This window comes from Humulus lupulus, chromosome 8 (assembly GCF_963169125.1).
Source record: "Humulus lupulus chromosome 8, drHumLupu1.1, whole genome shotgun sequence".
Lineage (NCBI taxonomy): Eukaryota > Viridiplantae > Streptophyta > Magnoliopsida > Rosales > Cannabaceae > Humulus > Humulus lupulus.
The window spans coordinates 55693058-55765146 of NC_084800.1; the positions used below are offsets into that span (position 1 = coordinate 55693058).

The 72089-nt window shown below is 37.7% G+C and overlaps 4 protein-coding genes across 12 annotated transcripts; 3 read left to right on the forward strand and 1 right to left on the reverse strand.

The window, feature by feature from the left end:
- Positions 1–16284: 16284 nt before the first annotated feature.
- LOC133797316 (uncharacterized) lies at positions 16285–24547 on the forward strand. Of its 3 annotated transcripts, none has more exons than XM_062235182.1 (19): positions 16285–16668; positions 17217–17554; positions 17879–18067; positions 18166–18249; positions 18586–18645; positions 19241–19285; positions 19396–19592; positions 19730–20209; positions 20436–20562; positions 20665–20862; positions 20973–21062; positions 21281–21343; positions 21800–21874; positions 21981–22031; positions 22339–22416; positions 22827–22961; positions 23173–23280; positions 23704–23769; positions 24073–24547. In XM_062235182.1, exons 2-19 carry the CDS (start codon positions 17246–17248, stop codon positions 24139–24141), a joined length of 2424 nt encoding a protein of 807 aa, XP_062091166.1. In that variant the 5' UTR covers positions 16285–16668; positions 17217–17245; the 3' UTR covers positions 24142–24547. The 3 variants fall into 3 exon arrangements, with proteins under 3 accessions (XP_062091166.1, XP_062091165.1, XP_062091167.1); XM_062235181.1 differs by having other exon boundaries at positions 16287–16668; positions 17231–17554; XM_062235183.1 differs by lacking the exon at positions 16285–16668 and having other exon boundaries at positions 17388–17554; positions 17872–18067.
- A 1485-nt stretch (positions 24548–26032) lies between these two features.
- On the forward strand, positions 26033–28262 carry LOC133797317 (growth-regulating factor 1-like). 7 transcript variants are annotated; one of them, XM_062235191.1, is made up of 5 exons: positions 26033–26697; positions 26866–27346; positions 27446–27515; positions 27636–27909; positions 28089–28262. In XM_062235191.1, exons 1-5 carry the CDS (start codon positions 26502–26504, stop codon positions 28094–28096), a joined length of 1029 nt encoding a protein of 342 aa, XP_062091175.1. In that variant the 5' UTR covers positions 26033–26501; the 3' UTR covers positions 28097–28262. The 7 variants fall into 7 exon arrangements, with proteins under 7 accessions (XP_062091175.1, XP_062091171.1, XP_062091174.1 ...); XM_062235190.1 differs by having other exon boundaries at positions 26035–26697; positions 27437–27515; XM_062235187.1 differs by having other exon boundaries at positions 26034–26697; positions 27443–27909.
- Positions 28263–30104: 1842 nt separating this feature from the next.
- On the reverse strand, positions 30105–39801 carry LOC133797318 (protein CTR9 homolog). Its single transcript, XM_062235192.1, has 24 exons — positions 39431–39801; positions 39216–39282; positions 38824–39018; positions 38229–38329; positions 37541–37594; positions 37308–37424; positions 37153–37216; positions 36804–37018; positions 36539–36623; positions 35974–36074; positions 35771–35863; positions 35346–35414; positions 35172–35264; positions 34737–35003; positions 33819–33899; positions 33575–33733; positions 33321–33416; positions 33004–33105; positions 32645–32752; positions 32335–32559; positions 31537–31809; positions 31383–31454; positions 30607–30924; positions 30105–30437 (listed from the first exon to the last, which is right to left on the reverse strand). Exons 1-24 carry the CDS (start codon positions 39569–39571, stop codon positions 30282–30284), a joined length of 3252 nt encoding a protein of 1083 aa, XP_062091176.1. The 5' UTR covers positions 39572–39801; the 3' UTR covers positions 30105–30281.
- A 2575-nt stretch (positions 39802–42376) lies between these two features.
- LOC133795427 (uncharacterized) lies at positions 42377–43956 on the forward strand. Its single transcript, XM_062232879.1, has 3 exons — positions 42377–42896; positions 43020–43528; positions 43708–43956. The coding sequence occupies exons 1-3, from the start codon at positions 42377–42379 to the stop codon at positions 43954–43956; spliced, it is 1278 nt and encodes a 425-aa protein (XP_062088863.1).
- Positions 43957–72089: the final 28133 nt, after the last annotated feature.

Here is a 72089-nt window from a genome sequence, read left to right on the forward strand (position 1 = left end):
GTAATAGAGCTGATACCTTGTAATTTTCTATTTATATTCTTTCTCACGTTCTCTTCTTTTCTCCTCTATTACGTTCTCCTTCATTTTTTTTTCTCATCAGTGGAAAGCCTCCAAAGAAAAAAACATTGTTTGGTAAGAATTTATCTGGGTTTATTAATCAACTTTCAAATATTCTTTTTAAGGTGTGTTTTATGCAAATTATAATTCTCTAAAAAATTAACTTAAAATTTAAAATCTTTGAAAATTATTAACATGAAATATATAAACCCTGAGAAAGAATTAGTCATTAAACCAGTTAGCAAAAAATAAAATGTAAACTGTTATAATTTTTTTAACATGACGAGTAAACTGTTACTAAAAATTTATCTTAAAATGCAAATCACTTAATAAAAGTTATCCCAAAATCTCTATATATAAAAATTGTGTATTTAATATTTTTTTTTTGTTTTAATCGATTTATTTATTAACTTTAACGGAATATTCTAAATATTTAGTAGAATATATTTTAAAATCAATTATAGATAAATATTTATTAATATAAATTCAAATATTATTGTTGATGGTCTTTTTTTGCTATTCACTAATTAAACAAAAAACCTAAAGAAATGCAAGAAACAACACGAGTTTATGTGATTCAAATTATTAATTAATTCTAGTCCACTTTTATTAGGATTTAGTAATTATATTATTATAAATTTAAATATTATTGATGTGTGATTTAAATAATATCATAAATTTTTTGTACATTAAATACGTTAGTTTTTTTAATCTAAAATGTTATTATATATATTTTTTAAAAATCATAAACAATATTTTAGTTAATTTTTTTTAATATATTTATGTTATTCTTTTATACATAATATTATTTATCTATTTAAAATGTATATGAAATATATAAAAATGAATCTAGAATTATATAAAATATGAACAAGTAAATTGGGAAAAAATAAAAATCATAAAATATAAAACAACTAAAAAAAATATCTCGTTAAATATAAGCCAATTGAAATAATTTACCATAGCATGTAAATCATTACAGGAAGATATTACACGGCAAAATGATTATTAATAAATAAAACAAGTAGTAAATTAATGAAACTTTTAAATTTTTTTAATAAAATGATAAAATTTGGACATTAAAGAAAAGATTTTGAGTAAATGTTTGTAGTTTTTGACGTCTTGCAGTTAAACACTCGTTGGGTTCATTTGTTATAAGAAAAATAATAATGCAAACCTTCCAATGCATAATAAGAATAAAATTAACAATAAATTGTTAGAATTTTATATGAACTAATATAATTACAAACATAATTCAATTATCACAATTATTTTCTAGAGTGCCTACGAATAGTTAAAGACCATAATGAGATGGTTAATATTAATCTAATTGCAATTGAGGCACATGGTAGCACCCTAAAGACTATAGGTTGGCTCATTAAACCATAGTCCACCATATCTAATAATATAAGTCTAATAGGCCTAATATACCCCTTAGGGTAAGAAGACATACGAGACATATATATAGAACATATGTGTTGTTGGGTAATGCGTGATGTATGTGGTTTTGGTAAGGGTTGTTTTCCATAAGTTCTCTCTTACATTGTTTTTCTAATATTGTTTTGTGTAGATAGTGAGATATTCAAGGATGAACATTGGAGACTCAATGTTAGGTATGTTTCATCTGTAACGCCCTGGCTACCCCAGAACAGTTACGGTGAACGGTGGACCGAAAATTTGACTCATTGCCTGAGTCCTTTGGTCAAAAACGTGCTCTAAGTGTGATTAACAGGTTAAGGTACAAAACCAATAAAGAGGAAATGGAGATTTTATTACAAACTGCTCTGCAGAGCTAAGCAAAACATTTACAAGTGGTTCTCAGTACAAAATGGTCATTATAGTTGTAAAGTTACAGTCCCGCCGACCTAAGCGGCAAAAAATAGGGTAAACCCCCTAGTTCCTCTGAGAACACCTTGACCGTGGTGGTCAAGCGGCCGCATATGTACACATCACCACATCAGCTCTCCACTCAAGGCTAGGTGAGCTTCTCTTTCCCTTTACTTGCACCACATAGCACCCATGAGCCAAAGCCCAGCAAGAAAACATAATACTTTTCATAACATCATCAAATGATTATCATTATAATCACACTGAGCATAAAGCTTTCAAACAAATGAATAACACATGATTTTAGCGGGAGAGTGGCTGTTAAGTAAGCCACTAGCCTCCAAGCTCTCTTTTCTAGCAAGAGAGTGGCTGATAGGTAAGCCACTAGCCTTCAAGCTCTGTTTTGTAGCGGGAGAGTGGCTGATAGGTAAGCCACTAGCCTCCAGGCTCTGTTTGTTCATCGACCCTCAGGGTCGGTCAGGCATTAATGCTCCTTGAGTCATTCAATGCTAATGGTCGATTAGATCTAATCTCTGTTGGCTTGCGTGATTCACGCTAAGGCCGTTCTGACAAGTAAGTCAGCGCTTCCTGACCTGTGTCCAGTAACACTGCCGAGCCTGACAAATAAGTCACAGCCTCACAGCTGATACTAACACTTTTGTCGATTCTGTATTCAATCCATGTCCATATTTATACAATCAACATGCCTCACAAATATCCATGCATGTCACACTTTGGGTGCAGTTTTCTTACCTTTGATTCGAGCTAAAATGAGCAAAAGAACAACCTTTGAGAACAGTTTAGCTTTTAGTCCTTTAGCGGTTACCTAATCACAACACATATGGGATACCATCAATAATCAAGATAATCAAGGGTTCTCAAACCATTATCTAACCTCCAAGAGATCAATCCAAACTAATCCAAGTAGCAAGGACACTCTCGAGGCCTAAAACTAGGTTTCCAGGGTCAAAACGAGCAAACGGGGCGAAAACAGGGCAAGGGCTGCGGCCCCCAGAATTTTCCAGAGGCAAGCGCCGCGGCGCCCAGCGAAACAGAAAGGCCACCTGCTTCTTCAAAGAAGGGCCGCGGCGCCACAAGAACAGGGCCACGACGCTCCACCCTGGGCCATTCCCAACCGCGTTTCTAACACTTAAAAGCCTCCAAAATCATCCCTAAACATTCCCCAATCATCAAAACAAAGTTCCCAAGCTTCCCCATGCATTAAAACCCTCAAAACCCAAGGCTCGAACGAACCGAAAACTCAAAAATTCACAAATTCAATTCAAAGCTTAGAAACTCGGAAAAACTCAAAACTTAAACTTCGATTACCTTCAATTGGGTTGTTTTCCGTCGAATCCTTCGGTTAAGAAGCTTCTAATCTTCCCTAGGATCGCTATGCCTCGATTCTCACTCGATTCTGACTCCTAGAACTCAAGATTTCGTCAAAAAGGCTTAAACGGTAAAACAAACTTTGAAAAGGGAGAACGGAAGGTTTTCTTATCGTATGTTCTATCTGATAAGCTACTTCAACCTTAAGTAACCTCAAATAAAACCTAATGCTCGGGGTCCCGAAAACACCCCTGGGGACATTATAGTCAAAACCTCCAGAATTTCACCCTGATCTCAAATATTCCCAATGTATCATCAAATGAACATTTCTATTACCCCAAAATTGACCACATTATGGTAAAACCGCTAATCCACTAAAAATAATCGTCTCATGTCAAATAGCTCGAATATATCTCCATAATAATGGAATCTCATTCACAAATCACATCATGCACCCAAATACACAAATTACCCTCAACGGGCCAAATTATCATCATACCCCTGTAATTGTAAATATGGACTCATATGCATGCATTTCACATCATATCATAATATAATCAACATATACATGCATTTAATCAATTAATAACATAATTAAGCAAGTATGGCCCTCCCGGCCTACTATTCACGCCGTTAAACTCATCGGAGAATTCGGGGCATTACATCATCTCTATATATTCAATTCAATGCTCTAAATAAAATGTGTTCCTGGATTGTTGTATGAGCATGCAATGTTGATTTGAATCTGATTTATAGATTTAATGCTCATAATATTGTTTTACAATTAACAATTGGTATCAAGAGCCAGGTCTTTTGATTTTAGAGCTTATTGTCATATACTTCAGTTTTTGTCAAATTTTTTTTTACAATGAAATTTTTTAATTGGGTTTTTGAAGGAAATTAGTATATTAATCATCAATGGGTTCAGACCATTTTTTTTTCACAAAATTTTGGGGAATTTCTTGAGTGTTTTCGGCCATATATACCCTTTTTTTTTTCCAAAAACTTTCATAAAAAAATGTATATATGATTGTGGGTTTTGAGAGTCTTATAACCCAAATGGAGGCCGGAAAGTGATAGAGGATGAGACGTGGAGCAAAACCCCTCAAATGGAGTCCGATTCGGTGGCCGGAGATGGCTTATCCGGCCGAGTCACGAACTGGGTCACGTAGACCCGAGATGCAGACCCACGGGTCAAATTTGGGTGACAGGGACGATAAAAACGACATGTCATTTTGCCTCTGTCAGGCAAAAAACGACATGTCGTTCGTACTGACATGAGCCTCCTTCAGCGCCAAAACGACACGTCGTTTGACGTGTGAGGGGTCGAATTTTTGGTATAAAAACGACAAGTCGTTTGGCATGTGAGGGTCGTTTTTATATTGAAAAACGACAAGTTGTTTTTTAAAAACGACACGTCGTTTTCTGAAATCGTTTTTTTAAAAATAAAAAAAAAGGAGAAAGGGGCGCGTGTAAGCTCCATTTTGGGCAATTTTTCACCATTTTCACCCAACTTTTAATACCCTATTTTACATACTTTTATGCACAAAATTAATCCATGAATTATATTCATAATTGTATTTGTATTTAGTCTTTTGTGGCATGAATCTTATTATATATTGTCAACAATTATTGTTTATTTTCTTACCTGTCGTAAGAATAAGCACGTGAATTGTTTAGTAAAGAGGAACATTTAAATAATTATTTATTTAAATTTTGTGTTTTTTCCTCCAAAATTACATTAAGATCTATATAAGTAATTAATTATCCTATTGATAATAATTGCTTGGTAAAGATGCTTAATATGGTGAAGAAAATTTATTAAACATTATGAATCACAATTTATCTATCCTTTCGATAGTAAATTAATGTATTTGATTATAATGTTTAATAGATTGTTCTTACCTGTGTATGAGTTCTATTTTGTATGTTTTTCTAAGAACTCTAGCATACATAATGATCATTTGTTATTTTGCGATCATATATTGATGAGAAAAGAGCACAAATGACATGGTTTATCATAACATGTATTTAATAGTTATTGCTCTTGTTTCTCATTCAGCTGTAAGCATTCCTAGATCTCCTGCCGTCTTGACACTGAATGCAACCAACCACAAGCAGTGGATTGAAAATATCACGATGAACTTGACCTTCATGAAAATGGACTTGGCCTTGAGAATTTATGAACCATCTAAGCCTGCTGATGATGCTACTGAAAAGGTTAAGAAATCTTACGAGGACTGGGAACACTCCAATCGTTGTTGCTTGATGCTTATGAGATATCACATGGACGAGTCCATTCGTGATAGTATTCCCAAGTCTGAAAATGCAAAGGATTTTCTTGCTGCCATTAAGGAAAAGTATAAGAAATTCTCAAAGAATGAGAAGAATGAACACTTGAACATGCTGCATCACACTGTTTACGATGGTTCAGGTGACATTAAGGCCCACATTGACAAGCTCATGGGCCACTATCATAAACTTAAGGCCATGGATATGGACCTTGGTGAGGATTACATGGTGTGGTTGGTGATGGAGAACATTCCATCTCAGTTTGATGCGATCAGATCAAGCTATAATGCTCAGAAAGAGCAATGGATTGTTGGGGAGATGTCTGCTATTCTTGTCAAGGAAGAGGAGGACATGAGAAAAGGTAGGGCAAGAAGTATCTCCATGGTGACGAACCCAAACAATCCTCACAAGAGAAAGTTCACTTCCAACAACTCTAGTGACCAAAAGCATCCTAAGAAGAAAGCCAACCATCCTAAGGGAAATGGGCAAGCTAGCTCATCTTCAACTGGTCATAAGAATGAGTTTTTCAAAGGGAAGTGCAACTTTTGTCAATGCTTTGGGCATAAGAAAGCTGATTGTCGAAAGCTCAAAGCTCACTTAGAGAAGAAAGGTAATTGTCTTGTGATGGTTTGTTTAGAGTCCAATATTATTGATGTGCCCTCAAACACTTGGTGGTTAGATACTGGAGCTACAATTCATGTTACAAATTCCTTGCAGGCAGTGACAAACTGAAGAAGACCGAGTAGGTTGGAGGAGCATGTATACATGGGAGACGATACTAAAGTCAGAGTTGAATTTTTTGGGACTGTTAGACTGCAGCTAAATACTGGGCATTTTTTGGAGTTGCATGATGTTGCTTATTTACCCTCTATTAGGAGGAATTTGATTTCTGTATCTATGTTGGATAGACTAGGTTATAGTCTTCATTTTGGAACTGGAAAACTGACTTTGTATCGTGACTCTATGTTGGTTGGAAATGGGACTTTATGTGGAAACTTATATAAGCTTGATTTACATGATGTTATTCCTGATACTTCTACTTCTTCTTGTTCTTCTTCTCTTAATGCTATTGTTGGATCAAAACGTGCAAGATCAGATTTGAAATCTTCTATGCCTTGGCATAAACGTTTAGGCCATATTTCTAGAGATAGAATGGAGAGATTGGTGAAGGATGGTGTACTTCAGGATCTTGATTTCTCTGATTTCACTGCCTGTGTTGATTGTATAAAAGGAAAGTTGATTGCCAAGGTTAGAAAGAGCAAGTCAGACAGGTGCACAGATGTATTGGAGACTATTCATACTGATATTTGTGGGCCTTTTGTTCCACCTGCTATGGGTGGTTATAGATACTTTATCACATTTATTGATGATTTTTCCCGATATGGTCATGTCGAGCTCATTCGTGAAAATCTGAATCTTTGGATACTTTTAAGATTTTCAAGACGAGTTGAGCTTCAAAAGGGAAAGAAGATTAAAACTGTCAACTCTGATAGAGGTGGAGAGTATTATGGGCGTTATGATGAAACTGGAAGGAACCCCGGGCCTTTTGCCAAATACTTGCAAGAATGTGGTATTGATGCAAGATATACAATGCCAGGGACACCCCAACATAATGGAATCGCTGAAAGGAGAAATCGCACACTTCTTGACATGGTGCGCTGTATGTTGATTCATTCTAGCTTGCCAGAATTTTTATGGGGTGAGGCATTAAGAACTGCTGCTTATATCTTGAATCAAGTACCTAGTAAGTCTGTCCCAAAGACACCATATGAGTTGTGGTCGGGTAAGAAACCGAGTTTGCGTCATTTTCATGTTTAGGGATGTAAAGCTGAAGTAAGGCCCTATAACCCACAATCTAAGAAACTTTATCCGAAAGCTATTAGTGGCTACTTTGTAGGTTACACTATTGGATCGAGGGGTTCCAGGTTCTATTGTCCTTCTCACACCACCAGAGTGATAGAATCAGATAGAGCTGTCTATTTTGAAGAAGAATTTGGTTCAAGTCAAGGGTCAAGAGAAATTGTATTCAGGGAAGAACATGTTTATGTCCCTGTACCTGTTGCTTCCGCTTCCGCTCCTGTTGATGACCCTGTGATTGAACAGATTCCGGTAGAAACTCATGATGAACCTCAAAATCAAGACCAAGGTGAAAATCTTGATATTGGGGATGATGAATGTAATGCCCCGGATTCCCTATTATGGTTAATGGCTGGATTAGTAGGCCGGGAGGGCCATAACTGTTTAATTATGTCATTAAATGCGTTTATGCATGTTTATGAGAATTATATTATCATATGATGTTAAATGCATGCATGTGAGCCCACATTTGTTTACAGGGGTATTATGGTAATTTGGCCCGTTGAGGGTATACTTGTATATTTGTATGTGTGATAATGATATATTGTGAGACCACATTATAATGTGGATTGGTTCGAGTACTCCGACATGAGACGATCGTTAAACGTGATTATCGGTTTGGTCATAACAGGTTTGAGCTCGGGGCTCGGGGTGAGTCTCGGGGTGATATTAAAGGTTATAGCGTTACCGGGTATTTTAGGGTAACGGGTTATGAAATATTGGAGTTTGAGGATATTGAGATTAGCGGGAATTGGGAAGCGTTAATTATAATTAACGGGTTTAGCGGAATGTACCAATTTTGCCCTTGGGGTGGCTTTGGAGACTTAAGATGACATGAGGGGCATTTTGGTCTTTTTAGGGGTGGATATATATGACTTAAGTGGCTGGAGCTGTAGGAAAAACAGAGAAAAAAAACAGGGGTTTGCCTTCTTTCTCTTCCCGTACACCACTTTCTCCATAGCTTTCCTTGGTGTTTTGTGTTCAAGGTGGGATATCAAGCTAAGGAACCTCAAGGTTGAGTTAGTAGACTTGGTTCTGCTTGTGTGGGAGTTCAAAACAGGTTTTGAGGTAAGTTTTGGTCATTAAACTTAAGACATGCTCTGTTTTTCGTTTTGGTTTTTAACTCCTGGATTTTGATGTGGGGAGTGAGAATTAAAGGGAGTTTTTGGTGTTAGATGATTGGGTTTTGGTGAGGAGGTGTTATAGGTAAGGTTTGGGGGTTCAATTACATGTTTGGAGAAGGTTTTAAGATGATTCGAGGGACTGGTTTAAAGGGAAAAACGCAGGGTTAAATTCTGGTTCGTGTGTGGCCGACTTGCTGATCTGGGCTGGGCGCCGCGGCGCAGCAGGGGTGCGCCGCGGCCCTTGGCATTTGGCAGGCAGGGAGCCTCTCTGTCTGGAGGCGCGCCGCGGCGCAAAAGCAGGGAGGGCCGCGGCCCTTAGAGCCAATTTTGCTAAAATAAGGTTTTTAGCTTGGGGATTCAAACCATAGGCCTCGGGGTTGGACCTAGTACCCGGTTGGGTAGTATTTGATGTCTCGGGGGCTGGGATTTGGTTTGGGAACCCTTGGTTATCATTTTTTATTGATGAATCCTATATTTTGGTTATGACCAGGTGACCGTCGAGGAATTTAAAGGTTGATCGTTCTCAGGGGTCGTTCATATTATAATTTTCACTCGAACCAGAGGTAAGAAAACAGTATATGAATACAGTTGCACCCTGTATAGGTATATAACATGCGTGGTTTGATACTTGAGGCATGTTGGTTGATATATGTGACGTGGATTGCATATTAAATGCTATTGAACGTTGATTATCTGCTTAAGACACTGACTAGTCAGGGACCGACTCTAAAGTCGAGAATTATGCATTGAATAGCTCTATAGCATTAATGCCAGACTGACCCTAAGGTCAAGAAACTTATAAGCGCTTGCCTGGTCTACGACCAGATGATTATAGCCAAGGTATATGACCCCGGTGACTGTCTGTCACAAGGCTAAGGGACGTTGTCCATAGTTTCGACTCTAGAGTCGTGAGGAAGGTTATGTTGGTGACCAATCACCATGCACCTGTCCTGATCAAGCTTATGAGAGAAATCACCTATTAGTTAAGCCCTGGTGACCCTATTGTCACATGGCTAGAGGGAGCGATGCTCATTACTGTGACTTTTGGCTATTGTCACCTATCTGTGGGACTGATAGTCCTGAGTGGTTATTATGAATGTGGTTGATATTCCATCATGTTTTATTATGTTTTTTTCTTGCTGGGCCTCGGCTCATGGGTGCTATGTGGTGCAGGTAAAGGGAAGGAAAAGCTTGGCCAACCCTGAGTGGAGAGCTTGGGCGATGTAATGTACATACAGGGCCGCTTGACCGCCACGGTCAAGGAGTTCTCAGAGGGACTAGGGGTTTTCCCTATTTTTGCCGCTTAGGCCGGCGAAGATTGTATAAATGGAACTGTAGCAACTCTTTTGTAACTTGAATTACTTGTAAACATTTTAAAAGGCTCATGAGCAGTTTATTTACTTAATGAAAAGTGCCCTTCCCTTTTTACTGGTTTTACACCTTAACCTGTTAACGACACTTAGATCACGTTTTTAGCCAAAGGACTCGGGTAGCGGGTCAAATTTCCGGTTCACCGTTCTCCGTAATTGTTCTGGGGTAGCCAGGGCGTTACAATGAAGCTATGGTGAGAAGATCACAGAGAACCCGCAGGTCTGCTATTCCTAATGACTACCTTGTCTATTTACAGGAACATGAGTTTGATGTGGGAGACACTTTTGAGCCAGTTACCTATCAAGAAGCTATGAATAGTCCTCAATCTGCGTTGTGGATGGATGCAATGAAAGATTAGTTGAATTCTATGTCACAAAATGAAGTTTGGGAGTTGGTTGAATTACCCAAAGGTTGCAGACCCATTGGATGAAAATGGGTGTATAAGATCAAACGTGACTCGAATGGGCAAGTGTAAAGGTATAAGGCTAGGCTTGTGGCTAAAGGCTATAGCCAGAGAGAATGTATTGATTTCAAAAAAACATTTTCACCTGTTTCCACCAAAGATTCGTTGCCAATTATTATGGCTATAGTTGCTCATTTTGATCTAGAACTCAATCAAATGGATGTGAGGACTGCCTTCTTGAATGGAGATTTATTTGAAGATGTTTACATGACTCAACCTATTGGTTTTGAGAAGTCTGGCAAAGAACACATGGTTTGCAAGCTCAAAAAGTCTATCTATGGGCTTAAACAAGCATCAAGGCAGTGGTATCTCAAGTTCGATATGATTGTCACTGCAAATGGCTTCAAGGAGAATGTAGTAGATCAATGTATATACATGAAGGTCAGTGGGAGCAGCTTTATTTCTAGTATTGTATGTTGATGACATCTTGCTTGCATCTAATAATTCTGATCTGTTGTCTGAGACGAAACAACTTTTGTTTAGCCATTTTGATATGAAGGACCTTGGTGAGGCTTCCTATGTGCTTGGGATTCAGATTCTTCGGGATAGGGCTAATGGTATTCTTCGTTTGTCTCAGAAGACTTACATTGATCGGATCTTGAAAAGATTCAATATGCATGCATGTTCTCCTGGGAAGGCACCAATAGTGAAGGGTGACAAGTTCTCAAAGGCTCAATGTCCACAAAATGATAAAGATAGAGATGAAATGAAAGTCGTTCCCTATGCATCACTGGTTGGTAGCTTGATGTATGCTCAAGTATGCACACGCCCTGATATTGCTTTTGTTGTCGGCGTGTTGGGTAGATACTTGAGTGATCTTGGTCTTAGCCATTGGAAAGCAGCTAAGAAAGTGATGAGGTATCTTCAGGGTACAAAGGATCATATGTTGACTTACCGGCGAGCTGACACTCTTGATATAGTTGGGTTCAGTGACGCCGATTATGCAGGATGCGTGGATGATAAAAGGTCCACTTCAGGCTACATTTATATGATGGCTGGAGGAGCTGTTTCATGGAAAGTGTCAAGCAGACACTCACAGCTTCTTCTACGATGGAGGCAGAGTATATGGCGTGTTATGAGGCTACTTGTCAAGCAATATGGCTGCGAAATTTCATTTCAGCATTGAGTGTTGTAGACTCTATTTCGAGGCCGCTGAAATTGTATTGTGACAACTCCGCAGCAGTAGCTTTCTCTAAGAACACTAGGAGTACTTATCGCTCAAAGCATATTGATATAAAGTACTATTTTGTTAAAGAGAAAGTCACTGAGTCCCTCATTTCTATTGAGTACACGCCTACCACTAGCATGTTGGCAGACCCACTAACGAAAGGCTTACCTATATGTGTGTTTTTAGAACACGTTGCCCGAACGGGATTGTCAGGAGCCTAGCTTGTTGAGCTCAGTGGGAGTTTTGTTATTTATGTATTAAACATGCTAGTATTTTGTATGGATTGCTTATAGCTTGTGTTTTATTCTGAACATGCATAATGATAATTGAAGCCAGTTCTTGTTGTTGTTATTACGTATATATGTTTATATATGTATATACTATTGTTCAACGAAGTGACAGGTACAAAAGAAGATGAATGCGCATAGTCTCAATCAATTGTACCTCATGCATGTTTGGTTTGATAGTTAATGGTTGTTATGATATTTAAATGTCTACAGGGCCAAGTCATATGTAATATTTGTATCCTATCGATATAATATTATGTATGATTTATTTGATTGCCATATATGTGTTAGACAATATTATGGTGGTTTGATTATATTGTCCAAGTGGGAGAATGTTAGAATTTTATATGGACTAATATAATTACAAACATAATTCCATTATCACAATCATTTTCTAGAGTGCCTACGAATAGTTAAAGACCATAATGGGATGGTTAATATTAATCTAATTGCAATTGATGCACATGGTAGCACCCTAAAGACTATAGGTTGGCCCATTAAACCATAGTCCACCATATCTAATAATATAAGCCCAATAGGCCTAATATACCTCTTAGGGTAAGAAGACATACGAGACATATATATAGAACATATGTGTTGTTGGGTAATGCGTGATGTATGTGGTTTTGGTAAGGGTTGCTTTCCATAAGTTCTCTCTTACATTGTTTTTCTAATATTGTTTTGTGTAGATCGTGAGATATTCAAGGATGAACATTGGAGACTCAATGTCAGGTATGTTTCATCTCTATATATTCAATTCAATGCTCTAAATAAAATATGTTCCTGGATTGTTGTATGAGCATGCAATGTTAATTTGAATCTGATTTATAGATTTAATGCTCGTAATATTGTTTTACAATTAACATAAGTTTGTTGAAATGGTTTAGTTTTTATTTTTTCCTTCATAGAGGTTAATAAACAATATAGTGGCAACTAATTATGAGATTTATACGGTAAAGCCACATTTTTTGTCCTTTGGTTTAATATTTTTTTTATGAGTTTAATTTTTATAATAAGGGCCATGATATTTTTTAGGGAACAAATCAATGGCAAAATATCTGTTCATATAAAGATTGGTGTGCAACCTTGCAAGAGGTTAAAATTAGATTTATTTTTTATTAATTTTTTTTTTCAAATCTAGACAAATTTGGTTTGATATAGCAAGTAACAACCATTACCACTAGCGCCTAACTTCACTCTTTATTTTATTTGTCTTTATCTTATAATGTTCGTAAAATGGCTACAGCCACATGATATTTGGTGTCTAAAACTTTACCAAACATTGTGTAAGCAAAGTGATATTTGACCATTTTGTTAATGAATCTTTGAATAAACGTTAGTAGATCCTTTTCATAATGGTCATCATGTTGAGTTGAGATATTGAGAAACGCTGCCCCAATTAGACTAAATGGTCAGTTGAGGACTACACTCGTCATGGGTCACAAAAGTCAAAAGTTTTGAATAGGTAAAAACATACACACACCCATTACTTTAATAACCTCATCATTTTTTTCCCTTTGCTTTTCAGAAAAATATCCAATTCATTGGCACTTACAAAGCTCTCTTTCTCTTTTATTTTTTCCGTAGCATATCCAGAAGGCTGTACGTAGTTGAGATGAAATAATTTTAATTTGTTAATTTTTGTTGACAAATGTTTTTTGTCAACACAATAAATGAGTTAGCAATGAGCCCTTCGAATGATTGTTACAAATGTGTAAATGAAAGTAGCTAGAAATTTACGAAAAGTAAAATATCATTATTATTTTTTAACTTTATATTTATTTAATTATCGATCTACTATAAGAGCATTCTCAATGGTTCATGTAAAATACTTATTTCTAAAAAATAGAAAAGATATGGTAAATTATCTCTTCCATAAGCTATTTTATTTTAGTTATATATATACTAAGCATTATTCTTCTTTCAAATCATGTTTTCTTAATTTCTTTACTTACGTTTTATATTGAACTCATCAATTAAATATTCAAACATATATAATATAAAAATTTGATGATATATTTTAGAAATGGTTGGGAGTGCTCTAAGAGGCTCATGTAAAATCAACAAAATTTTAAAGAAATGGTAAAAAAAAAGCTCCAATTGCTACATTTATAACATGTTGTTCATACTCTAAACTATTTTTTATTAATTTCTCATCCTTTCTCTGTCTTTTCATGCTGTAGTTCTAATTTTTTTTTATTTAAATATCTTTCTTTCTTTAATTATTTTATATTAAATAAAACTAGCAACATGTTAAGAAAACAATTCAAAAGTTAGTTATGTATAATTTATTTAAATTGTAATTATTATTTTCTCTTCTCACAATATCTTTAATTATGTACCGATAGTTAGATAAATATTTGAAATAAATAAAAAATATATAATATTTAAATATTGTTGGGAAAATATATTTTATTTATAAATTTGGATTAATTAAAAATAGAGTAGAATTATATTTGACATTATATATACATATATATTGTAAATATTAAAAGAAATATAAATATTATTGTAAGATATAGATATATTAATAAAAGTGAGCAAAATATTTAAAATGAATAAAAATATAATATTTAAATAATATAAAAAAAATAGAAATATTGTTATATGATAAAATGTAAAAAATAAAGATAAAATAAAAAAAATAGTATTTTGATAAAATATTTTAAATGATAAAGTACAATACAGAGTTAGGGTGCTCTAAATATGCAATCTTTGAATAAATAGATTGTTTGACACTGCTAATTACAAAAATGTCGAAGCAAGGCAAAGAGTGGTCCTCGCATGATGAAGAATGGTCTTCAATCGATTTGAAATCATCGTACAACAATTTTCTTAGTATTAATTGTTTTAATTGGACATTTTCAACGGAAAATTACCAGAGGAGACAATGTCTTATATGAACAACTAGCCCATCACTATTTAATATTTATAACTATTTATTGCAAATTTGGTTAATGGTAACCATGAGCTAAACGAAAAGCTCAAATTTGTTTCACTCATTCATAATTTCATATTGTTTGTTTACGTATTTTATTTTGTAACATCACCCGTTATTAAGTATCAGGCATGTTAATTACATGATGATCGATTATATATACCACATTTTATGTGATGTGTTGTGTTGACCAAAATAAGAATAAAAATTGGCCGATAAAGCAAAAAAAATAAAAAATTATGAATTCAAATCCAAATATGAAGTAAAAATTATACTTTAATAGCGTAACAAGCATCAATTTAGTTCATCATCTCCAAAATATAATGCTTATAATCAAAGTATTTAAACTTTAAAGACAACACAAATACAATGAGTAGTGAGTACCTTATATAAGAAAAATATAGAGATTATGTTTATGGGGCTCGAAGTAGGGTTAAAAAGAAAAAAGTATGGCATAAAGGTACTTGAGTCCAACAATGATTCTGTCACGTTGGTCATCAACTCATAGCTAACTAAAGTGGACCCTATGGACCCTCTTCAGACAAAAACTCGTTCAGAAAGAGGGTTGCTTTTCTTGTCACCCACCATCATGCCTCGCATCCACGCACAAAAAATACCTCACTTACCTAAATAATCATAATAATATATAGTATGATAAGATTAACATATATATATAATTTGTAATAATTGAGCAGAGGTGATATGTTCTTAATGTTATTTATTATTTATTATGTTGCTTAAAGGGGTCCAATCCCATTCAATAGGGTATTAATAAAAAATCATTTCAAGGAGAATTACTTACCATGAATAATCAATAATTAAATGTTAAATATCTGGGGTAGAAATAATCATTCCAAATATGACTATTGGAGACTATATTTTAAGTGTCATAAATAAGGTACCATAGAAACCACATTGCAGTACTATTCATATGAGTAATTTTGTCGGAATAAAACAAAAAAAAAAAAAGAAAAATAAATTTGCCATGAACAGCTGAAGAGAAGTTTCGCATTTCGTTGTCAAAATCAAAAGCCCATTTATGTAGTTTTTTAAATATTTAACATAGTAATTTTCCTAATAACTATGAATGTTGGAACAAAACAAAGAAGAAAAACTTCCATAAATAATAGATAGGTAGCAACAAGGTAAGGTAAGGTAAGGTAGGTCCCTTGATCAAAGAGTTCGAGTCAATCCATAGTTAAGTTATATAATACATCGGGAACGCTCATGCCTCTTGTCTTTCAACTCTTCCGATTCGTCCACGTGGCAGAAGAGAGTGATCAAGTTCGTTGGTCTATGCCACGTCAACAACAGGAACCCCACTGGTGCAGAAACTTTGCACTGGGAAGAAAAAAAGCCCCATCGCGCGCCGTGAGTATACTATTAAGCAAAATCCATTATTAATTTTTCTTTTTTAATGGAAATTTAGATAAAGCCTAAATAAAAGGGCATTAAAATAAGAATTGAAAATTAAAATAAAAAAAATTGAGTCAATAAAAAAAAAAAAAAAAGAGGGCAAGAGGGGGTTAGGGGTGGGGTTCATTGGATGCTTTGTTACCAAACACGCACAGTGTTTAATGTCTATCGTCTTAAACGAGTAGCGTACACACGTAATTAAACAAAGGAAGAAGAAGAAGAAGAAGGCTCAGACCTCAGGCTTGGAGGCTTTGCTTCTTGTTTTTCACTCTACTTTTTCCTATTTTCTCGTTTCGACGAGAACGAGGCTTCCATTTATAAACCCCTCTTTGTATAATAACTATTATATTTATTACTTTAATACCAATTTTCCGCTCTACTTTTAAGGACCTAGTTCAGAAGTAGAGGAACTTTGTTATGGCCGCCTAAGGCTTCATCTCCCTCTCTTTCTATATATATAGTTTTCTGTACACACCTTTCTCTCTCTAGAATTATCATTCTTTCCGTCTCGCTCTTCAAGTTTCAGGTTATTATCGGAGGTGAGTTTGGGGTTTTTATTTTGGGTCCAATTTTCATTTTTATTTCTTCTGTCTATTATTCTTCACCTGTATGTGTGTTTTTTTTTTCTGAAGTATATGTGATCCGAATGTTCAAATATTCAGTTTATTAATTTGATGAATTTCTTCCACCAGTTTAAAATTGTAGAGTTATTGCTTGTCGGATTATAGAATTTATTTTATTCAGTTCCGGATGTGGGGGAGTTTGGAACGGGTGAACTTATGTTGTCAATAGAGCTAGATTAAGTTTATTGATCTGTTTCATAAATGAAATTCAAATATCAACTTTTCTATGAAGATCAGATATAAATTCTTCCCAAAATGATATTGTAAGAGAAGAAAAAAAAATCCACCTTAAGAAAAGTTGAGTGACTAAAGACCCGGAATTCTCTTTGCTTGATTATTGTTAGTGATAAATAGTTCTGGGTTTTGATAATTTATTGGGTTTTTTTGTTAGATTTTGATGTACTGGTTACTTCCTTTTTAGCCATATATATGTGTTTTGTCAACTTGGATTTTTGTGAATTTAGAAACTTTTTGGTAGGTGGAAGACTTTAGAATGGCTAAGAACGAAGATTCAGGTAGCCCTGGTTGGGGTGCTTCTTTTTTTATGCAAACAACGGAAGATGTTGCCAGAGCTGTTGCTGCTGCTGCGGCAGCAGCCACTGCCCCACGTTCTCCACGGCCATCTGTGATATTTTCATCAAAGGATGAAAATGGTGGCAGCCAATTTCAGAAAATTCAACGCCAAGTTACTAGTATCCTGAAAGGCTTCTCACAGCCTCGTGAAGTAAAACGTGTAACATATAATCCAGAAGATTTGACTAGCCTGAAGCGTCAATGGGCAAACTTTCAGTTGCAGTACTTGGTACGGTATTCTGTTTTAAATGAGTTTCAGTATCATGCTATACTTTTTTGGACGTGAAACAATTCAGAAAAAGGATTAAAAAAAAACTAGAATTTGTAGAATTTTGATGTAAATTGTCTTCCATGCTCTACATTGACTTGTTAGATATCAAATAATTGTTCCATACCACAATAGTTTAAGGTTTCCATGATAGCTCAAAGCCTTTTGTGGGATGATTACTACTTGCACATTGTTTTGATCTTGCAATTCATCACCCAGTGGAAGCTATAGTTGCATAATTTAGCCATAGTGTTTATGTAACCCGTGTCTTATTTAAGTGTGCAGGACCACAAGTCTTATAAGGAGCCAACAAGGCTTTTCGAGAGCATGGTAGTTGTTGGCCTTCACCCTAATTGTGACATTCAAGCACTTGAGAGGCAATATGTTGGAAGAAGGGCTGAAGGTTCTGGAAAGTTGCGAAATACACTTAGTTATCAGAATCAATCACGTGTAGAACCCAATATTGAACCTCAGGTTGGGGTTTTGAGGCCAAAATATTCAATTTGATTGTCTGCTATTGTTATTTGGATGTGCTTTGAGTATTCGATTGAATATTCTCTTTCTCTTTCCAGGTCTTGTTTGTTTACCCTCCAGAAAAGCAGCTGCCACTTAAATACAAGGATCTCCTTTCATTTTGCTTCCCTGGAGGCGTTGAGGTTAGGCATTTGTTTCATTGTTCTTTGGCCTGTTGTTTTGTGCTATAACATTCCATTAATGCTATAAGGTTCTGAACTTCTGCATAATTTTTAGAATTACAGTGTCATAAATGATTAAAATGCTATAAATATATATTTTTAATGTTTTATGTAGCCAAAATTTTAAAGTTTCGGCAGTCAATTGGTCTGTTGTTGACAGGTAGTTTTATGTTTACCATCTTAGACGTTGAATATCTGTACTTTTGACTGGTCAGTTTGTATTTAATGTATTTTAGTTATGGAAGATTAATTTGAACTTGTGTAGGTGATTATAAACTTTGTTGGTTGTAATTTCAGGTTCATGCTGTTGAAAGAACTCCTTCCATGAGTGAATTAAATGAAATTCTTCTTGGGCAGGTATTTTGCTTTTTTTCCTATTATCTTATCAAGATTTCTCCTAATTTGGCCGTGTTTCTTACTTGTACCTCTTTGATGATCTTTCCATGCCAAGTTTTCTTCCCTGTTACTCCTCATGGGCTTGTAAGGTTTCCCATGGTTTTCTTCCCTGTTACTCCTCATGGTTTCTCTATACAACTCGTTGTATTATTAGAGTATAAGTATATTCACTTTGAGGAATTTCTTGAATCGATGGCATTTTCCATCTTACTTTACTGGGTGAACTAAAATTTCCCAAGTGTCATAATGCTGTACAATCACATAAATGGAGTGTTGACTCATATGTATGATAAATACTTAGGAATGGATATGGACTAGATGCTAGAGGTCCTTAAAGGTTTTAAACACCTGAGCACTATTGAAAACATGGACTGTTAGAAATACATAAAGAGAGCTACAGGAGCAAGGCTTTATAACCTTAGTAATGAATTTGATATCCTGTCTTAAGCTTTACCTCTGATTGTTGAAATTTTCTGTTCACTTAACCTGTTTTATTCAGTTGTTACTGAAAAATCTAACTTTTAAGACTGATTTGATTGGCAATATTATAATACAGGAACACCTTAAACAAAGCGATTTGTCATTTGTATTCCGGTTACAGGTAAGATATAAAAAATTATTATTTTTCAAAAAAAAAAAAGATATAAAAAATTATTTTGTATTGATACTCTTTTTTAATGATAATGTATTTAATTCTACAACTGTCTGTAGGTTGCTGATTCAACATTATATGGATGCTGCATGTTAGTTGAAGAATTAGTACAAAAACCTTCTGGATTGCTTTCAATAATTTCAGACAAACAACCTTCCTATCCTCCTTTGAGCCGTCATATGCTAACCACTCGCAGATGTTATTGCATTCTCTCAAGGCTTCCTTTTTTTGAATTACACTTCGGTGTATTGAATAGGTGTGTTCACAGTTTATTGAATGATGCAATGTTTCTTTTTCAATTTTTAATTGTAGTCCCTTTATGTATATCAGCTTCACATGTATATTTTTCATTCATGCATTTAATCATTTGACTTTTATCTCGATTTCCTACAGCATCTTCACAGAAGAAAGGTTAGAGCGGCTGACAAAAGGTATTGCTGGTTTAGATTTTGAATCACCAGAGGACTATAGCAAGGAAGAACATATAGACGAAAGTACTGAAGAAACTTCTGACAGTGTATCAGTAGATGATAGAGCTGCAGAGGATGTGCTCAATGGATCACCTGAGCTTTCCCAATGCAAAGATTCTGAACCTGGAGCAGTTACAAATGATGGGAGTCACCTAGATTGTCAGATGCTTGACAAGGATATTGACTTGTTGAAGAAAAAAATCAAGGATGATGTTGTTTCTATTGAACCTGAAACCGAGTTGGCTACAGCCAAAAGAGAATCTAGTGGTGCAAATAGTGAAGATTGTGATGACTATGTTGATATCATTGCTATAAATAAGCAAGCAGTGGAAAGCCGTTTCCCAAATGCTGTTCTGCCTCTCCTGCGCTATTATCAATATGAAAGCTCTGAATCTTCACCCAGGTAAATAAATCCTTGAATCTTTTGTCTCTTTCAAATACACTTTGGCCATATATTATGTGATAGTAATTGATTTTTTGTAGCATGCTCTTGCTTCCATTCTTTCTTTCCTTTCCCCCCACCCATCTGTGGCCACCATCTCTTTCTCTCTTCGATTTAGAATGGGGGTGAGTGAAGGGGGACATGGTGAGCTGTATGTAACCAGGATGTCTAAAACTGTATTATGCAGTTTTCAGGGTTCTCCCTGCGAGGACAGAAATTTTCGGAGTGATGTTGATGATACTGAGACAGAAGAGGCATCTTTCTCTGGCCAAGATGATTCTAACGATCTCAATGGTATTTTGGAATGGGCTAAGGTAGGTTTCTTTCATATGATCTGTTTAGGCAGTTAAGCTCTTGGCACTCTAGTTTGTGCTTTAAGTTGTACCTTTACATTCCCTTCCTTAATCAATTTCCAGGCAAATGATCATGGATCACTACAAATCATATGCGAGTATTACCGGCTGCGTTGCCCTGCGAAGGGTTCCACTCTTAGATTTCATCCCTTGGAGCACTTGCATCCCTTGGAATATCATAGACTAGAAGAAACTGTCATACATGTCGGTGGTTCAACTATTGATTTGAGGTCTTGCACTACAAGTTTAGAACTTTCTGAGGTAGATTATGATAACAACCTTAGTCGTTACCAATTTCTTGTCCCTGGAAGATTTGTTTCATAATCTAGACTTGGTTAGTCAGTTGCATCATATACTGTTTGCTTTGTCAGGCTCATACAGCGCTCTTGGTTGAGGAGGAAGCAAATGCTTTGTCAATATGGGCAGTTGCATGCATATGTGGCTCTTTACGACTCGAAAACGTTTGTTTCCAATTCCATATTCAAATTTACCCTTTCTTTTTTATTTAAATGATTCTATTAGATTTAGCTTTCTAGATTTTAACGGTGTATGCAGTTTGGTTGAATTTATGTGGTTTACTTTCTTTTAATAGGATAGAACCTCTCTCTCACACACAATTAATTATATCGTGTGTATTTAATGGGTAAATTAGGTTATTGATTTTCATCGCACTTTGCAGGTATTAACTTTGTATGCTGGGGCACTGCTGGAGAAGAATATTGTGGTGATCTGTTCCAATTTGGTTCGTCTCATTTTTCTTACTGAGTTACACATTTGTTTAATAAATACAAGGTTTGGGTGGATTTGCCATATTGTTCCGAAATTTGGATATATTTAACCTTGCTGACATAGGGTTATTTTATGCACTGAGAAGTGTATAGCTCATTTTTTTGGGATTGGAATTAACTGTCTTAGCTAGGTCATTAGAATCATACCTGCACTTCGATAAAATGTCTCATCATTGATCAAGTCCAATTCTAGCCACATCCATTATTTAGTGGTTCGAGACAGGTTTGAAATGGGCACTAACTAAGCTAGTGTATCATATTACATGTAGTTAGTGAAACTGCTTGGACCGTATTCTCGAGTGCTTCACTCTTTTTTTTTTCTCATCAGTCTTGAGTCTTTCATTTCATTTCTCAATTATTTCAGTTCTTTGATGGGAAACCTTACAAGTTTTGGATTGTGATGCATACAGGGTATCTTATCTGCTATAGTATTGTCAATTATTCCTCTGATCCGTCCTTATCGGTGGCAAAGCCTACTAGTGCCGGTAAACTTTATTTAGTTTTTGAAACATTTTCTGAGCAGCTAATCCTTTAGTAACATGCTTGGTCTTTAACTATTATTTGACCTTAACCATGTTCTTAATATCCCAGGTTTTGCCAAGTGACATGCTAGACTTTTTGGATGCACCTGTCCCTTATATTGTGAGTTGTTAAATTACAAATGTTTGCTATTTTGGATTTCTAACTATTAAAATCATTAAATAATCTAGTGTGTGCTTTTAGTTTATTTAGGCTCAACAGGCTTGTAGTTGAATGCTTGCACCAATCAATTCTTTATGCTCAAGATTAATTTTGGAAGGAGACTTGATCGGCTCACCTGTGTCTAGATTAGTAGGAACAAATAATAGTAGTGCTAGCGCCTTAAGCAAAAGGAAGAAAAAAAATTAGTCATTTTTTTCTTAGATAGTAAGTATTTTTTCTGATATCTAACGGTTACTACAATGTATAGGTTGGTGTGAAGAACAAAACCAATGAAGTTCTATCAAAATTATCCAATTCAGTTCTCGTTGATGCCAACAAGAACCAGGTACGTATTTGCATGAAATACTTTATCCATATTTTTATGAGGGTGATGTTTCTTATTCCCATGACAAATGGCAAATTTGCTGCTTTTTAAAAAAAATTGTCAAAGGCCTTTGTCAATCTAACATAGTTCAAGTCAACGATAACTACCTCTTAAAAGAAAATGACAACGCCGTTTGTGTGGTGTGTATATTTATGTGTTACTTTTACCCTAAAACTAATCTACAATTTTTCCTTTTCAAAATGGGTTCCACTGTACTTGATATAGTGAGTGGGTGAGTAACTAGTATATGTTCATAAATGCTTGTTTAGGTTCTAAACTTTTTACCATTTTTTTTCTTTCTCAAATGTGATTAATGCTTGTTTAAAGATAGTTGAAATATAAGATTTTTTTCCCATTGTTTTTTATTATAGGTGAAATCACCTACAATACCCCAACTGCCTAAACAAAAGGAATTGTTTGCATCCCTAAGTCCTTATCATGCAAAGCTCGTTGGAGAAAGTTATTTGGGGAAGAAAAGACCGATTTATGAATGCACGGATGTACAGGTGTGATCTCTTGCTTCATCCACATGAAACATTTTATATTATGTAATAAAGTGGAACTGATTCACCTTTGTTGGCTGGAGATCTACAAAGGCGTTGAGTTGATTTTAAAATGAGTGCTAGAAAATTTTCTTCCTGCTTTAATAAATTGCTGGTTCTACTTGGGAAACTTCTTGTTGATGATTTCAATGTGAAATTTTCATGTTGCATGTAGGTTGAAGCCGCCAAGGGTTTCTTATCAGTTCTAAGAGCTTACTCAGATTCACTTTGCTCAAATCTCCGTCCCCACACAATTACAAATGTACAGTCCAATGATGATAAGGTTGGTATGCCTGCTGTGTCTGCAAAAGAAAATCATAAATGATATTTCCGAACAAACATTATCTTAAACTCTGCAATGCTGTACGTTTATATGTTGCATTTAAAAATGGATTCATTGATAATTTTGAATACCTATATTTACTATTAAAGTGACAAATATCCTTATATATATAAACAAATCAACCGAATCCTGGGGATGTGTTTTGTGAAATGGTACTTTCAAATAAGCACTATACATCAATTTGTGATCCACAAGACCATTTTGTTACCATGGACTCATGGAGTAGGAGTAAAAATAAATTTAGTAGGTTTTGGATGTAATATACTCACTCATGCATAGAAAGCAGGCATGCACAAAATGTTGAGTTGCTATGTTATTTAGCAGATAACAGAATTTCTGATACTGTGTTTCTTCAATGTTAAGGTATCTTTACTCCTGAAGGAGAGTTTCATCGATTCATTTCCTAATCGCGATCGACCATTTATGAAGGTGCGCATTTGCATAATTTTACTTTCTTCGCACTAAGTTGCTTGTAGCTATTGTATTTCGGGGAATTTTCAGCTATTTGATCTAATATTAGTGATGTTGTTTTGAAATTAAAGAAATTTTTTTCTTTTGCTTTTTTGAAGAGGGTCGGGTTTGTGCACTTGGGCAGTGTGCTAGTAATTAATATTAAACTATTTCTTCCAAGAAACTTCTATATCTTAATTTAATGTTTATACTCTTAGTCCTGTTAAAATAATCTGGTATAAGCAGATTCTGATGTTTCTTTTTGTTTTTTCATGTATGCAGCATTTCGTGGACACGCAACTCTTCTCTGGACATACAGATCTTGTGCTCTCTTTCTTCCAAAAGGAATAGTACCGACCATATAAGGATTAGCCTTTAGAGTTATATTTCATGATGTAACTTGAACGTAAGTTCAGTGATGCTACTCGTCTTAAGTTATAGGGTTAGGCCGAGATTAAAAAAAAATTTGCCTGCCTTAAAATGTTCTTCCCAGCTTTTTTGCCACTCTTGACTGATTGTGTATGGCAACCTAGTTGTGAAGGCTTGTTTTGCAGCCTTTCTATGTTATAAAATATATGTATGCAAGAGAATATCTCCAACCTAATGAAAATTACAGGGGTGGTATAGTATCTCATTCATACAGTGAGAAACACGTATTTATTATTATGTATGTATATATATATATATTTGTACCATGGCTCTGTACTGGACTTTGATTTTGGTATCATATAAATATTAAATTGAAGACGCTTCATAATTTCTAGTAGCATTTCTTTGGGATTAGATCGGATTGATAAAATGGTGGGTTAATCAGAACACTGGAAGTTTGCATTAAAGAATGATCAGCCGAACTTTTCACAGTTTTTCCTTTACATTTTGCTATCTGTTTAATCCTCATCTTATGTAATTTGGAGGGTTTTAATTTAAGAGGTGTGGAATTTCATAGCGACGAAACTGAAAGTAACGTGGTGTGAATGTGATAGCAAAATATGAAAAGAGAAATATTCATAGGGATGTCTGGGGTGGGGCCCATGAGCTTAGCCAGCTGAGACAGTGGGTATTCTGTACGAACATAAAGAAAAGTAGTTTGCATGTGTTTTCGCCTGCCATGGAAGGGAATAGCTACAGTTCCAGGGAGTGCACTGCTCTGCTCTGCACTGCTTTTGTACAACTGCCAAAGTTACCACTGACCAGACTAGAATAGTTTCACCCAATTTTAATTGCAATCCATTAATGCTAATTCTTTTACATCTTCACCAATCACCATTCCTTTTTAACCCCACAAAACTTTGTTTCTATTTTTAATTACATATTGATTAAGTTTGAGGTTATGCTCCTCATGTCATCCAAATCCTCTGTGTACGTACACTGAGAAAAGAGATTATTTGTACTGATGCAGGGTAAAATTACAGTATAATAACAATTGACATTTATCAAGCGACCACCTGAAATCAGATCATTAAGTTTGTATACTCTTTTTATGAAGAGCTGAACTCTCGTGTTTGTCTTTTTTCCCAAGTTCAAAGAAGAAAAAGGGATGGTTGGAAAATAAAAAAGCTGACTGAAGATATAATAATTACACACATTTATAGGATAATTCAGCAATTTAAATAAAGCGAGGGGCATGAAAAGTACATCTCAAATTGAATAGATGTATGCATAAAATGACTTTTCAATCCATAAACCCAAGAGAGGTATAATCACACCATGATATACCACATGTTAAATGTTTGTACCAGTCGATAAAGATGGCAATATTTACATAAGTTTATTAGGATAGGAGACCAACAAAACAACTGATCCAATTTGATCAACCAATAACAAGTGTTTGCAATATTAATCTTAAAAAAAAAGTAGCTGCAATAAATGAAGTGTAAAAAGAAGGTAAGGTTTTTTAGGGCGGTGGGGACCAGTTTCAGGCTTATCAGTAAAACCCTGAAAGAGCACACCTGCTCTGAGTCACATTTTCTAAATTTCCCAAATGGAAAAAGGTCAAAATGTAAGTGAGGGCTACTGGGGACTGAGGTATGGAACAGAAAAAGTAAAAGAGTTAGTAGTAAGTAGTAGTAAGTAGTAGTAGTAGTAAAAGCCCAAAACCGTACACAACCTCATCAGATCAGATGGGCATTGGCTTCAGACACCAACTCTTCTAGTTTGATATGTATATAATATATATTAAAAAAAAACATTATTATAATAATTATGTCTTTTTCTCTTTTTATTTTGAAAAAAATATTTGTTTATTCACTTTTCCTTTATAGTTTATGGGTTTCCGTAGAGATGTCAGAGACAAGAGCTGCCACAGAGGCAGGCAGCTTAGCTGCAGTCTGCAGAAGCAGAAGCATCAGAGAGGTGCAGTCACAATATGAGCAGAGAGAGAAAGAAAAGAGAAGAGGTGGCATGCAGCACTATAATCAGAACCATTAGTTTTATCCATGTACAGAAGATTCTGCAGCTCCATGGTCCCTGAAATAAATATACCTACTCTACTCCAAAAGCCATCTCTACTAATAAATTCACTCCCACAAACACACCTTCTGCTACTCTTATTTTTCTCTGAACTCTGAACTTGTCTCTCTCTCTCTCTCACTCTTTCTCTCTCTTTTAAGTCTGAAACAAGTTTCTTGGGTTGGAGTTTGGTTTAGTTTACATCTCTCTCTCTCTCTCTCCATTGTTTTTTCTTTGAAATTTCTTATTCTTCGTCTTCTAGGATGATGAGTGGAAAGAGCAGGTTTCCCTTCACTGCATCTCAATGGCAAGAGCTTGAACACCAAGCTCTCATCTTCAAGTATATGGTCTCAGGAATTCCCATCCCACCTGATCTTCTCTTCACCCTTAAAAGAAGCTATTTGGACTCTGCAGTACTACCTTCAAAGCTCTTCCCACACCATTCTCAACATGGTAATGGTAACCCAGCTTGATCTCCCTCTTCTCTCTTTTTTTCTCCTCACAAATCATTTTAGAGCTAATCTAGTATTTTTTTCCATATTAAAAACTACAAGGGTTTGTGGGTGTTTCTTCCTTTTCAATTTTGTTGATGGTGGATTATATAAATATATATATATATATGTGCAGTTGGGTGGAACTGTTTCCAAATGGGCTTAGGAAGGAAGATAGACCCTGAGCCAGGGAGGTGCAGGAGAACAGATGGCAAAAAATGGAGATGTTCCAAGGAAGCTTTTCCGGATTCAAAATACTGTGAAAGGCACATGCACAGAGGGAAGAACCGTTCAAGAAAGCCTGTGGAAGTTTTGAAAACAACTGGGACAAACTCGAATCTCTCAACCCCATCAACACTTACAACAACACTTGTCTCATCAACCAAGAATCGGTCTAATAACTCCCTTTCTTCACTGTCATCCCTGACTTCTGAAGGCCAAAACCGCCATCTTCACCCTTCCTGTTATCTCAACCCCCATCTTGATCATCAACAGCCTTTCAGTGTTTACAACCACAGTTCATCTTCTTCAAGGCCTCCTGGAATAGGTTTGTCATCTCAAGACAGCAACACATCATTGCTTTTCGACTCTGGGTCTTACTCTAATGCGGACTTAAGGTTTGTCTAGGGAAGAAAAAAACTGAAATTTTTCATTTTGTACTTCTTTTGGGGGTGTGATTGTGATTGATTGCTTTTCTTGTTGGGAAGAAAAAGCAGGTACGTTTATGGGCTTAAAGAGGAGGTTGATGAGCATTCATTCTTTTCAGAAGAGCCTTCAAGGACTCATGTAAGAGACTTATCTATGGATGACACTTGGCAACTCACGCCACTAACAATGAGTTGTTCTTCTTCTTCTTCAAAACAGAGGAGTTGCTCTGGTTTACAAAGTGAGCATTCTTATTTGCAGCTTCAGAACTCTACACATGGCTATAAACAACACAGCAAGCAAGATCAGCATCATTGTGATTTGATGAGGAATGATGTAAAAATGGAGAGAAAGGAAGCAACCCAGAAAACCATTCACTTCATTGATGAATGGCCAGTAAAAGAAAAAGATTCATGGCTGGAGTTGGATGACAAATCATCAAACAGTGGATCTGTGTCCACTACCCAGCTTTCAATTTCGATTCCCACCTCTTCATATGACTTTCCTCTCTTCAATACTTGTAGAACTCATAATGGTAACTCATCTCAAGACGTTTCTTTGCCAAAACACTGATGGGTGTTGGTGTTTTTCACTTTTTGTTTTTTTGTTTTGTTTTTAATTTGTCTTTATTACTATTCTCCTTTTGAATTTTGATGACCCAGTTGGGAATCATGGCTACAAATTCATTTTGTTTTGTTTTGTTTTGCAACGCAGGTGATTGAGTTTTCATCTGTACTGGGCTTACGAGAAAAAAGCCAAAGTTGTACTTAACTGGTGGAACTGTTTTTTAGTGTGAGGTTAGGGACTTCGGTCTCTCCTTTTTTTGTTTAGTTGAACGGGGCTTGAATTGGACAATGTATGTTTAATGAAGAATCCAATGTTTCTCTACACTTATTTATTTTATTTTATTTGGTGTGGGGTTTGGGTTTGGGTTTGGTTCTCTTTTCTTCTTCATAATTTGATTGCCATTACTCGTCCGTACTATTTTACGTGTCTAAGATGATTTCTTTTATTCAATCTTGGTGTTCATATGTTCCTAACCACAATACAATAATGTTAGTAAAGAGTCAAATTTAAGCAGGTAACCCCATCAAACTATATCTAAATGACATTAATTACTTATTAACTCTGAGCCAAGGAGACACAACACCCTACATATCCCTTTGTTGGAGACAATTTCTAGATCCATTTAATACCTTTAGACTTTTGTTCATCTTTTGTCATATACAAGTACGCGTATAGTAATTTCTTTTGTAATATATATAAGTGGTAACATTTTGAGGGAGGTTTATTTTGTATAATCAAGGAAAGGTGGAGAAACCTGTGTATGAAACCAGATAGAGGGATGTGTTGGCTTCGTTATTATCCAAACGACTATTATGTCAAAAAGCTGTATTTGTTGGAAAATTTAACTATCTCATTAATTCAATAACACCAGAGCTTTCTTCTTAGCTCCAGTGTCAACCTACACGACTTTGTATAGTTTAATAATCCTAACAATGGGACCAGCTCCACATTATTAATAGCACAGTACTGTTCTTATTTGAGGAGTGTAAACTTTTTTTACACTCCTGTGTAGATGTTTTGCAAATGGACAAATCATTCAAAAAAAAAATTATGTATTAAACAATTGAATAAGAGAATATAAACGAGCGTAACCAAAAAAAAAAAGTGCATTTAACATCTGACATTTTTTTATTTTGAAGTTACATGAAGATAGACCATGGAGAGAAACTCTTTGAAGTAGCTTATAAATGACTTAACATCAAATGTTCCTCTACCACGGTCTAAATCCTGAAAAGATGGTATGCAGAAAATGCAACTCAAAAGATCATTATTCCAAGTACAAGCTAGTACGGAAACCCGTGAAAATCTCTCATCATATGTATCGAATGCAGTGATATTTTTCTAGTTTCTTTTCTTTGATCAAGATGATCAAAGAATTCTTTAGTGGGAAAGAAAATCAATTCACACGAAAATTTCACCAACGTTTGTTAAATGGGAATATGCATTTGATTTTCACGTAACCAATTAGCTTCGGTAAAAAAGAGGAGAGAGTACGGTTAACTTCTTTACTTTAAAATAAAAATATCAAATAGGAGAGGCTTTAGAGTGAAAAAGGGATAAGCAATAAATAAAATTAGTCATGTTTTTAAGTAAATAAATATTCTTGAAATAACTATTGTCTCTGAGCAAAAGCCAGAGGGAGGAAGAGAAGATCTGACAAAAAGAGGACAAGTCCAAATACTTGTGCAGTAGTATCTGATGGTGGTGGGAGTGAGTGGGTCTCTGTAGTTGCATTAATCCAAAAAGAGGAAAGCAGTGCTGGCAATCTTCACACTACAGAGTCTTTACTTTTCACAGGTTTAAAAGGCTTCCGCACTAGTCAGTCTCACTGAGCAGAGAACTAATCTGGTTCTCCTGTCGTCCATCACCACCCAAAACCCTGTCCGAGAAAAAGAAATGGAAAAATAGAACACTTTTATTCTTCGGTGAGATGAAGAAGAAATATTGCTTTTAACTTTCGTGTAGAGACTACAGTTGTGATGTAATTGTTTCCATTTATTATGATTATTATTATTACTGTTGGCAAGAAAAAGGCCATTAGGTTAATGCAGCATCTTACCCCAAGGATGATAAAATACTTGGCTAGTCCATTGGGTCATCAGTGGAAAAACTATGGACTCTGAAGAATTCTTATGATGGCAAAACTTGCTATGAGCCAAGCACTATAAAATGAATTTTGTTTCTATTAAAATATGATTGTCCAAGGTACAAAAAAAGAGTATACTCAAATAAATGAATAATACAAAATAGCAACTATTAACAATGTAACTGCTCCCCAAGGAAAGCCTTCCGCCTTGAATAGGTTTGTTACTGGTCTTGCCCAGTTCAAGATGGTGGATCTCAATCCTCGTCGTTAATTTCACCTTCTTCACCCACCTTATCATCTTCTTTGATCTCACCATCGCTCCCCCGCATCTCTAGCCTCTCTAATTGCTCGTCGTCATCGGATTCGGTAAATGCCCGTCTCCTCCGAATTGCATTCGAATCAGGTGCAACCTTAAACATGACAAATTTCAGACAGAAGAAAGGGGGGGAAATGCCTTTTAAAAGAGGCAATGCGTTTTATCATATAGACTGGCACAGTGGCCGCAAAAAGTAAGAATGGCTTATGTTCCAAGAAACATTTTGTTAAAAGCTGAAAGCAGAGACTAAGAAGATTTTTCACCTCTTCCTCAGCATCAGAATCTTCTAGCCCTGCTGCTGCAAGAGGATCGTGAGCGTTCTCTTCTGTATAATCATCATGGTCATTTATCTGAGCAGGGGGCTCCCCATAATTCATTCTGGAGTCATCATATTCCGGTTCTTCTTGATCATCCACCATCTCTGCTTCTGCGTCATCTGCTTCATAACGTGACCTTGAGCTCTTGTCCTTCTTTCTCCTCTTTCCACCCTTTCTCCTTTTCTTTTCACTATGACCACCCTCCTCATCATCGACCTCTGTCCTATCCCTTCGCTTAGAAGATGTGCTGCTCTTCCATTGCTCCTGAAGATTGTGACAAAGCATATACAAATGATGTATTAGAAGTTTAGGGAAAAAAAATTGGTTGCCAAATATTAACAAGTATCTCATTCATCTTTTAAGTTGGTTTTTCATATATAATAACAGAATCCAGGATCTATGATCTCCCTATATTCGAAGAAAACTATCTGTGATCTGAACCTGGAAAAAATTTAGTGTTACTTCACACAAGCAGGTTTCTTTTCATTATACTTTCCGATAACTTGCAATGAAACAACCAAACTTTTGTTCTAGTGTCTACGTTTGAGCCAAAATTTTGCAACCCAAAATAGCTGCTTTGGTAACTCATGAGTGCTCACATATCTGGCAGTAAATTAAGCTTCTTGAACATGTTGGTAGCAAAAATATATATCATACCTGAATTTGGGATTTTATCCCAAAGCCAAGGATCAGTGTATACAAATACAAATGAGAACATTTACCTTTACTCGCTCAAAATGCTCCTCCTGCTGCCTCACCTGCTTCAGTTCATCCTCTCGCAATCTCCTTTCCAACTATTTCCACACAAAGGTATCAGTAAAGTTTTCAAATTTTGACTGCAAAAAATAATAGATATACAAAACATGATCAGCAAACCTGAAATTTCCTTTGTTCTTCAGCCTTGCGACGAGCTTCCTCAGCCAATGCCATTTGCCGAAGAGCTTCTTGTTTATGCCGATTCTTCTGCTCTTCATGTTCAGCATTTTTTAAGTGAACTCTTGCAGCTTCAAGCAAGTGCTTACAGTACTCAACATGAGTGTCAATTTTCTTTTCATCAAACCCATAAAAGTGAAGGTTTGAAGCAGCAGAAGCAGACAACTGTTTAAATACACGAACAGCATTTCCAAGCTCTGAAACTGTTAAGCGGACCTGTAATTCACAAATGAAAGTTACAACCCCAAACATCTCAAAGAAAAGACTAGCAATATGATTCTTTAAGTACATTCAATAGCAAGTCCGGTGATCCTATCACTACAATATCTCAAGCATCTAATCATTACTCCTAGACTATTAGAAATATGAAATCAGTATAGAGGCATCATAGATTGTAAATAGGGGTGTTTGCTGGCTGCTGCACAAACTTAAAAATTATTTCTGCTAAAAAAACAAACCTGCTCAAAATGTTCCCACCATTACAAGTATAAAGATATAACATCTCTTAAAATTCATTGTATCATATATCGTACTGTAAAGCACTTCTCATACACTAATATGATGATATAACATTCAATGTACAAGCTGAAAACCAGGTCACAGTAAAGATGAAAGAAGTTTGTTTAACCACTTATCTATTCTTTTTAAAGAGACTTGGTGCTTAATGACATCATGCTAAGTGCACGTGGATAACAAAAGTAAAGGCATGGACTGCTAAGAACAGAAAAAAAGAAAGGCAACCTCATCTGCCGTTCTCTTTTCCTTTTGTAGTGTCAAAGCAGAGAACTTCTGCATTACAACACCCGCATCAAACCTCAGTGCGTAATTTGAAGGTGCCAAATGAATGGCTCTCAGTAGTGTCTTTTTGCAGTCTTGCCACTGTTCAGCTTCATAGTGAGTACGAGCTAAATAGAGAAGAATCTGAGAGTCTGTGTTATAGAAGAACTTCCTCAGGCAATTTTGATACTGCAAGAAGTGGCATCACACGCAATCACTAAAAAGTACAAAGTAAAAACATAAAGATGCATAAAACATGATGCGAAAGGCTGACCATTTTTACGGCCAACGAAAAATTTCCCTGAGCAAAATAAACATGTGCTATATTTATCCAGACATCAGGCATCTGGACAAAAATGCTTCCACTTGCAGCTTCTTGAACCTAAAATAATTTAAGACTTGAGAAATACTGTACAGAAGTAAAACATGAAATAACACATTTCCCCATGATTAGCAAGGCCCTTAACATGGAAAAATATGCATACCAAAAAAAAAAACTGAAATCACACTTGCAGCTTCTTTAATATGCATACAAAAATACAGTAACAGAAGTCGAACTTGAAATTAGACATTTCCAACCATGATTAGCACAGCCCTTTAACATGGAAAAATATGCATACAAAAAAAAAAAACCTGGGTGAAAATATCTTTTGAAACATCAAAGTGACCCTTTTCTGCATATACCACTCCAGCACCATTGGCAGCATATAAATTGGCAGAATGTTGAGCCAGAACCTACAAGTAAATAAAAGTTGAGTACAGAATACATAAGACTCATAGTATGATACATATATACACACATATATATATATATAAAAAAAAAAAAAAACCTCCACCTGAACTCAAACAACTTAGGATGTTCTTTATCACTGAAGAAATAATATTGAATACACGGAAAGAAATGAGAGGGTAGAAAATATATAAGAGAATGAAAGCAAATGCCTGCTTACCTTAGTGTAAAGTTCCTTAGCTTTTTCTAAATGTGTGGCTTCCAACTTAGGATTTCTTTTCTCATTACGAACCGCAGCAAAGTAGTTCCAGTTTCCCTTACAAATCCAAAAGGCACTTGTGAGTTGAAGATAGAGGCTAAGAGTGACAACTAGAATATCAAATAGGTTTTGTGTGTCTTCACAAAGTAGGTATTCCATGAGAATGAGATAGTAAGAAGTCTCAGAGATGTATACTCTCTGGATAATATACAAACCAGAGAAAGTGTATCATAGGAATCCTTCCCCTCTGTCGCTTCACTAGCAGCACGCAAAGTCTCTTTTGCCTTGACCCAATCATCATTCTTCAATTCTAAGTCTCCAAGCATCGATAATACATTTGGGCACTTTCCATTAACCTTCAGAGCATCATTGACCTAAGCAAAGAAGTTATTTAAGTACTGCGTTTTCTAGAGACAAATAGAGAGAGATTGTGTGTAATAGGGACTCAGGGGTAACAACCAGTTCAATGCTCAATTGAATATTGTTTCGAGTTTTTGCAATAGCAGCAAGCCTCAGATAAGCATCTATGTAGTCTGGATACTGCCAAGATTGAAAACACAAGTTAAAAAAACACTAACCTGCAAAGGCAAGTAGTACAAATACATGCATGAACACACCAACTAGTCACCTAAATATCAAAGAGGAAACAAACTGATCAATCAACTAATTCATTGCTGATGAATTCTATGGAATCAAGTTGCAATTCTTGTCTACCTCCAGTATTAATGTATTATTAAAATTATTTTTATACTTGTCCTCCAACTGAACCTAATATCTTTGGGAGGTAGTATACTCTAGGAATAAGGACCCCATGAAATATCAAACCCCTGACCTCATGCAGCAAACCTAGGCTGACCACTTGACCAACCCGCCATAGATGCAATATTATTTATATATATATATATAGGACAATTCTTCTATAAGGGCTTCACTTTCAGCCCTACCGGTCGGGCTCTAAGTGTTTCTCGACCCGTGAACAGTTTTCGGCGTTATTTTTTTTATGACCGTATATATTGTAGCTATTTAGAACATCCTGCAAATTTTCAGAAAATTCCGAATAGTTTACAGTACCGAAAACTAGGTTCTAGCATGTTGCTTTCTATGCACAAAAAAAATTAATCACGCGTGCAACAACATATTTGAACTTAGTTTTCAGTACTATAAACTATTCGGAATTTTTTGAAAATTTCCAGATGCTCTAAATAGCTACACTATACAAAGTCATAAAAAAAAAATCACGCCGAAAACTGTTCACGAGTCAAGAACACTGAGAGCCTAGGCTTAAAAAGCCCAATAGGAGAATTCCCATATATATATATATATATTTAAATACATGTAAAATACTTCAAACATGAAAAATTTAAACAATAAAGTTACCTTGAACAAGATTAGTCGGTACAATGTGCTTGCAGTTTCAGAGTTATGTAATTGCTCAAGTAATCTTGCCATATTAAATAGTGCTGTAACTTTATTCCAAGGTAAGTCGACAACACGACCTTCTTTCTCAAGTTGCTGAAAGAAATGTGTGTCCTTGAACTGGAGAACGGAAGCGCTGGCATCAACAGGTGGAGATTTTTCTTTACCATCAATGAACGCAAGCCATATTCCGTCACCCAATGCCTCCCTGAAAGTTTGTTGAGCAAGCTGATGGTAGGAAGAAAATAAATTAATTCCATTCAACTGTTTTAGGATTAATATAAAATTCCAAAAGGTAAAAAGCTTATCAAACCCTTATCAAACCCACACAAAAAGTAACAACAATAACATAAAAATTTCTCCAAGGAAATAATATTGGTAGGTAACTGCTCAAACCTCAAATTCCCCCCTTTCAAAATGAAGAACTCCAAGATTGTTGAGCACTTCAATTGGTGTTTCTTGACCTCCCTTTTTCAAAAGCATACGAGCCTGTAAAATATTTGGAAATTAATTACCCCTCCATAAATAGAATAGAACTACATCGTACAGAAGTAAAAATGAGATCCTTACAGTTTTTAGGGCATCTAGAGCAGCTAAGGGGTCAGATGAAATCAATAATTCTCCCAGGTCAAGAAATGCCTGCAGTACAGTACGACAGGTAAGAAAATTTTAGAAAGGACAGTATAAAATTTACTGTTCGTTCTTGAATATATGCAATCAAGAAAGAGATAGTGCAACAAAATTTTCAAGAGCCCTCATAATACCTCAAATCACAAAGATCTAAAATCAACCATAATTTCTAACATCTAGCAAAAAAAAACCATAATTTTTAGCAAATACATAGACCCATCACCCATGTTAATGTTATCCTACAAACATTGTGCAGTTAAAGAGGACCATCCATAAGCTTTAGGACTTGAACAAACATGGAAACTGGACACAAGCGCCTGAGCCATATAGAACTTGTCTTAAATAATAAAGACATGATTAATCACCTGAGCATCACGTGGATCAATTTTCGTAGCTTTTCTCATAAATTCCTGTGCCTTCTCTGTCTGTCCAAGTTGCAAATATATGTGCCCAAGAACCTATTGAAAAATAAACAAATTCCATTCAAGTCATAAGAACAAAACTAGATACCAAAAAAAAAGTTTATTGAAATATCATGACAAAAGAGTAGAATTCCAATTCAACTCACTTTCAATGTCTCACAATTATCAGGGTAAACCTCTAAAACCTTTTCAAAATTTGATAATGCACTTTTAAAATCTCCCAACTTCAATTGCACCTGCCCCAATCCTGTCACCAAAAATCCATTAAATTAAAGATGAGGATAAGTAAATGGGAGAGAATGAATTACAATAACAAAATTCCACATCATTAGTCACATTCTGATTATAAAAGAGCATTGTAGGTTTAAATTCATTGTGGCCAGCACTTGTACTATTTTAAATCCATCTTTTTAGCATACACGTCTGTGCATGTATTTCTAAAACACAACGAAGCACACTTCACAATTAAACAGTTCTAGGGCTTAAGCATGTCAAAATTTATCCTGTCAGAAAAACTAACATGAACATGGAAATGTTATGCTCAACAGGAACAATAATACCGCCAACAAACCAGAGTTGCCACTCAAAAAAGTCATATAAATCCTTTACATAAATAAATAAAAACTTTTTTATAAAATGCATCTTTAAGACCATGCCAACACATCAATAATACAAAGAGTACACTGGAAAATAGAGAATTATGCTACCAACCATAATAAGGAAATACGAATTCATGGGGTTTATTGACTTCCTTGACAGATGCCATGTAATACAGTCCAGCCTTTTCATAGTCCCCCTGGAATATAGGAAAAAGAACATCATTAGGAGAAATGTCAAAAGGATAGTAAGAGAAAGAAGAAAGATTTCTTCAAAAATAAAATAATAGTGACAATGCAAACGCCCAGTCCTTATATGAAGAAACTAATGCAATAAAATATTGACAAAAGAAGGCCTTTTTAAAAAAAAATAAAAAAACCTTGCTATGGTATGAGCGTGCTAAATTATAGTAAGAGTGTGACTTTGTCGGTCCATGGTTGCTAACAGCAAGTGCCGTTTCAGTGAGCTGCTCCACCAAAAAGTGTTGGCCCGTGAAGAAAAAGTGATTTGCTAAGTAATTTAGTGCCATTGCACAGTAAGGATATATATCAAAAGCTCTCTGCATTTTCTCCATTCCTTTTCTAATTCCAGTAGCTGAGGACATTAGACAGCAGTAAAATTATACTTCAGAACATGAAGAATTTATTTTAAAAAACAAATAATTACTAAAAGATGTGTGCCTAATTCAGCATATGGGAAATAACAAGCTATAACCCTTATCAACCAACCTTCATTCGTATTCAAATCCATAATTGCCAATGCTACCAGAGCCTCAACATTTTCTGGATCTAACTGCAAGTTTAAAAGATTTATTTATAGATGACCTCATCAAATTAAACATAAATGATTTAACTACATCACCAATAGGTTAATGTCAACTTGCCTGCAAAACTCGCAGAAATGCCTGCCGAGCTTTTTCAAGCTGACCCAACTTATAACGACAGAGACCTATGCCAAGTCTTACAGCAGCAGGACAACTGGGATATACTATCAGAGCCCTCTTTCCAAAAATTAAATAATAAAAGTCAGAGCTAACATCATTTTTCTCTACAAGGGGATATATAAACATTTATTTTATGACAAATTCTGCATACTAGTCCCATCCCAAACACAAACCTTGTACAAGTCCAAAGAATCAGAAAAGCGTCCACGGTTGAACTGAACACATGCCTGCAAAGTTCAGGACACGTTAGAAATAAGCTAGCTTTGAATTCATACTATTTTTCTCTCTTCAAGCTATAAATCAGTACATTTTAAATTTTTAATATCCCCAGTCTAAGATTAAGATATCCTAATTAATTTAAAACCAAGGTACTACCTGTTTTCTGATTTTCTCAAATTTCAAGATTTTTTCCAATAACTTAAGTTAAAATCTTAAAAATTAAAATGAATGAGGAAATGAAAATAAATCTTTGAGTCAACCAAGTTTCAATACTTTAGTGACCATGATACATAAAATTAGAAACTACGAACAACTAGGAGCAAGTCAACGCCTATTGCAACTAGCAAGAAGTTCTTCAAGGGGAAACATGGTTATAATGTCGGACAACTTTTTTTGTCAAGTGAACATCATCAAAAATCTTCTTGTTTTAAAAAACAAAGACTTTACTAAACTGAAAAAAAGTAATTACATCAACAACAAGATGTTCTTAACCATTAAACTACACACTTGCAGTTGTAATCAATGAGAACTGATTTAATTTGCTAACAAGTTCCTCTCTGTCTGTATAACAAGTACTGGATATTCAAATCACTGATATTAAAAAATAAAAAAAACTATGTCATGAAGAACAAATTGGCATACCTGACCCAAGAGAGCAGGAACATTATCACGGTCTCCATCCAAAACAATCTTGAATGCGGAAAATGCTTGTTCTACTTCACCCTTGGCCAATAAAAGCTGACCTGCAAAACAAGTCAGGTCATGACCTTAAAGTGCAGGCATAATAAGGCATGAGAGGCACACCTCAGCTTTCAATAGTTCAAAATATTTATACAAGCAACCCTTCAGGTTTGTTATATAGAAAATTGAATTTTCCAACTCAAATTCAAACTGCAAAGCAACTTAGGATTTTATACAGAGAGAAATTCGCCAAAACTAATAATAACTTTCAAGTCATGGTTATAATTGAGAACAACAGATAATTAAGAAACTCATATGTCAAACTAGTAATCTCTCGCTAGATCATCCGGACCAAAAACAACAACAGTCATCTCAGAAATTAGTGTAAACATTTAAAAACTTTAGATGACGGAATTCTAGTGAAACTGTGAAAGTTTTTTATTTTGGCCTCGTTATGAACACGAATTAAATATTGAGTAGCAAACAATTGAAATTATTGCTTAAATATATCATATCAAACTTTTGTTATATATGAAGAAATAAAGCTTGAACCCACCTTTTCCAACCCAAGTAGAAGGCTCATGCATGTCGATTCTCGACGCTTTATTGTAGTATTGGGTTGCCAAAATGAAGTGTTCCTCCTTTTCTCTTTGCTTAGTCTCAATTTTTCCAAGGTAACTATAGTAAGCCCCTAAAGCATTCAAGATTGCAATTCTCTCGTATTTAACATCAGCATAGTATTCGTCAATTTCTGAAAGAAAAAAAAATGGACATAAGCAATGCCGCCAAATATTAAACTTGAAAGACAAACAATTAATCAATAACAACAATAAAAATTAACTGCACCCGAGTTATATTGGAGAAAAGGGAACAAAATTAACGAAACATTGATGAGATAATAAGAAAATAATACGCAAATAGAAAGAATTCTAGGGCCATGTGGAATACCAGGACTGGACCCTTCCTCCAAGATTTGGCGGAACTGTTCAAGTTTTCCTTGTTTAAAGTACTCTCTCTGAATAAAAGAAACATTCAACCCATTTATTGAATATCAAGCATAATTCAGAAAGAAAAAAATAGATGTTTAATCGATAAATAAGCCTCAGGCTTTGAAAAAAAAATAGAAATTTTTCAGAAAAATAAGAATAAGAAAAAGAAGTAACCGCGATAATGAGCCAGAGATCGAGAGGGGCTTGCTCGGCCTTAAGGATGTCTAGAATATCAGAAGCGTCCCTGGGGAGCTGATCGAGAACCACTCTGACTTCCTCCTCCGAGTTCTGAACTGGGATGTACACGGAAGCCATTATTTTCCAAAATTACCAAACCCTAGCTCCGTCGAGGTTGTATGATTGGGATCAGAGAGAGTGAGTAAGTGAGCTCCACTGAGTTGAATCCGAATCGGAGTTTGGATCTTCTTCCTTACTCCTTCCTCTTCCAGTCTCCCTCCATAGTTCCAACTTATTATTTTCTTATAAATAATTATAGTAGAATTTTTTGAGCTTTTCTTTTCTTCTAGTTTTTCTTAAACGTTCTAAATTCTAAGACTTGGGGATTCTTGGCGGGTTTTAGTTAGGTTTTATCTTTTTTTAGGAACATCCTATTTATTTAATTAATACTATTTAAGTATTATGTTTTTAATAAGTACTATATTACTTTTTAAGGGAATTTTCCGATATAGATGCATAAATAAATTAATGTGTTAAATCCCTATTTAATTTTTTTTTGGTGTTGGTCGTAAAAATTTTGTTGGTAAAAATTAAATAAAATAATTTATTCACCTCAAAAAATTTAGTAAAATTTAATTAACAAACTATTGGCATTTTTTTAGCAACAAACTATTGACATATTAATTAAAACAAAACAATCAAATATTATTTTTGATTTAAATCGAAAATATTCTTATCATTTGTGGAAATGTACAGTATTAAATTAACTTATTATATACAATGTATTAAAATTGTATTAATTCAAATAGTATATGATACTAGGTTAACATGTATTAAAATGATATTAATTAAACATGGTACTATGTTGGTTTAAAAACAAATTATAGTATACTAAAATAATATATTTCATTTAATTTTTAATAAAATTAAAATATATTTATTTTACGTTTATCTAAAAAATAATAAAAAAGTAAAATTTAAAACAAAAGATAAAGAAAACAAATTATTATTTTAATTAAGAGCAATTGGTAGTGAAAATACTTAGGGTCTGATTGGTTCACGATTGGAAAACTGTATTTTTGAAAAGTGAAATTCTGAAATGAAAATCTGAATTTAGTGACTAATAACATGTTTCTGAAAATGTGATTGGTTCAATATCTGTAAAATGTTTTTTAGTTTTAAAAAATTGAATCTGTGATTGGTATTAAATTTGGAGGATTTTTCATAAATATGACTTTTTAGCTATTAATGTGCAAAAATATGGTAATTAAACTTTACTTACTTTATATGGAAAAACTTAACTACAAAAAATTAGAATATGGAAAAAGTTATCCCACATTAAAAATAAAACAAATAAGCCATTAAGGAGGGTAGTATTGTAATTAAAGATGCACATACTACCATGCTGAAATTTTGACTCGATCAAAAACATCCCCAACCGAAAAAAAAAATTTCAGCAAGAACATCCATCTCCGGCAACCACAAACCCTAACCTCCAGCCACCTGAAACAACACCTTCCTACAGTCGGATCTGCTTCTCCAACGACGTCCATCTCCGGCGACGTCCTCCATCTCCGGCGACGAACTTATCCATCGTCCAAAGCATCCAAGAAAACCAGATTTGTAAAAATCTTGCTCTGTCAAATACTATATTAATATAATTTTATTCAACTTAATATCTATTAAATTCCTAATTTTTCTACATAATATAGAACCATTGATTTCATATTTTTCTCATACTTATTTCACAGATTATAATGGTAATCATGAAGTTCATTATGTCCATTTAAAAAAAAAACATAATATTTAACTTGAAATTTGAAAAAAATAATTAAACCTACTAATATGGTTATATTGATTGACTAAAAATATACAAAAAAGCAAGAACTATGATTATTTTAGATTCAATTTTGTCTTTGCAATAAAAAAAACATTTCATATTGGTCTATTGGTCTGAATTCTAATTGTCAAAACTTTCAGTAACAACAAAGTAACTAGATACTTTGAAAAACTGTCATATTTTCCAATTAAGTTTTCCACTGAAGTATGTAATTGCAGACTACAGTAACCAGTTACCTTCACCAGTTACACCCAATTAACTACTTAAAAATTTACAAAATATTACAGGTAGGGAAAATACTACTTCTTTGGTTCAATTTTGAGGCAAGTGGAATGAAAAAAATGAGTACGAAGGGTACACAATGACTGAATATTGATTCCACCAAATTGTTCTATTGACAACTTGGTGAATTTGGTAAAACAGGAGATAAAGGAAACAAGAGCAAGCATTGAAGTTTATTATCAAGTAGCCAAAGGAACACCACCAATGAAGATTGAATCAGACAATTCAGTGTTGTTCTACTTGGAAATAAAGAAAAAAGTTGCAGAAAAAATAACAGACTTACCATTGTGTGTGAATATAGTTCAAGAATCAATTGATGAAAATAATCTTCTTCAACTATCAAATCAGAAAGATACAGCACAAGAAATGGAGGTGGGAACATTATTAATGCAAGCAAACAAAGCTTCCATCAATGAACATATGTTACTTGAAGAAGGAATGTCAAGCACAACAAATGAGGGAATCAATGTGGCAACATACCTCACCTTGCTGAAGAAGTAGCTGATTTTATAATTGAAGACAATTCAAAAAGAAAAAAGAGATTGGAGGAAATTGAAATAGTAATATCCGATTACAGAGTGAACAAAATAGAGCAAGGACAGATTTACAAGGACAAGAACACAATCAAATAAGCTCTTAGCTACCATGCAATGCTACATAACTTTCAGTTTAAAACAAAAAGATCAGAACCAAGAGAGTACCTGGTTACCTGCGCAGATGACACATGCCGCTGGTTTGTGAGAGCTTCTAAATACATAAATCAAGATTTATTCAAGGTACGAAAATGCATTCCAAATCATACTTGCTCTGTTGAAATTGTTATGGAGGATCATAGGCAAGCAAAAAGCATCATAATTGGGGAATTAATAAAGAATACGTACAAGTCAGTCAAAAGAAATTATACTCCAAATGACATCATGAATGATGACTTTGGAGTAACCATGGGATACACAAAAGCATGGAGATCAAAAGAAAAAGTCTGGCTTCTAGTAAGAGGGAACCCTGATGATTCATATCAAAAGTTGTCAATGTATCTTCACATGTTGAAGCAAGCAAATCCAGGAACAGTAACACATCTGCTCACAGACAATGAAGATAGATTCAAATACTTGTACATAGCTTTCTCCAACTCAATCAAAGGTTGGAGATACTTGAGGCCTATCATTGTTGTTGATGGAAATTTCTTAAAAAATGCACATGGCGGCACCCTATTTTCAGCATCAACATTAGATCCAAACAACAACATTTTTGTCTTGGCTTTTGGAATAGCAGACTCAGAAAATGATAACTCTTGGCTTTGGTTCTTCTCCAAACTGAGAGACACATATGGAGAACCCGAAGGTATGGTAGCTTCAATTTTATCATATGGTTTACATATAAAAAGGAAATGGTTACCCAAAACCAATACACAAATACATGCTATTTCGTTTAGTATCTTATAAAAGTAACTGGTTACCTTCACAGGATTGGCTATTGTTTCCGACAGACACAAGAGCATAGAGAATGCAGTACATATAGTGTACCCAAATGCGTTCCATGGAGCTTCCATGTATCACTTGCTCAATAATTTGAAAAGCAAGTATGGAAACCATGGAGAAGAGCTACAAATGAATTTCATTGCAGCAGCAAAAGCATACACAAAAACAGAATGTGAACACTACATGAAAAGCCTTGATAGACTTGACAGACGCATTAGACCCTATTTAGAGAAAGCCAAATATGAAACTTGGGCAAGATCATACTCACTAACAAAAAGATACACCATGATGACATCCAACATCGCAGAATCGCTCAACGCTGCACTAAAAGCTGCAAGAAATCTCCCTATTGATATCTTGGTTGAATGTCTTAGAAGTTTGGTTCAAAAGTGGGTTTGGAATAATTCAAATAATGCAAATGGAACATTCACAGAAGTGTCTACAGCAACAGAAAATGAATTGAGACATGACATTGTTTCAAAAATGAAGTATGAGGTATGCAACTAAACTTATTCTTACTATTCTTTATTTTGTCAATATATGGTAACCAATTACCCTGTGTAACAGCAAAAACAAAACAATAAACTAAATAGAGTGGGAACAGGATACATTCAATGTTAATTGTACATAAATGTTTATTATTTTATTTTAATTCATCACAAAACTATTTTCAGGTCTTGCCTTTCAACCCAATAGAATATCAAGTTCGTGATGAAAAATGGACCAATTTCACAGTAAATATACACAATAGAACTTGTACATGCAATAGGTTTCAAGAAGATGAAATGCCTTGTAGGCATGCAGTAGCTGTAATTGCAAAGAGAAACTTAGGAGTATATGATTACTGTGCAAAGTTTTACAAAACAGAAACTTTGAAAGCAATGTATGAAGAAAATGTTCATCATTTGCCCCATAAAGATTAATGGAATCTCCCACAACACTTAGACATAGTGGTGCTACCTCCAAAGGCAACAATCCCTACAGGAAGACCAAGAAAGAAAATAATAAGATCAAGAGGAGAACCAAAAGTGATAATCACTTGTGGTAAATGTGGCCAACCAGGACATAACAGGAAGACTTGCAGGAATCCACTAATTGACAAGGCAAACAAGCAGAAAAAACAAAAGTCATAGCTTGATATATTACAGTAAAACAACCATATCATAGCTTCATTCATTAAATGATTGACTTTCATATTCATACATTGTTATTGAGTATTATAATAACTCTGTTACAGATTCAAATAAATTGAATGATTACACAAAGCATATAAGATTCCCTTTATAATAAATTGTTGGTTTTTTGTTGATATATGTCAAATATTTATGCAACCAACACCATGAAAACATGCTTTTTTAAAATTAAACATAATATTCTAGGTAAGGTAACCAGTTACCACTTTGTATATAACATGATGACCCAGCTAGGTACTTGGTTATTATATCTCAATTGCTTTGTATATCACAGTTACTTTAAAAAGTTGAATATTATTATATATAATTATTAAATATGAAATACAAAAAAAAACAATAAAGTAGGTACTTTGATCTAACATTTGCCACAAAAAAAAAAATCAAAATCAACAAACACCAAAAAGTAACCAGTTACCCCTTGTATAAAAGACAGACCAAACTAAGCACCTGGCTACCATTAAAATATCTCAGTTGCTTTAAAAGTATAATATGTATAAAATATAATTATTAAACATGAAATACAATAAAAAACAAACAAGAGAAACTGGATACTTTGCTCTAAAAATTATCACAAATAGCAAAAACAACAAGCACCAAAAGTACCCCAGCTACATTTTTGTATATAAGACAAACACCAAACAAAGTACCTAGTTACCATTAAAATATCTCCGAAAAGTAAGTAAATATATACAAATAAATAACACAAAAAAGATCAAAAGATATATATAATATCCTTAAGTAACCAATGTCTTACAAATAGTACTAATTTAACATATACAAGTATCAAACTAACTATTGGTAATCATTTCCAAACGTCAAACATCCTTTTCCAAAAGATGATCTAATTTAGAGTATAGACAAAATAAAAAAAGTCTAATATCCTTTCATAAAGCTTCCTAAATAACATATGCAGTAGTCTTAAGAGAACCTATGCAGCAGTCTTCCTCCTCTTCTGCTTCCTATCCAAAACCTTTTCAGAAAACTCATCGCTAGTCAAATATCCATCTTCTTGTTTCATCTTCCCATGAAAATACAAGCTAACAGCAATGTCTTGACGAAGCAACTGAGTATCAATTTCTTTTGGCATCTCGTTTTCCTTTCCAAGAATTAATTGCTCAGCAAAATACGTTGTAAAAATCCCACAGTCACTGCAATATTACAAACACATAAAAAACTAAGAACATAAAAACAAAACCAGAAACAAACAGGATAAGCAAACTTAAAAAAAAAAACTCACCATTCAACTTGTTGAGGAACGCCTCTAGCAATACTCAATTGCAAAGCATCAGTCTCAGCAACATCATAAGGACTAATATCAATATTTATGTCACGACGATCATAAAAATCAATCTTCTCCAATAGAAGAGGAAGCATTACAGCAAATGCTTCAATTACAGGTAAACTCAAATTTTCATGCCTCGCCCCCGACATAGAATCATAAACAATGAGCAACCTCCTCTTTATGTCAAAATGTAGCAAAAGCTAATGAGGAAGATCCTTAACATTAACAGGCATAAGAACATGATCAAGTAGATTCCAGTGACTACTGCAAAATAATGAGTTGTCCCTCATAATCTTCAAAGCAACACAACTGTCATCAATGTTCAATGTACCACTGCCTGATTTCACAAATTTCTCATACATGAAAACAATATTTTGGGCAAAACAACTATCAGTAGTAGAGACCCTCCTCATCAAACCTTTGGACAACTTAACATTTCTCCTCAAATAATACATCATGACATCAATATGCTGCATTTTAAAAAATAAATGCTTATAAGACCACTATGTAGAAACCTGTTACCACTTACAACAAAACATAATAAAAAAAACAAAGGGTAACTAGTTCCAATCAATTGCATAACAAAAAATAAAAAGTTTGGGTAACAAGTTACCATCAGCTAAACATCAAAATTATACATTTGGGTAATCAGTTACACAAAGCATTGCAACACAAAAAGATGATTGTGGTAACTAGTTACCCCAGCTAAACTAAAGCATTGCAACACAAAAAGATGATTGTGGTAACTAGTTACCCCAGCTAAACTACTAGATTATACATTTAGGTAACCAGTTACACATCGTGGAAACACAAAAAAAGACTGAGGGAACTAGTTACCCCCATCAAAACACAAAAATATAGAATTCAAGCACATCAAAAGATTATTATTTTTTTAAATAGAAACATAACATAAAAAGAAAAAGAAACTCACCGATGAATCAACAAACTGCCCAGGATGATACAAACGGTAGAACCAAGTCTTCTCGTCAATAAAAATGAAAGTGAAATCGATCGATAGCTCAACCTTGTTATCATCATATTTCTTATACCTACAAAACAAAAAAATCAAACAGTATTTAGAAAATAAAACAAAAAATTTCACACAAAACCAAAAAAAAAAATTAAAAAAAAAAACAAATTGTACATACTTGTTATTGTGCTTCACTTTAGTTTCAATCCAACTATGAAACTCAGAAGCTTGTTCTTCAGTGTGATTCTGACCAAGATCATTAGAAAAATGACATATATTATCCAATACAGTCTTCTTTCTTTTATGTTTACCTTCATCTTCAGAAGAACCAAACTTTGTCATGAAAGGAGACTTGACAACAGCACTTGGCTTCGCCTCTCTTTTCTTAGGCAAAATAGCCACAGGATCAGACAACCTTGAAGAATCATAGACAACAATTGACCAATTGCTCTTACCCTCCATATTACTACAATCTTTTGATGGTATCTTAGTAGACTCATTTATCATCTTCCACATTTCATTTGACACATGAAATGTAGAAGTTGAAGGAGTCGAGCATAGCAACGAGGCTTCATTAGATTGACTCTGCAAAAACAAAAAGGAAAAAATTAAAATTTATAACAAATATAAAAAAAAACTACTTCCTTAGACAAAATGTTATTAAAACAGCATACCTTAACATGAGTAACAAAATCTGAAGCAATCTTCACAGAATGCTCCAAATCGGCCCCCAACTTTTCACCAACTTGAACATCTTGGTACCCCCCACACAAACATCATCAACATAATCCTGTAGAAAAGCAATGAAATATTTAATCAAGATATACAAACAAAATAATATAAGAAAAGACAATTACGCAATAAACTATTTACATGAGAAACATGGTCAAAGTCCATTTGATTTTCAGAATCTAAATCTCCACCATCAGTTTTCACAGACATAGCAGACTTAATGTCTACAAGCAAACCAATAGCTGTAGCATAATCAGCTTCAAAACTTTTCTTCAGACAACCAAGTTCACCAATAATCAACTTTTGCGACGCTTGAACTTCAGTCAGCTTAACATGTAACTCCTTGATTTGATCTTGGAGCCCCTTGTTATATTGATCCTACATACAATTTAACAAGATAACAAAAACATTAAAACACAATGACATATAAAAAGAGTTTAAAAAAAAATAAAAAAGGAAAAAAAAAACAAACCTCCAAACGCTTCTTTGGAAGAAAGAGTCCAGGCCTCAACAAAGGCATCTCCGATAAGGGAATGTCATCACCTATAGGTGGTGGTGTTGGACAGAATACACTTTCAAATGATAAATTTTTCAATATACCCAATTTCTTTTCTTCCGCATTAGGAACGACAATATTGACATCAAACTGCATTAAATTTAAAAAAATTGAATCAAATAAAAATAACATGAATAGCAACAAAAAGTTATAAAAATGAGAAGTAACTAGTTACTTACAAATATAACAGATATAAAAATACAACACAAAACAAAGAGAGGAAAAAAACTACCTTCTCATCTATAAAAACTTTCTCAATAACTTCTTGATAACTCACACTATCCTTGCTATGCCAATTCAATATCCTTGGAAATGAAGAACCAATCCTGCGACATAAAAACGATGAACAACTTGGAAGGGTCTCATAAATCCATATAAGGAATGCAAGAGGAAAACCAAAACACTTGTAACTCCAATTATCAAGAGACCCATCTGTTTTTCTAGGAATCTTCATATAAAGAGCATTCCTCTCCTTTAAAGCAGAGCGCATATAACACCTAGTTCTTTGCCACAAAAGTTTGCCAAATGCAAACTTTTTCAACAGGGAAAGCTCACAATCAACCATACCAAAAAACTTATTGTCTACCCTTGTCTCATTCTGGGTCCCAAACAAAAAACTAGCCAAAAAGTGGACAATACCCAACTTCACAACAAGCTCATCCCCCATAGCATTAAAATTGTCTGAATTAAAAAGGCTACTAACTTCATTTTTGCTAACTTTGTCATTTGCTTTAACACCAGGGAAAAATTCTGTCCTAAAACTTTTTTTACCATCAGGAAACATACTTAAATCAACACTACCAGCACAGTCTAGCCCAGTAATTAATCCAAACTCACTAATAGACAACCTCACTACCTTATCACCAAGCTTAAACCAAAACTCAAATTATTCTTTTTCCTGATGAACCTCCCTCATCAAAACACTATGTACAAGTTGAGCTTGCCATGCAGTACTTGGCAAATCCAAAAAATGACCAAAATGAGTCCTTCTAAACATAGCTTTCTACTTCTTGGTGAAGACTTTTTTCAAATCAGCTATAACTTCTTGTTTATTCCATTGCTGAACCTTACTTCTAAACCAAAACTCTGGTTTGATCATATAATGCACATCCTAAATAAAAATATAACACAAATACCACAAAAAGGAATATTAAAATAAATATTTACTACAACATTAAAAAAACCATACACATCTAAGGAAACAAGTTACTTTAAAACGTAACCAGCGACATTACAACATATACAATTTTAAAAATAAATCAAAATGAAAACAGGAATCCTACAAGTAACCAGTTACCTTAAACATTAAACAACAATATACATCCTACAAGTAACCAGTTACCTTAAACATTAAACAGCAATTAAAAATGAATACACTTGAAGGGTAACTAGTTACATCCTACAAGTAACCAGTTACCTATAAAATTACACAACAAAAGAAAAAAGCATACAACATATACAAACCAAAAACATATAAAATATAGAAACAAGAATAGTAAAGAATCACAAATAAATGATCACTTAGAATCACTAAAAACAAACACTATAAAAAAGAAACAAAATATGCATCAAAGAAACCGGTCACCTTAAAATATAAACAACATAATTAAAATATAAATAACCTCAATCCAACCAATTACCTATAACAGAAATAAATATATATAAATCACAATAAAAAAAAAAAGATAGAAACCGGTTACTGGGCATATAAAAATTTGTTCACTATAAAATGACTAAACACCCAACTAAGAAAAAAACAAAATTGAACCAGGAAAATAAGAAAACTAAAATACCTGCTTGTTTGTCTCATCGATAATCACAGGACCACAAGGCTTTAATCCTCCCCTAGGACTTCGAGGAGAACGTCGCAATTTTAATGAGGGTCCACCATGATCATAGGGCTTAGAAAAGCCAGCATCACCTCCCTTTTGAACCATTGTTACACAAACAAAAAACACAAAATGCCATCAGGAATTAAAAAGTTTAGATAAATGATTGAGAAACAAATATAATATAACTGAAAAAATGATTAACTTCTACATAGTAGAGGTAAAATACAAAACTAAAACCTACTACAAAGTAACTTCTATTTACTAATAATAAAGATAATCATTACTTGTTATTAGAAAAATCTTCAATAATATATATTATTAACAAGTAGCATTATAAAACAACATGAATATTCAAAAGAAAAGAATAAGTACAACCAAAGACAACCCTTAGATCTCATAGCTAATTTGATCATTAACAGTACACAACATGGGAATGTTCATTATGAGCCTTGTTACACTGTCCACTCACCCTATGACAGAAAAAGAGAGAGATATAAATATATATATATACACACACACACACGCATATTGCTACAAGGCACCATATAGAAGAGAAGACATAGACAGATTGAAGGATATAAATATAACTGCTTCCATCACAATTACTGCCTCCCACAATTACTTTTTCCATCACAATTCTTCCATCACAAGTCAGAAAAGAGATATAAATATATATATATACACACACACGAGTATTACTATAGGCACCATAGATAAGAGAAGAGATATACAGAGTGAAAGATATATGTAACAAGACTCATCATAAAAACCATAGATATGCTTCCAACAATGACTTTTTCCATCACAAGTCAGAAAACACCTAAATATTGAAATCTAAAATACCACATAAACAAAATCTTCACCTATCACGAGCCCTTTCCATTGCAATCAAGTTATATGTAGAGAAAATCAAAATCAATCACATATTATAAAAAACCGTGTGTGTGTGGATGATGAAAACCAGAAGGAAATACAAACGAAAAGGAAAATCCTTACACAACCGTTCGCCTGAGAAGCAGTAATTGTGAAATACAGACGAATGGAAACCCACCAAACACCTCTGCTCAACGACCACCGTTCGCCTGAGAAGACAACCATTCGCCTGAGACGACAACCGTCCGCCTGCCACTTTCACCGATCGCCAACACCGTTCGGCAACAGTTGCAGAACAAGAAAGGGCGAAACCCTTCAGTGAAATCAGACAAAAATAAAAAGTAAAAAAGTAAAAAATACCTTATATAAATTTAAAATAAAACTAAATAATATAAAAACTGAAAATATAACTTTTTCCACATAATATAAAAACTTAAATAAATAATTACAAAATTACATAATAACCCTTCTACACACAAAATTACATAATTACCCTTCTACATTTATAAATATAATTAGAAATTTAACTATGGCATAATAATGATTTTATACAAAAATATGGGAAAAAAATCTCATAGAATATAATAAAATTTTTAAAAAGCCATAAAATAATACTAGAAAAAAAAGCCATATTTTTTAAAACTTTATTTAAAAACCCACATTAAATATAATTTTCACTTAAATTTGAATGTGTAATTGGTTCAACTGAATCTGAATATTATTTTAATTTTATATATTCTATATACATAGGTTGTATAATATTAAATTTTGATTTATCAATAGATTTAATTAAGTAAAATTTAATAATATTGATAAATTAAAATTTAATAATAGTGCATTGATTAAATTCTCCTATAGGGGCTTCACTTTAAGCCCTACCGGTGGGGCTCTCAGTGTTCTCGACCCGTGAACAGTTTTCGGTGCGATTTTTTTATGACTGTGTATATTGTAGCTATTTAGGGCATCCTGCAAATTTTCAAAAAATTCCGAATAGTTTACAGTACCGAAAATTAGGTTCAAACATGTTGTTGCACCGTGACTAATTTTTTTTATGCGCGTGGAAAGCAACATGTTTGAACCTAGTTTTCGGTACTGTAAACTATTCGGAATTTTCTGAAAATTTGCAGGATGCTCTAAATAGCTACAATATACATGGTCATAAAAAAGAACCGCGCTGAAAACTGTTCAGGGGTCGAGAAACAGTGAGAGTCCTACCGGTAGGGCTTAAAGTGAAGCCCATATAGGAGAATTGTCCTATATATATTTATATATATGGAAGACTTCTCAATGGTTACTACCCATAGATGTGTACTAACAATTATGATGATGTGACAACATAGTGACTTGGTATAGTAAGTCACTAACAAATAAATATTTTTTTTTCTACAATAATTTCGAATTTAGTTTTTTTTTTGTCATAATTAATGTTGTTTCCAACTAATGAGAGATACTAGCTATATTTAGAAATTGACATACATTTGAGAAATGAAAAGTTTACAATATTATATTTTTATAATAAATACACGTTTTTCATTAGGTAACCCTTCTAAAATTTTTAAAAAATCAAAATTTATGTTTAGAAATATTAATTAACAATTATAAATATGGATCATTGATTTTAATCCAATAATATTAAAGTAATCATCCATATATAGTAATCATTAAAAATACACTCATATATATATAAATATATATTATATATACTAACACACTAAAAAGTAAGTCACAGTGAAAAAATTGAAAAATAGAGAAAACAATGTTTTGTTGTTTTCAATTATATAGGCAAAAGTTTAAAATCATATTCACATTTTGTTTTAGGAAATAACTAACCATTCATGGATTATTGTGGGTCCACTTATTTTTAGTTTTTGGAAACATAAAATTGAATCCTAACCACATACCAATCACACCAAATTTTTCAAAATTAGTAGTTAAATACTTAAGTATTTTTTTTACGGCATAAATATATTTCATCACCATTTCTTGACGATTGTAGGCATGTCACAGTTATATGCCACTTAGACTACCACATACCCATATTGGACCACGTCAATTAAAATTTGCACCGTCATCAAACTACCTTACACGTCATCAAAACTATACTAAATCATTTGCTATGTCACTTAATTTAAAATTAAAAGAAAATTATTTAACAATTATAAAATTAAATAAAAATTATTTAAAATTCATTTTTAAATTAAATTTATTCAAAACTTACACTAAAAAAAATCAAACTTCATTTAAACTAAACTTTTTCATATTGTTGTTCACTTAAACTTAAACTTTTTCAAAGTTAAATGAACATTTTCATCTTCACTAAAATTTAAATGTATAATTTTTTATTTATTCATTTTCTTCTTTTTCCTAATGGGTGATACCTGGGCATCTCCATCTTCTTCTTTTTTTTTCTCCATCTACTTCTATAATGCCCCGAAATCCCTAATGCAGTTTAGTGGCTGGATTAGTAGGCCGAGAGGGCCATAATTATTTAATTACGCCATTAAAGGATTATATGTGTTGACGCGGTTCTTTGCCAACAGGTAATTAAGCGAAGAAGAGAAAGGGATTAGTGCTGATAATGAACCGAAACAAATATATGATCTTAGAAAATGGAAAGGTGACTCGAGACACGGTTTTTTAAGTGGTTCAAATGTTAAAATCCTTCTACTCCACTAGCCAATATTATTGCTCTATTCTGGGTATATGATTACAGGATATTTCTTTCAAGAGATAATCCAACCTCCATTAATTCCCAGGGTCTCCATATTTATAGGAGAAGGCACCTGGGAGTTGGTAAGAAGGTCATCCCGTGACCTTCTTACCTATCATATCAACTCTATGACATTCATAATTAATTCCTAAACCTGACACATAAGTGTGGTCAAATCAATAGGTAAGGAGATAATGGGCCGCACGGCCCAACCCAGTCGTGGGTGTCTGAATACGCACGTTCCTGCTGCGTGTCCGAGAAGTCAGGGGCATATCAGACACGTGCACTCTGATATATGCACGTTTACCGTGCGTGTGTTGACTTTACAAAGGGTCACAACCTCCATGCCCAGCTCGTGCCATGAGCTGGATACTTAACTCGACTTTCGACCTCTAGAGTCCGGGCCCAAGTCTCGGGCAATCTTGGCGAACCCTTGGGTTGCATCGAGCTAAGGAGGTACGACCTTATGATGACAGCTCCGGTTTTGGGGATGTCCACGAGATAATCATGATTAGGTCGCAGCTCAGCCCGCTAATCAGCCCGTGGGAAAATCAGGGCGTACATCTGCCCCCCAATCCCCTGCACGTGGCATACGACGTCGTATAAGGCCACAGTAGGGACTTTTAGGCTTCCCCACGAACTCTTCATATTCCACACTTTACGCAGACGCCTGATACGTGGAACATCACGGTTGGTGACGGTACGTCTTCCGAGAACCGCATTTAATGGCCTAGCCTATGCCCAGCCGTCGTTTCGTATTTCGAGTGGAGGGCCTTGGTTCCCACGTCAGGGCCATCCAACGGCCCTCTATACGTTACCCTTCACGTATATAAAAGGGGTGGCCACCCCAAGCATGGGCCACCCTTTCATTTGAAATTTCTCAAGAATTCTCTCCTTCTTCTCTCTTCATCTCAGAAGAAAAACCCTCTTCTCTTCTCTTCAGCGCTCAAGAAGCTCAGACGTAAGGATTTCTTCAAAGCTTTGGAAGCCAATACTCTGACGAAACTTTTACCTAGGCGAGACCTTCATCCACCTCCCAGCCAAACAGTGTAAGTTTCCTGACCATGTGTGTTTTGAAAATATATTTCACTGTAGCTTAGGTAAATATTTTACTGTAGCCGCATGCAAGGGTTTACTGGGTTTTGTGGATACGGAGGGTGAAAGCCTTTTAGGTTAGGGTATTTTTGCTGTAGGAAATCACTTAAGAGTATGGTTTATAGGATGCTTTTTCTGGGGACGATTTATGGGTAGGATTTTTGACATTTTTTGGGTGCAAAACTGGGTAGCTTAGGGGACACACCTCACAGGCGGTTTTGCAATTTTTGCCTACTGAAACTTTCTCCCCAAGGAAAATTCTATCCTGACCCTCCTGACACACGAATTCCAAGTAATCGGGGATCTGTTGGGAGCATAGGCGCGTGTTCATTGAACAGCGTGGTCCCACTCTCCACGGGCTGGGCTTACCTCAGCTCGTGCAAATAACACTTTGCTTTTTCCTCATGCTTGGGTCGCCTTTTCTGAAATGTTTTCTTTTGTTCGTTAGGCGACCAGATGGCACCGAAAAGGAACGCTCCTCAGAAGACCGTCAGCAGCTCGGCCTCACAGCAGGACAAAGGAAATGCGGTGATGCCGGACTCCCCAATCCCCAACTTTGGGCCGGCGGTGGAGCAGGAGGTCGAGGTTGCCCCCAATGCCTTCTTTGAGGCGGAGAGGATCGTCTCAAAGGTCACTGACCAGGCGAAGATCAACAAAATCTTTCTCTCTCACAACATCGCCCTGGGGAGAACATCTGTGGTGGCCTGACCTCCCGCGGAAGGCGAGCGGAGCTGCGCGCCACTCGACGAGGTATTCGCGGCCTAGAGCGGCAAGCATTTCAAGGCGGGGGCATTCCTCCCGCTGGACCAGTATTTTGCGGACTTCCTCAATTATGTGAGGTTGGCACCATTTCAGCTCCCCCCCAACTCTTATCGGTTGTTGGCGGGGTTGAGATATTTATTTTTGAAGCACGAGTGGGAGGTCCCCACTCCAGCGGACATTTTATACTTTTTCTTCCTCAAGGCCAGCCCGGATCAGCGGGGGCGAGGCGACGTGTTTTACTACTTAACCCGATTCCCCAATACGGCTGCGGTCATCGAGCTGCCCAGCCATCCCAACGACTTCAAGGATCAATTCTTCATGTCGACGGGGTTCAGGAATTGCGAGCTCCACTACTTCAATCGTCCTCGTAAGTGTTTTTCATCCTTAGCTTGTAAGTTAAGTGTCGTTTTAGCTCCTCTCGTACCCCTTTCTGACTTAGACTAATTTTGCAGCCATCTTCGCGAGAATAGAGAAATCTGTGACCATCGGGGCCCAATACGAGACGCTGGCGGGCTTGCCCCCCAGTGAGAAAGATTATCGCGTGCTCGTAACAGACGAGACGATGATAGCCTGCAAGATGATTTTCCCAAATCAGACTTTAAACCTCAGGAGGCCCCGGGCGCTTCCCCCAGCTCGCGACACCAGACCCACCATCGTGGAAGAGGTCGCGGGAGATGAAGATGAGGAGGACGAGGGCGACGAAGTTCCCCTCGTGAGGAATAGGAAGCGGGCTTTGGAGGCCGTCCCGGGGACGGGCGAGGAGAGGATCCAATCCGGAGCAGCCGCGGGTCCTTCTGGCCAAGGTAACCCTTACATGTTTAGGAGTCTAGATAGGGCCACAGCCGACCCCCGGCTGGCTAGGTTCAATCCTAGGCAGCTCGTCCATCGTCACCGAAGTGATCCGGACCTGAACACAACCCTGCTCCATTGTGTCGACCGGCTTGTGCTGGACTACCAAGGTAGCCGGCCTAGGGGTACCGTAGTAGTAGATAACACCCTAGCCTTTAGGTCGATCCTATTCGAGGAGTATGGGACCAACCTTCGTACATGGCCATCACTCCGGAGGGGTGTCGTAGCTCTGGGGCTTAGGCAATATGTAGAGGAATCTAGCCCTGAGTCAGACTCGGACCCAGAACTTGCGCCAGCTCGGGAAGTAATCGACTTAGATTCTTCTTCTAGCTCGAGGGGTAGGATTCCCTTAGTATTCATATACTTTTTATCTTTACCCCTTTGTTTTTGTATCTGTATGGTTGCTAACTCGTGCTAACCATGTTTTTGTTTTGACAGAAGAGATGTCTCAGCCCGAGGAGAGCCTGCGAGGTGCGGTCTTCGGGGGGAACCCTTCAGCTGGGCCAAGAATGAAAAGGCTCCGGACGTCCAAGAACGCTGTTGGGGTCCCCACCAAGTCTCCGGCAAAGGAGAAGGAGCAAACACCAGCTGCCCAGGTCGCGGGAGCGATTCTTCATGCTGCAGGGGGAAGCAACATGCCTCCACCCCCTCCACGAGCTCCAGCCGCCGCCCGGGACGCAGGAACGGAGCTCAGGACTTCGGCGGTTGTACCCTCCGATGTACGCATCCCAGTCAATCCCCAGGACCTAGAGAAGATCCCCGAGGCCTTCCGGGGAACGGTGTATGAGTCGGCAAACTACGCCGTCAGCCACATATACAGGTTCACCGAGAAGGAGCTCCGGGCCATCGAGACATTGAGCCCGGTGGGCGTGCTAGAGTCTTCATTGGGCATGGCCATGACGGTAAGCTAACTTTCTTTTTTGTGGTTTTTATCATTACACTTTGCTCTGCTTTTCCTTTCCCTTTTTTCTAAGGCAGTTGTCTTTTCATCTTCGCAGAGCGCCGTTGCCCTTCACCGGAGCATCGTCAGGACCAAAACTCAACTCAAGGACATGAGGGGCGAGCACCAGACTACCCTGCAGGCGGCTAAGGATGCCTTGGCGGCCTCGCAGGTCGAGTTGGAAAAAACCCGCTCGAAGGTCCAAGAGCTCGAGACCTCTCTCGCCACCTCGCGGACAGACCTAGATGCCGCGAAGACTGAGGTCCAGGTCGCCCAGGCTGCCCTAGAGGCCGAGCGAAAAACTTCGGAAAATTCCATGGAAGATCTGTTCTACCATTGCTGGGTCTACAATCCAGATGCAGACTTCTCCTTCATGTCAGCGAGCCTCTAGGAGCGCTTGCTGGTGAAGTTCCAAGCTCGCCTTGATAAAGAGGCACCCTCGGAGACCGGGGAAGGCTCTGGCGCAGCTGGGCAAGGTGAGACGGAGACCTCCAAGGGGCCACCTGGCAGAGCTTAGGGCGTTTCTTCTCTTGTGCCCTTCAATATTTTTAAATACTTTTTATGTAACCTTTGCATGAGGTGCTTTCACCTCGAGACAATTTGATTTAATTCTTTCAATTGATCCTCTTTTTTTTTTCCTTTACGCGCTTTGGTTACAATTTCTTGAAAAACTTAGTTCGCGTTAACTTTTATCCATATCTCGAGCTCTTTAAGAAGAACAACGATCAATAGATTTAAATCAACTTCTAAGTTTTATGACCTGGTTATATCCAGGATAGGACTTAGCTAGCGTTTAATCCTTATCAATATCTCGCGTTTTTTAAGAAAAACAACGGTCAATCGATATGAATCAACTTCTAAGTCATTAAGGAGACCTGGTTATATCCAGGCACCATATGCCCCCCAAGTAACTGGGAAAGGGTCTTTCGTGGTTACTTTAGATTACACTTGCAAACATGTACAAAAAGCTGATTCTCATTCATACATAAAAAGTGGCCTTCCAAGCCATACAAGTGAATCATTGATAATATTTCTTTAAGTTGATGGCGTTCCAGGTCCGCGGGACCGCCCTCCATCAAGTCGAGCTAACTTATAAGTTCCCTCCTTAATGATTTCGATGACCTGGTATGGTCCTTCCCAGCTTGGTCCCAAAACTCCATCTTTGGGATCTTTCCCGGCCAGGAAAACTCTCCTTAGGACCAAGTCGCCAACGCTAAAGGCGCATTTTTTGACTTTGGTGTTGAAGTAGCGAGTGATTTTCTGCTGATAATGGGCGAGATGGAGTTGCGAATCCTTTTGCCTTTCATCAACTAGATCGAGGGAATTGCACAGGAGCTCGTAGTTTCGATCTTGGTCGTAAGACTGGACTCTATGCGAAAGCACTTTAATTTCCACGGGGAGGACTGCCTCACTCCCAAAGGTTAGGGAAAAGGGAGTATGACCCGTAGGAGTCCGATGCGAGGTCCGGTATGCCCATAGGACCTGGGGGAGCTGTTCTGGCCAGACCCCCTTTGCTTCGTCTAATCTCTTCTTGAGGCTCACCTTAAGGGTCTTGTTGACAGCTTCGACCTGGCCATTAGCTTGAGGATAGGCCACGGAGGAGAAACTTTTTACAATTCCGTATCTTTCACAAAACTCGGTGAACAGGTCGCTGTCGAACTGAGTGCCGTTGTCGGAAACGATCTTCTTGGGCAGGCCGAATCGACAGATAATTCTTTTAACCACGAAGTTAAGCACTTTCTTGGAAGTTATCGTCGCCAAGGGTTCTGCCTCAGCCCACTTTGTAAAGTAGTCGATGGCCACCACGGCGTAGCGGACCCTGCCCTTTCCAGTGGGGAGGGCGCCAACCAAGTCTATCCCCCAAACAACAAACGGCCATGGGGACGAGATCATCTTCATCTCGACTGGAGGAGCTCGGGCAACTACGGCGAATCGCTGGCACTTGTCGCACTTCTTCACGTATGAGATCGAGTCTCTGGACAAAGTTGGCCAGTAATACCCCTGCCTCAGGACCTTTAAGGCCAAGCTCTGCCCCCTAGTGTGGTCTCCGCAAAATCCTTCGTGCACTTCCTGCAGGATGGCCTTTGCTTCACCTGGAAGAACACACCGGAGGAGAGGTAGGGAGTGCCCACGTCGGTACAACACCTCATCGACTATCGTATACCTAGGAGCTTAGTACAGGACTCGCCGTGCATCGTTACGTCCTTCAGGTAGCTTGCCCTCGACGAGGTATTCAAGGATGGGGGTCATCCAGGTCGGCCTGGCATCGATCATCTCGACCTCCGTCCTGACATCTTCTACGCTTGGTTTCTCTAAGAATTCGACTGGTACTAGCCCCAAGGTCTCCGTTTCCCCAGAGGTGGCGAGCTTGGCAAGAACGTCTGCGTTAGCGTTCTGCTCCCGAGGTATCTGTTCAATCGAGCCTCGCTCAAACGCGGATAGCTCAACTTTTACCTTCGCCAGATAGGCGACCATCTTGGGTCCCCGTGCTTGATATTCGCCCAGGACCTGGTTTACCACGAGCTGAGAGTCACTGAAGCACTGGACGGAGCTCTCCTTCAACTCCTGGGCTATCCTCAGTCCTGCCAGCAAAGCTTTGTATTCGGCCTCGTTGTTGGAGGCTTTGAATCCGAATCTCAGTGCCGAGTGGAATCTATGTCCCTCGGGGGATATCAAAATGATTCCAGTTTCAGAGCCGTTCTCGTTGGATGAACCATCTACAAAGACCCTCCACGAAGCCTGGGGTGAGTTTTCTGCGGGATCCTCCTAGAATCTCGTGCACTCTGCCATGAAATCGGCCAGGGCCTGACTTTTTATAGCAGTTCGCGGAGTGTACAGAATCTCGAACTGACTGAGTTCGATGGTCCACTTTAACAAACGTCCCGATGCTTCAGGTTTTTGCAAAACCTGCCTTAAAGGTTGATCGGTCATGACGTGAATCGAGTGGGACTGGAAGTACGGCCTGAGCTTTCGCGAAGCTGTGATAAGGCAGAACGCCAATTTCTCCATCAGCGGGTATCGGGATTCAGCCCCGAGAAGTCTCTTGCTGATGTAGTAGACTGGCTTCTGAACTTGGTCCTCTTCTCGTACCAGTACGACACTAGCTGCATCCTCAGTAACAGCCAGGTAGAGAAAAAGAGGCTCTCCTGCCTTGGGTTTGGATAGCACGAGCGGCTCAGCCAGATGTGCCTTCAGGTCGAGTAATGCACTTTCGCATTCTACTGACCATTCAAACTTCTTGTTTCCTCGGAGCAGGTTGTAGAAGGGCAAACACTTATCGGTGGACTTGGAAATAAACCGGTTGAGGGCTGCCACTCTTCCTGTCAAGCCTTGGACATCTTTTCGCGACCTGGGCGAAGGAAGCTCGAGCAATGATCTGATCTTGTCGGGGTTTGCCTCGATTCCTCGGGTATTGACTATGAACCCCAGGAATTTCCCTGACGCGACTCCAAAAGTGCATTTATGTGTATTGAGCCTCATGCCATATTCCCGTAGTATCTTAAAACATTCTTCCAGGTCGGAAACATGGTTATCGGCAGTCTTTGACTTGACTAGCATGTCATCAACGTACACTTCCATGTTTTTTCTGATCTGGTCTGCGAACATTCTATTTACCAGCCTTTGGTAGGTAGCTCCGACGTTCTTCAGACCGAACGACATGACCTTATAACAATAGACGTTAGTCGGGGTCATGAAGCTGGTGTGTTCCTGGTCCGCCGGATTCATCGCGATCTGATTGTAGCTTGAGTACGCGTCCATAAAGGACATGAGCTCGTGCCCTGCCGTGGCATCCACCAACCGATCAATCCTTGGCAATGGAAAGCAATCCTTGGGGCAGGCTTTATTCAGGTCGGAGAAGTCTATGCAGGTCCTCCATTTCCTGTTAGGCTTCGGGACCAGCACGGGGTTAGCAACCCATATTGGAAACTTGGCTTCATGGATAAAGCCACATTTCTTGAGCCGGGCTACCTCTTCCTTTAGGGCTTCAGCTCGAGTTGTTCCTAAACGCCTTTGCTTCTGGGACTTGGCGGGAACGCTTTTATCTAGATGAAGTGTATGCATGATGACACTTGGGCTGATTCCCACCATGTCCTCATGGGACCAGGAAAACACGTCCAGGTTATCTCGCAGAAACTTGGTCAGCTCCGCCTTCCTTTTGCTAGAGAGGTTTTTCTCGAGCTTGACCATCCGTGATGGATTCTGCGGATCAATGTTCACTTCCTCGAGCTCCTCAATCGCCTGGAGCTCGGATCTGTCCTCACCTATTCGGGGGTCAATATCCTCACTTAAGACGGCATTTTCCCCCCCGACGCTTTGAGGTTTTTCAATCTCAGGATCTGCTAAGGGTTCTTGAGATTCCTCTTCACCTTGAATGGCCATTGCCAGCTGCCCGGGTTTAGATTTTCCCTTCATGGAAATGTTGTAGCATTCCCTGACAGCGAGCTGATCGCCCTAGATAGTGCAGATTCCCGTCGAAGTAGGGAATTTCATCGCGAGGTGGCGAATGGACGTGACGGCCTCGAAAGCTATGAGCGTAGGTCGTCCCAAAATGGCGTTGTAGGCAGCGGAGCAGTCAATGACCACGAACTCGAGGAGTTTGGAGACTGTCCGAGATCCTTCACCTAGGGTGATCACCAGCTCGATCGCCCCTATCGCTGCTGATCCTTCTCCCGAAAAATCATACAACATCATGGAGGTTGCCTTCAGATCGGCGACAGTTAAACCCATCTTCTCTAAGGTGGATCAGAATAGGAGGTTCACCAAACTCCCATTGTCTATCAGTACCCTCCTCACTCTCTGATTGGCAAGCTGGACTGCTACGACCAGAGGATCATTGTGAGGGTATTGGACATGGCCCGCATCTTCCTCCGTGAAAATGATTGGTTGCCTCTCCAATCGCTGCTGCTTTGACTGACGCTGCTCCGGGACGAACTTCACTCCGTTATGAGCCTTTAGTTCATTCACGTATCTCTTCTGGGCGCCTCTGCTCGTGTCGGCCATGTGCGGACCTCCAGAGATGGTGGATATCTCTCCTCTTACCACAGCAGGAGGTACATCCTGGTCTACCCGAGACCCAGGCTGACTGGCCGGGACTTCAGGGGCAGGTCGACTTGCTGGAACCCTGTTCCGTGCGTATTGAGCCAAGGGGCCAGCTCGAATGAGAGTCTCGATCTCGTCTTTTAAATGCCTACAATCGTCGGTATTGTGGCCAACATCGTTATGAAAACGGCAAAACTTGGAAGTGTCTCTCTTCCCCTTGTGGTGCTTTAATGGCTCCGGCTTCTTCCAGGGGACTCGGGTAGAGTTGGCTAGGAAGATATTCTCCCTAGACTGAGTGAGCTCGGTATAAGTCGCGAAAACGGGCTTAAACTTGTCTACAGACTTATTCTTCTTTTGACCGTGTTGGCTGCCTTCACCATTCCCCTTTCTTTTGCCTCCTCCGAGCTGGTTGTTCTGTGTGACGTTCTGGGTCGCTGCCACGACCTCCGTCCCCACTCCAGCGGTCTGTTCGGGGGCCTGGCTGGTTCCCGCAGCTGAGGCTTCGGCCTCCTCCAAGTTAATCCATTCTTGGGCCCTGTTAAGGAATTCGTTAACCAAGCTGACTCCCTTCCTTTGTATATCCTTCCAGAGATCTCCTCCAACGAGGATTCCAGTTCTCATGGCCATGAGCTTGGAGCTATCATCCGCGTCTCTGGCTCGAGCAGCGACGTTCGCAAATCTGCTCAGGTAGGCCTTCAGAGTCTCACCGGGCTGCTGCCTCACGTTAGCCAGGGAATCGACCTGAACGCGGGCGGCCTGGGAGGCTCGGAATGCCCTTTTAAAATCTGCCAAGAAAGTCTTCCAGGAGCTGATTGACTGCTTTTTACCTTATTTGAACCACTGCCTGGCGGGTCCAGTCAGTGTGGAAGGAAAGATTAAACATCTCAGCTCGGGGCCGATGTTGTGAGCCATCATCAAGGTGTTGAACATTCCTAGATGATTCGACGGGTCTCCATCTCCATTGAACTTTGACAGGTGCGGCATACTGAAGCCAGGCGGGTACGCCGTTGCTGCTATACTGGGGGCGAAGAGTTCCATCTCGTCCCTTGAATCGTACTCATCTTTTTCTTTCTCCGTCAGGAGCTTCCTCATCAGCTCCTCCATCTGAGTTAGGCGTTCGAGGGTTTGGTCCTGGTGTCCTTGGTTATTCCGGGGCTGTTCAATAGCTCCGGATCCATTGTACATATTTGGTGGGTTATTGCCCCTCCTATCTTGAGATAGGTCATTTGGGGCATTCCCTCTGTTACGTACTTCGGACAGGCCCCCCCCCCCCTGAGCGAGCGTGGCTGTCTCCTCTTGCCTGCTCCCCTCTATGAGAGTTGAGGCGATCTCAAAGGTCGCCTCCTTGGGTGACTCGAGGACTTTGCGCCGAACTCAAACGCTGGCGCAGGTCTCCCCCAGAGACATCACTCCGGTGACTGTTGGTCCAGTGGCTCCTGCTAGATAGGCTTGGAGTCCGCCTTTGGTGGTGAGGACCTGGGCTTTCCCCTGGCGCCCTGCTACGCCGGGAAGGTCCAGCTGATGGCGGGTCTCTCCTGCTACTTCCGTAGGCAGGAATATCTCGAACGGGTCGAGGAGGAGACGAAGGATGCCTGACTGGAGAGGCGATCCTGGTTTCGTCAGGTCGAATTAGATTCGGTGGGGGCCTTTCGGCCCTGCCAACCCGCTGGTCCCGCGCCTGGCGATCTTGACGAGGCGCAGGATGGTTGTTGGGGACGGGCTGATGCTGTGAGTCCTCTCCGGATCTCGTTCGGGAATTTCCTTGAGCTCTCCTGGGCGCTCTCGAGGATGGTTGGGAGCTAGGAGTCGACGTTCTGACCGAACGGCTGTATTGCTGTTGTTCGGCTCTAGGCATTCCTCTGAAGTTTGCCTCTCGATGGTGTGATGAAGGAGTGGAGTTGACGTTCTGACCGAACGGCTGTATTGCTGTTGTTCGGCTCTAGGCATTCCTCTGAAGTCTGCCTCTCGATGGTGTGATGAAGGAGTGGAGTTGGGCGTCGGAAGTCTGTCTGAACGGCTACGCCTGGACTGATTACCCCGGCGAGACTTAGAAGCCTCGCCTTGCCTCTCTCCGACGTTAACGTCGGTTGTGAGAGGGGGTAGTCGGGCCAGCACATCCTTGATCTGATGACTAGCTATTGTTAGCTGGCTCCTCAGCTGAGCATTCTCCATTTCCACCGCAGTGTAATAACATGGGTTCGGGTTAGGCGGCCGAGGTGCCGAACTTCCGGTGTCGTCTTGGCCCGCCGGCTGTTTTCCTGGCCGCTGCTGGACTTCAGGAACTTGTTCACTAGGGGTGGCAGTATGATGAGCCTCCTACCCATCATGTTGCCCTGCCTTGTTACCATACCTGGATCGACTTGTCACCATAGTTGGATGTTTGCGACAGCACTGAATCAGACTTGCTCTCAATGAAAGCACCAAACTGTTGACGCGGTTCTTCGCCAACAGGTAATTAAGAGAATAAGAGAAAGGGATTAGTGCTGATAATGAACCGAAACAAATATATGATCTTAGAAAATGGAAAGGTGACTCGAGACACGATTTTTTAAGTGGTTCAAAGGTTAAAATCCTTCTACTCCACTAGCCAATATTATTGCTCTATTCTGGGTATATGATTACAGGATATTTCTTTCAAGAGATAATCCAACCTCCATTAATTCCCAGGGTCTCCATATTTATAGGAGAAGGCACCTGGGAGTTGGTAAGAAGGTCATCCCGTGACCTTCTTACCTATCATATCAACTCTGTGACATTCATGATTAATTCCTAAACCTGACACATAAGTGTGGTCAAATCAATAGGTAAGGAGATAATGGGCCGCACGGCCCAACCCAATCGTGGGTGTCTGAATACGCACGTTCCTGCTGCGTGTCCGAGAAGTCAGGGGCATATCAGACACGTGCACTCTGATATATGCACGTTTACCTTGCGTGTGTTGACTTTACAAAGGGTCACAACCTCCATGCCCAGCTCGTGCCATGAGCTGGATACTTAACTCGACTTTCGGCCTCCAGAGTCCGGGCCCAAGTCTCGGGCAATCTTGGCGAACCCTTGGGTTGCATCGAGCTAAGGAGGTACGACCTTATGACGGCAGCTCCAGTTTTGGGGATGTCCACGAGAAAATCATGATTAGGTCACAGCTCAGCCTGCTAATCAGCCCGTGGGAAAATCAGGGCGTACAATATGCATGTTTATGTGAGTTATATTAAAATATGATGTTAAATGCATGCATGTGGGTCCACATTTGATTATTAGAGTATTTTGATAATTTGGTTGTTGAGGGCATATTTGTGTATTTTGGTGCATATTGTGATGTATGGATGAGATCCCATTATTATGGGGATACATTCGAGTTATTCGGCATGAGACGGTCCTATATTGCAAATTAGCGATTTTGGTCATAACGGGGTCATTTATTAGGACATTGAGTAATGAGAATGTTTATTTGATGATAAATTGGGAGTTATTGAGATCATGAGGAAATTCTGTAAGTTTTGACTATTTTGTCCTCGGGGATGTTTTTGGGACCCCGAGCATTAGGTTTTATTTGAGGTTACTTAAGCCTGAAGTAGTTTGACAGATAGAACCGTACTTTAAAACACTTTTTCTCTCTCCCGTAAACCTTTGTGACGTTCGTGGCAATTTCGAAGAAATCTTGAGTTCTAGGAGTCGGAATCAAGCGAGGATCATAGCGATCCTAGGAAAGATTAGAAGCTTCTTGACCGAAGGATTTAACGAGAAACAACCCAAACAAAGGTAATCTAAGTTTTAAGTTTTGAGTTTTTAGAGTTTCTAAGCTTTGAATTGGATTTTGTGAATCGATGAGTTTTTGATTCATTTGAGCCTAGGGATTTGATGATTTTGGATCATTGGGATGTTTGGGAACTTTGATTTTTGGATTTGGAAGTGTTTAGGTATGTTTTTGGAAGGTTTTAAATGAAGAAAATCGAGGTTATGGTAGGTTCCCTGGTGGGGGCTGCGACCCAAGCTCGAAGAAGCAGGTGGTGAAGTTTGTGTGTGCTGGGGGCCACGGCACTAGGTGTTGGGCGCCGCGGCGCTTACTCCTGTGTGGCTGGGGGCCGCGGCTCATGAGTGGTTGTAACGCCCCAAACTCCAGGGACCGTTACGGTGTGCCTTGTAAACAGTGCTAAACTCGCTAACCGAGTCGTTTGGCCAAAATCGTGAACTAAGTATGATTAGCGGTTTAGGGATTAAAAACTTTGGTTAAGATGTAACGTTTCACTAGAACGTTTAATATATACATTGGGATCTTGGAAAGATAAATTTCAGAGTTTATTACAGAAAATATTTACAACAGGCCGTTCTAAGCGGCAAAACAGGGTTCAACCCTAGTTCCACTTTAAACCTCGGCCGTGGCGGACGAGCAGCTGCATATGTACACGTCATCACCTAAGCTCTCCAACTTAAGGATGGTCTAGCTTCCTCTTGCCTTTACCTGCACCACATAGCACCCGTGAGACGAAGCCCAGCAAGAAAACATAACACTATACATAAACATTACCAAGTGATCATCATTATAATCATACTGAGCATTAAACTTTCAAACCAATGAGTGAACATCACATGATTCAAGAGGGAGAGTGGCTGCTAGGTAAGCCACTAGCCTCCAAGCACTTATTTCATTCATTGACCCTCGAGGTCGGTCTGGCATTAATGCTCTTTGAGTCATTCAATGCTGATGGTCGATTAGATCTAATCCCTGTTGGCTAGCGTGATCCACGTTGTGGCCGTTCTGACTAATGAGTCAGCGCTATGTGACCAGTGTCCAGTATCACTGCCGAACCTAACTAATAAGTCACGGCTTCACAGCTGATACTAACACCTTTGCCAATTCTGACTGACGAGTGAGTGCAACGTGACCAGTGCCCAGTACCACTGCCGAACCTGAATAATGAGTCACAGCTTCACAGTTGATACTAGCACCTTTGCCAAGTCTGACTACTTAGTCAGTACCATGCACAAGTAAGCAATGCTATCAATATGTATCATATGCCAGTTATCCAGGAATAGGGCATTCAGTATGCTTACTAAACAGTTGCTAGCATAATCATGATCATGCACAAACCCAGAGACTCAAGCTCTGACCAATCTCATATTCATCATTCATGGCATGCCTTAATCATATGTTTCTCGTGCATCACATGCATCACACTTAATCATCCAGCATGCCTCAATAATAATCATATGCAAATGGGCAAGATTTCCAGGCATTCATTATGCTATCAATGTTTACATTTAAACATCCAACATGCATCAATCATAGCCATGCATGTCACATATGGGGTGCAGTTTTCTTACCTTGGGTTCGAGCGGGAATTAATAAAAGAAACGACCTTTGAGAACGATAAACTTTTAGTCCCTTAGCGGTCACCTAGTCATAACCAAATATAAGATACCATCAATAAAAATGATCAACATAAGTTCCCAAACCAATATCTAGCCTCCGGGACATCAATCCCCACTTAACCGGGTACTAGGTTCAACCCCGAGGCCTATGGCTTGAATCCCCAAGCTAAAAACATGTTTTTGGGTCAAAATGGCCTTAAGGGCCGTGGCTCGCCCTAGCTGCGCCGCGCCGCGCCCCCCAGACAGAGGCAACCCCCTCTGCCAGACGCCTTGAGCCGCGGCGCACCACAGCCATGCCGCGGCTCAATACCCAGTTTTGCCCAGAAAGCCCAGCACGCACACCAGAATGTCCCCTGCGTTTTCCCTTAGAACCAGCCCCTCAAATTAGCCCAAATCCTCTTCCAAACACTCATTCAAACCCCTAGACATCATCAACATCTCACCCTCATCAAAACCTAAGTTTCCAAACTCAAGAACTTCCATTAATTCACAACTAACACATCAAAATCCCCAACTGAAAACTTAACAGAAAAACAGGGTATACCATGAAACTCATGGCTGGAACTTACCTCAAACTCGATTTTGAATCCCTTTTCATGGCTGAATCAAGTTCCTAAACTCCCACCTTTGATCTCCTAGCTTAACTCCTCAATTTGGCCTCTCAAAATTCATGAGGAAATGAAGGAGGAACCTTGTACGGGAGAGAAGGAGAAGTGATGAAGATAGGCTCTGTTTTTGTTCTGTTTCCACAGCTTTCTAAACCCCAAAAGCTTATATAAATCCTTAAGGTCAAAAGACCATAATGCCCCTAGGCCAATCTAAAAGCTTCTAAACACTCCCAAGGGTAAATTCGTCATTTCCAACCTATACTGTTAATTATAATTAACGTTCTCCGATTCCCGCTAATCTCAACATTCTCAAATACCAATAAATCATATCCCATTACCCTTTAATTCCCGGTAATGCTCTAATCATTAAATTCACCCCGAGACTCACAGCCCCGAACTTAAACCCGTTATGACTAGACCGAACACTTACATCCCATGATCGTCTCATGTCGAAAAGCTCGAACCAATCCGCCTTATAATGTGGCTATATTAATTAATCACAATCACGCACCCAAAATATACAATTACGCCCACAATGGCCAAATTACCAAAATACCCTTGTAGTAATAAACACTCCCATATGCATGCATTCACCATCATATAATAATATAATTCACGTAAACATGCATATAATCGTTAAATACTATAATAAATCAATTATGGCCCTCCCGACCTCCTAATCAAGGTCCTAAACCTTATTAGGAAATTTGGGGCATTATAGTGGTTTTGAGGCCAATTGGGTGTTTTGATCATGGGAACTCAGTTTTACTCCTCAGGATCGTTCCTACTACCCGGATTAGTGGGATTCGATGTCCCGGAGGCTAGATCTTGGTTCGGGAACCTTTGTTATTCATTTTATTGATGGTATCCCATATTTGGTTATGACTAGGTGACTGCTAAGGAACTTAAAGGTTGATCGTTCTCAAGGGTCGTTCTTATATTAACTCTCGCTCGAATCAAAGGTAAGAAAACTACACCCTATATGTGACATGCATGGTTATTCATGAGGCATGTTGACTGTTTAAATGTGGACATGGATTGATTATTTAATGCTTAGCAAATCTTTCTCATTTGTGCATGGTACTGACTGAATAATCAGAATTGGCAAAGGTGTCAGTATCAACTGTGAAGTTGTGACTCATTAGTCAAGTTCGGCAGTGGTACTGGGCACTGGTCACACAATGCTGACTCATAAGTCAGGAGCGTCCTTAGCGTGTTCAACACAAGCCAATAAAGATTAGATCTAATCGATATCTACATTAAATGACTCAGAAGAGCGTTAATGTCGGACTGACCTCAAGTTCGATGAATACTATTAGCGCTTGTCTAGCCAAAGGCTAGTTATTTAGAGCCACAGTGACTATTTAGTCACATGGCTGTGGGTGCCGAGCCTCGTGTGACTTACCCAACAGTCACTCATCTGTTTAAGCTAGTGACTTACCCAGCAGTCACTCATTTGTTTAAGCTAGTGACTTGCTCGTCAGTCACTCATTATGGTTTACCAGAACCTCAAGTGTTAAACCACTCATCTGATTAAGTGCTACAAGCTCCTTCATGGTTATTATAAACACAAAGTGATATTCACTCATCTGTTTAGAGCTATAAGCTCTGTATGATTATCATGATCATCATTTGATATTATATGTTTGCATTATTGTGTTTTCTTGCTGGGCCTTGGCTCATGGGTGCTATGTAGTGCAGGTAAAAGGAAAGAAAAGCTCACCCAGCCTTAAGTGGAGAGCTTAGGTGGTGTTGTGTACATATGTGGCCGCTTGACCACCATGGCCAAAGAGTTCTCAGGGGAACTAGGGGGTTTACCCTATTTTACCGCTTAGATCGGCGGGTTGTAAATTTCAAACTGTAATGACCATTTTGCATTGTAAATAACTTGTAAACGTTTTTATGGTCCCATGAACAGTTTTATGTTTTAAATAAACTATATCCTTTCCTTTTGGTTGGTTTTTCACTTTAACCTATTAATAGCACCTAGAAGCACGTTTTTAACTAAAGAACTCGATTAACGAGTTAAATCCACGGTTCAAAGTTCGGCGTAACGGTCTTGGGGTAACCAGGGCGTTACAACTTCATTTCTTCTTTCACATCAGAAGTAATACTAGGTTGATTTGAAAAAAATGAATGAAATATATTGTTATAAAATTGAAGAATACTCAATCAATAAGTTCAACATTTAACATTTATCCAAATTAAATTTCACTTTGGTTGGTAGAGAGAGGATGCCCAATAAATGGAGTTATTTAATTGGCAACTTGCAACTAGCTCATATGGATTTCTGATTCTTCTCTTTATGAAACTTGTAGTTCATAGTATCAAGCTCATATTCATGTTCATCCATAAAAAGCAGGTGCAAACTTTGAACCCAATACCCAGATCAAACCCAAATGGGGTATGCAACTATTCCAAGCTCTTCTATCAATTCCACAAATGACTGCAAATTGGTGTTCTTCAAATTCAACATTATATCTAACAACAAATCGAATAAAAAAAAATATTATAATTTCAATAACAACAAAGTCACAGCAAAATCTTATTATTCCCAACCCATACTCGCTCAAAAACTCATTGTTCTTCCATTCAAACCCATGTTCAACACAGACCTAAAATTATTGAAACTCCTTTTCAACATAAACTTGTTAACCAGGTCTATTCCTTCATCAGATTTATCACCCACCTCCGTTGAAGCTCTGCTGTCCACCCCATCGAAGCTTAGTCGCCTGAAACCCAACAAACCAAATTTGAAAACTTCAGCCTTGCCACCGCCGGAGACCTACCACAAGCTTCCATTGGATTCATCTCTTTGAGATGTGGGTTTATCCTTATATCTGAGATTCATCAATTTGAGATGTGGGCTTCTCCTCATATCTGAGATTCCATTTGATGCCACGGATGTCCTAGTCGCGAGCTCCTGGAGGCCTGACAAATATCCCAAGCCTACATGAAAATAAGAAGAAGAAGCAACAAATTTGTAACACCTTGGTTAGCCTAGACCGTTACAATGTGTATTTTAAATATTGCTTAACTCGCTAAATGAGTCATTAGGCCATAAACGTGAATCTAAGTGTGATTATTGGTCTAAGGTTAAAAATCTCAGTTAAAAGGAATGGATGTTTCATTAAAAACATTATACTATACGTGGGATCCCATAATAACGCTTACAAAGTTGTTTACAGTTCCAAAACGGTCATTACAATTCCAAAAGTTACAATCCGCCGACCTAAGCGACAAAAATAGGGTTACACCCTAGTTCCTTTGGGAAAACTTGGTTGTGGTGGTCAAACGACTACATATGTACACATTACCACCTAAGCTCTCCAACTCATAGCTGGTCCAGCTTTTATTTCCCTTTGTTTGCACCACATAGCACCCGTGAGCCACGACCCAACAAGAAAACTTAATACAAGTGGATGAACAATATATACAGATTTAGATGTATATTTAGCAGGCCCAGCAGTAATAACCCACTCATGCATGCATATAGGTACAAATAAATGATTATGGAATCACTCTAGGGCTCGCAGCCCTAATCAGATGACCATAGAGTCACCATGGGGTCATTTTCCCTTAATAGATGACCATAGAGTCAACTGGGTCCTTTGCCCTAGCTCTGAGTAACTAGCCATAGAGCTAGCCAAACGCTTTAGTTTTCTACGACCATTGGGTCAAACAAGCGTGTAATGCTCTTCTGATTAGATCTAATCATATCGACTAGCGCTCAACACGCTATTGCCGCCCTTGACTCATAAGTCAATGCTTTACGACCAGCGCTCAGTGTTATTGCCATCCTTTATTGACAAGTCAATGCTTTTCTCAAATATATAATGCAAACAAGCATCATCATATAACAAATATCCATATATAGAGCACTCAACATGCTTCACCAATAATCACAAGCATAATCATAATTATGCACATTTACAGGGACCAATGCCCAATCAAAACTTTATTCAACATACGGGCCAAGCCCTAATCATGTACATCACAATGGGTGCAGTTTTCTTACCTCAAGTCTGAGTGTAATGAAAAATAAGAATGACTCTCGAGCACGATCCTAACCCTGAGCCCCTAGCGATAACCTAGGCACAACCAAGTATAGAATCTCGTCAATAATGAGTAAATAAAGGCTTCCGGACCAAGTCCTAGCCTCCGGGACGTCGAATCCTACCAAACCGGGTAGTATGATCGATCACGAGCCCTTAGGTTTAAGTTCCTATGACTAAAAACCCATT

Excerpts from the sequence above, each read along its gene's own strand:
- LOC133797316 (XM_062235182.1), top strand. The coding sequence starts at position 17,246 with ATGGCTAAGAACGAAGATTCAGGTAGCCCTGGTTGGGGTGCTTCTTTT. Across the intron at positions 18,646-19,240 it reads ATGAAATTCTTCTTGGGCAG|GAACACCTTAAACAAAGCGA; the intron begins GTATTTTGCTTT and ends ATTATAATACAG. Across the intron at positions 22,417-22,826 it reads TTGATGCCAACAAGAACCAG|GTGAAATCACCTACAATACC; the intron begins GTACGTATTTGC and ends TTTTTATTATAG.
- LOC133797317 (XM_062235185.1), top strand. The coding sequence starts at position 26,502 with ATGATGAGTGGAAAGAGCAGGTTTCCCTTCACTGCATCTCAATGGCAA. Across the intron at positions 26,698-26,865 it reads CCATTCTCAACATGGTAATG|TTGGGTGGAACTGTTTCCAA; the intron begins GTAACCCAGCTT and ends ATATATGTGCAG. Across the intron at positions 27,347-27,436 it reads TACTCTAATGCGGACTTAAG|AAAAAGCAGGTACGTTTATG; the intron begins GTTTGTCTAGGG and ends CTTGTTGGGAAG.
- LOC133797318 (XM_062235192.1), bottom strand. The coding sequence starts at position 39,571 with ATGGCTTCCGTGTACATCCCAGTTCAGAACTCGGAGGAGGAAGTCAGA. Across the intron at positions 35,415-35,770 it reads TTGATCCACGTGATGCTCAG|GCATTTCTTGACCTGGGAGA; the intron begins GTGATTAATCAT and ends ACTGTACTGCAG. Across the intron at positions 30,438-30,606 it reads ATTCTGATGCTGAGGAAGAG|GTTGCACCTGATTCGAATGC; the intron begins GTGAAAAATCTT and ends GTCATGTTTAAG.
- LOC133795427 (XM_062232879.1), top strand. The coding sequence starts at position 42,377 with ATGGAGGATCATAGGCAAGCAAAAAGCATCATAATTGGGGAATTAATA. Across the intron at positions 42,897-43,019 it reads CACATATGGAGAACCCGAAG|GATTGGCTATTGTTTCCGAC; the intron begins GTATGGTAGCTT and ends TTACCTTCACAG. Across the intron at positions 43,529-43,707 it reads TTTCAAAAATGAAGTATGAG|GTCTTGCCTTTCAACCCAAT; the intron begins GTATGCAACTAA and ends AACTATTTTCAG.